The following is a 72,089-nucleotide window of genomic DNA, read 5'->3' as shown; positions in this document are numbered from 1 at the left end:
ATTTTGACTTAAAGGGGGGCTCGGGTTTCTCACGGACCCAACAGCGCCCACCGAGGTTGAGAGGATTTGGCGAGGCTTCATTGAATTGTAGCTCTCTGCGAGGTCGAGGGAGTTTCAGACCCCATGGTAGGACCTCAGGCGCCTCAACCTTGGTCGAGGGATCTTGCGTCAGGTCGGCGAGTCCGTGGATGCTTTGCTGACCTGTGGTGCCTCCCGAGGTCGAGGGAGTCTGGTTCTCTACGGTCGACCCTCGTGGCATCCCGACCTTAGTCGAGGGATCTCTCGTCGGGTCGGCGGGTCTGGGTACGCTCTACCGACCTGCGACGCTTCCCGAGGTCGAGGGAGTCTGGTTCTCTACGGTCGACCCTCGGGGCATCCCAACCTTAGTCGGGGGATCGCTCGCTTCGGGGATCGGGGATCGTCGACCGCTCCCGGGGGTCCACTTTGTGGCACCCCGGGTGGAGCCACCCTTTCCACCCCTCACGGCGCCTTCCCGAGGTCGAGGGAGTCTGGTTCTCTACGGTCGACCCTCGGGGCATCTCGACCTTAGTCGAGGGAAAGCTCGATTCGGGGATCGGGGATCGTCGACCGCTCCCGGGGGTCCACTTTGTGGCGCCCCGGGTGGAGCCACCCTTTCCACCCCTTGCGGCTTCTTTCCGAGGTCGAGGGAGTCTGGTTCTCTACGGTCGACCCTCGGGGCATCCCGACCTTAGTCGAGGGATCGTTCGTCAAGTCGGCGGGTCTGGGCACGCTCTACCGACCTGCGACGCTTCCCGAGGTCGAGGGAGTCTGGTTCTCTACGGTCGACCCTCGGGGCATCCCGACCTTAGTCGAGGGATCGCTCGCTTCGGGGATCGGGGATCGTCGACCGCTCCCGGGGGTCCACTTTGTGGCGCCCCGGGTGGAGCCACCCTTTCCACCCCTCACGGCGCCTTCCCGAGGTCGAGGGAGTCTGGTTCTCTACGGTCGACCCTCGGGGCATCCCGACCTTAGTCGAGGGATCGTTTCGTCAAGTCGGCGGGTCTGGGCACGCTCTACCGACCTGCGACGCTTTCCGAGGTCGAGGGAGTCTGGTTCTCTACGGTCGACCCTCGGGGCATCCCGACCTTAGTCGAGGGATCGCTCGCTTCGGGGATCGGGGATCGTCGACCGCTCCCGGGGGTCCACTTTGTGGCGCCCCGGGTGGAGCCACCCTTTCCACCCCTCACGGCGCCTTCCCGAGGTCGAGGGAGTCTGGTTCTCTACGGTCGACCCTCGGGGCATCCCGACCTTAGTCGAGGTAGGAGAACGAGCCGAGCTCGTCTGGTCAGAGAGGACCGTGCTCATAGGTGGAAGTTGATGGAGAACGAGCCGAGCTCGTCTGGTCAGAGAGGACCGTGCTCATAGATGGAAGTTGATGGAGAACGAGCCGAGCTCGTCTGGTTAGAGAGGACCGTACTCATATCTTGACGTCTCGAACATCCCTATAGCCGGGGCATCCCGACGTCTCGGGGCATCCCGACAAACCGGGGCATTCTGACCTTAGTCGAAGGAATTTCGCGCCAAGTCGATGTTTCGTCGTCCTGCGATTCTTCCCGAGGTCGAGGGAGTTTGGGACTCTACGGTCGAGCCTCGAGGCATCCCGATTTTGGCCGGAAAATCTGAGGATCACAGACGACCCAATATTAGAAGAGAATTACAGCCATCAAGATAAGAGGATTGTTTGCAAAAAGGAAGCTGAGTCCATTGTCCTGATTGTCTTGAACCCCTAGGGATTTTACTGGTAGTACATTCGCAGATTCTCGGAGTTCCAGCTTCGCGGGATCAGGGTCCCCTCTAGGGACTTTAATTTATACGCCCCTGGTCGTTGTACCCGGGCGATCTGATACGGTCCTTCCCAATTTGGGGCGAGCTTTCCTTGCTCAGTCGGTTGAGAAGCCTCGGCTCTCCTGAGGACGAAGTCCCCCACTTTGAAGAGCTTGGGCTTGACTCTAGAGTTGTAGTATTGGGCCGTTCGCTGTTGGTATCTCGCCATGCGGACCCGGGCAACCTCTCTTGTCTCTTCAACGAGGTCCAAGTTGCTCCTGAGCTGGAAAGAATTGGTGTCGGGGTCATAATGCTCCACCCTTGGAGAAGGCAGGCCGATCTCCAACGGGATGACGGCCTCAGTGCCGTATGCTAGGTTGAAGGGGGTCTCTCCCGTGGGCGGTCGGAACGTGGTCCGGTACGCCCAAAGGACATTGTACAAGTCCTCAATCCACTGTCCCTTGGACCGATCAAGCCTAGCCTTGAGCCCCTGCAAAATAGTGCGGTTAGTTACCTCAGTTTCCCCGTTTGTCTGGGGGTGAGCGACTGAGGTGAAACGGTGATCAATGCCGAGCTCAGAGCAAAATTCCCTGAAACGAACATTGTCAAATTGTTGACCATTGTCAGATATAAGGATACGGGGTAGTCCGAATTTGCAGATTATGGACTTCCACACGAAGTCTCGTATCTTTTGCTCGGTGATCCGGGCGACGGGTTCGGCCTCGACCCATTTGGTGAAGTAGTCGATGGAGATGACCAGGAACTTTCTCTGTCCGGTGGCCAGGGGAAAGGGCCCCAGGATGTCGATCCCCCATTGGGCAAACGGCCAGGGAGCGATGATGGAGGTCAGCAGAGCTGAAGGTCGGCGCTGGACATTGGCGTTTCGTTGGCACCGATCGCACTTCTGGACGAAATCCGTTGCATCCTTCTGGAGTGTGGGCCAATAATATCCTTGTCGCAGGACTTTATGGGCTAGTGCCCGACCCCCCAGGTGATTTCCGCAGATCCCTTCATGGACCTCTCGGAGGGCATAGTCCGCCTCGAAGGGGCGGAGGCATCTGAGAAGGGGAGAAGTAAATGATCGTCGATAGAGTTTATTCTCGTACAAGACATACCGGGGAGCCTGGCGCTTGATTCGGCGAGCCTCCATCTCGTCGTGAGGTAGGGTTCCGTCCTGAAGGTAGCAGACGAGCCCATCGATCCAGCTTGGCTCGGAGTCGATGCACATGGTGGGCTCGGGTTCCTCCGTGCTGGGGATCTGAAGATACTCGAGCGCTGTTCACTTGGGAAGCTCGCTCATGCGGGAGGTTGCCAATTTGGATAGCTGGTCTGCCCTGAGGTTTTCCGCTCTGGGGATGTATTGAATATTGAAAGAATTCAGGGCAGATATGAGTTCCCGCACCTTTTGGAGATACTTTTGCATGGATGGCTCTTTAGCTCCAAAATCTCCTTGGACCTGGTTCACCACCAGCTGGGAGTCACTGAAGGCCGTCAGGTCTTCCACTTTTAGTTCTTTCGCCAGCTTGAGCCCGGCGATGAGAGCCTCATACTCGGCCTCATTGTTCGAGGCCGGGAATTCGAGGCGCAAAGCTTGCTCGGCCACCACTCCGTCTGGACTGGTGAGGATAAGTCCGGCCCCGCTACCCTCCGAGGTCGAAGACCCGTCCGAGTGCAGGACCCATGGCTGCCTCGGGGCCTCTCCTACGGATTCGGGTGGCCTCTCGGGGTTGTCCGGAAGGGTGCACTCCACGATGAAGTCGGCGAGTATCTGAGCTTTGATAGCCGGCTTGGGCCGATATTCGAGGTCGAATTCCCCGAGCTCGACCGCCCATTTGGCGATCCTCCCCGCACGATCCGACCTCTGCAGTATTTGCTTCATAGGCTGGTCGGTCAATATGGCTATCGTGTGGGCTTGGAAGTAAGGCCTGAGTCTCCGAGCCGAGATGATGAGAGCGAAGATGGTCTTCTCAAGTTTAGAATATCGGGTCTCAGCATCCCTGAGAACCCGGCTGGTGTAATAGACCGGCTTTTGGAGCTTGTCCTCTTCCCGGACGAGAACTGAGCTCACTGCAGCTGGGGAGACGGCCAAGTATAAGTAAAGAATCTCGCCTTTCTGGGGCTTGGTGAGCAGCGGGGGAGAGGCCAGAAGGCTCCGAAGCTCCTCAAAGGCCTGCTGGCATTCTTCCGTCCACCGGAAGTCTTTCGGCCGTTTGAGGCTCTTGAAGAAGGGGAGGCATCGCTCGGCTGACCGAGAGACGAACCTTCCCAGGGCGGCAACCCGCCCCGCGAGCCGTTGCACCTCCTTGACAGTCTTTGGAGGCGACATCCCTTGCAGTGCCCGGATTTTCTCCGGGTTGGCTTCAATTCCGCGCTGGGTCACTATGAAACCCAGGAACTTGCCCGAGGTGACCCCGAACGCGCACTTCGCCGGATTGAGTTTCATTTGGTATCTTCTGAGCTTGGCGAATGTCTCGTTGAGGTCGGCTATGTGGTGCTCCGCCGCTCGGCTCTTTACCAGCATGTCGTCCACATAGACTTCCATGTTCCGGCCGATCTGGTCTTTAAAAATTTGGCTGACCAGTCTCTGATAGGTGGCCCCAGCATTTTTCAGGCCAAAGGGCATCACCTTGTAGCAGTACGTGCCCTTGTCGGTGATGAAGGCCGTCTTCTCCTCGTCTTCTGGCGCCATTCGGATTTGATTGTATCCTGAAAAGGCATCCATAAAAGTTAGCAGTTGGTGTCCTGAAGTGGAGTCGACGAGCTGGTCGATGCTCGGAAGGGGGAAGCTGTCTTTTGGGCAGGCCTTGTTCAAGTCGGTGTAGTCCACGCACATACGCCATTTTCCGTTGGCCTTCTTTACAAGGACTATGTTGGCGAGCCAGTCCGGATAGGAGACCTCCCGGATGAAACCGGCTCCGAGGAGCTTGTCCACCTCTTCAGCTGCAGCTCGTTGTCGTTCCGGAGCAGAGCCTCTTTTCTTCTGCTTCACAGGCCTGCTGGTCGGCCTTACCTGGAGTCGGTGGACCATGACTCCAGGGTCAATTCCCGGCACGTCCGCAGGCGACCAGGCGAAGACGTCAGCGTTGTCCCGCAGGAAGCTGACAAGGCAATCCCTCTCGCGGGCGCCGAGGCCGGAGCCGACCTGCACAGTTAGCTCGGGAAAATTTTCTTGTAGTGGGATTTGAATAAGGAGCTCACCGGGCTCTACTTGCTTCTTCCAGAGGGTGTCCCTCGCATCGAGGGTTTCTATGGGCAGCGAAGGGCCCATCGGGTGGTCCGGCGCCTCGGCTGGTTGCTTTACTGTGTGGGCCGCCATGTAGCATTGCTTGGCGACCAGCTAGTCTCCGCGGACCTCGCCTACTCCTTGGTCGGTGGGGAACCGCATGAGCAAATGGCGAGTTGAAACCACGGCTCGAAGGGCATTTAGCCCTGGGCGCCCAAGGATGGCGTTGTAGACCGAGGGCAGACGGACCACCAGGAGGTCCATCCTCACAGTGCTCTCTCGGGGGGCGAGGCCGACTGTGACAAGGAAGCTAGCCTCACCTTCAACCGGGACTGCATCTCCGGTAAACCCAACCAACGGGGCATTGACTCTCCGGAGATGCCCTTCTGTCAATCCCATTTTTTGGTAGGCATGATAATACAAAATGTTGGCTGAGCTTCCATTGTCAACTAGGACACGCTTTACATCAAACCTATTTACAATCATAGAGATGACCACAGCGTCATCATGGGGGGCTTCGACCCCTTCTAAGTCCTCGTCCGAGAACGAGATGACTTCACCAGTACGTGGGCGCTTCGGGGGTGCTCCCTGGGCGACCGTTCCTGCCGAGGCCCGCCCGATCATGTTGATGGTGCCGGCGATGGGCCTGTTGTCGCCCGGATTTTCGGTTGGTGCGACATTCTCCGCCGGCCTCCTTTCCTCAGGTCGGTTCCTCACGAACCGGTTAAGTACTCCCCGTCGGATGAGCGCTTCTATCTCATCCCGGAGTTGGTAGCAGTCCTCCGTGTCGTGCCCGCGATCTCGGTGGAAGCGGCAATACTTCCTGGGATTCCGGGGGAGTCCCGTGTCTCGCATAGGAGGCGGGAGTCGGAAGAAGTCCCGACCCTCGATTTCCATCAGAATTTCGGCCCGGGGAGCGTTGACGGGTGTGTAGTTCTCGTACTTTCCCGGGTACGTCCGAGGCCGTGGTGGGGACCTCGGCCGAGGGGGGGTCCTTTGCTGAGATTGCCTCTGCTGTCGGGGCGGACTTCTCAGTCTGGGGAGGTTCTTCTCTCGGCGGGGGGATTGGCTCCTTTGTCGGCCGCGCTCCTCGCGGCGTTTCTTCTGCTTCTTCGAGGCGGGCTCAATTGCCCCCCGCCTGGATGCAACTGCCTCCTCGGCCTTGGCATACTTCCGGGCTCGGGCCAACATTTCAGTGAAGTCGGCCGGGAAGCTCTTCTCGATGGAGAAGAGGAATCGGTAGGAGCGAACCCCAGTCTTCAGAGCCGACATAGCTATCGACTGGTCTAGCTCGCGAACCTCCCATGTGGCGGCGGTGAAGCGGTCCAGGTACTCCTTGAGGGACTCCCCCTCTTTCTGTTTGATGCCGAGGAGGGAGTCCGACGTCCGTCGCTGGCGCCGGCTGGCAGCGAAGTTGGTGGCGAACTGCCTACCGAGCTGCTCAAAAGAGGACACCGTATTCGGCTTCAGCCCAGAAAACCAAAGCCGAGCGGTCCCTCGGAGGGTCGCTGGAAAGGCCTTGCAGAGTATGGCCTCCGAGGACCCTTGCAGGGCCATGAGGGCCCGATAGCTCTCTAGATGGTCGAGAGGGTCAGTCATCCCGTTGTAGGGTTCCACTTGAGGCATTTTGAACCTCGCGGGAACCGGCTCATCCTCGATCTGGCGGGAGTAGGGGGACTTAGTAGTGAACTCAAAGTCTCCCTCTTCTTTTGCCTTCTTGCTGTGGAGCGCCGCAATCTGGCGCTCCAGATGCTCAACTTTCCGGTCGAGCTCCCCCACTCGTGGAATTGTCGCCGTGGTTTGCGCCGGCTCACGGTGGTCTGGGGCTGACTCCGCCTCAGAAAGCTGGGGCCTCCGGTCGAAGCCTTCTCCCGAGGGGAAACTCGTTCTTCGTTTTTGGCTCTGGAGGAGCCATGCAGGTTTTGGCTTGGGAAAGCCGGGCCGTTGGGGAGACACTCCGGCAGGGCCTGGGCCCATGGGGGAAGCGTAGGTAAGGCTTCCTCGCGCCGCAGACCCTGAACGGCGGCGGCCAGGGCCTGGACTTGCTGTACCAAGGCGTCAAACTGTTCCGGCTGGACCTGAGGAACCGGGTCCGCCGGAGTTGGAGAATTCTGGACAGAGTGTCCAGGACTTTGCGGGGGACGCCGGGAGGCGTTAGAGGCTCCCTTACTTCTCAACTTCATGGCTGCTACTCGGGCCCTCCTTCTAGCGCCAACTGTTGCTGGAAATTGGACCCGGGGGCAGTCTTCGGTCGAGGAGAGGGAGCGGCGGTGAGTTCTCACGGCGGGGCGGCGGTCCGTCGGCGAGCGGCGTCCTCCGTCTAGGGCGGTCGGAGAGAAGGGGCGGCAGGTCCTCGTGGCGAAGCGGCGATCCGTCAGTTGGCGGCGTCCTCCATCCGGGTGCCTGCACACGAACCGGTGGCCGGGTTTTCCGGCGCCGGCCCTCCGACGCTCAAGTCAGGGAGGGGGCAAATAGTGTAGAAAGGGAGATAAATAATGTCTGTAGAGTGTATCCATCCCTCTTCCACCGTGGGGCCAAGGCCCCCTTTTATAGGCGGGGGTCGGTTTACCTGCGATGTAACAGGGCGAGGCCGTAGTACGGCTCGGCGTGTTGTTCAGGTCGGCGCATGGTCAGGCGAATCATTGCTCTGATGTCGGCGGTGAGGGCGTCGTATAACCCGAACTAGCACGCTGTCAGACGAATTATTGCATTGGTGTCGGGGGTATGGCCGAGATCGGAGACTTATCATAGTTGACTAGACTCTGCTGGGCTGATTTGCCGTGGAGAGCTGAGAGTCCGTAGATGACAGGAGCCATGCGCATTTATGGTGGAGTAAGCTGGAGATCCGCATTTATTGTGGAGTAAGCCGGAGATCCGCATTTATTGTGGAGTAAGCCGGAGATCCGCATTTATTGTGGAGTAAGCCGGAGATCCGCATTTATTGTGGAGTAAGCCGGAGGGTTACAGCGACCATGCGCAATAAATGCCAGAGGGGCGTCAGGGTATGGTCCTCGGCCAGACCTCTGAGGCGCACGGCCGTAGTAGGTGGCTGACAAGAGTAGACCTCGAACATCGGGGTTTTTCTTAGGTCGGAGGTCTCGAGGTCGGGCGTTCCGAAGTCGGACGCCGACTTCGGCCGCCCGGGGTCGGAAGTTGTACGGCTTCTTAGGGGCATTTATGTCATTTGGAAAAAATCTTATTCCCCCCAACAGTCGGTGTGCCCACGTCTAAGGCACATCTTGAAGATGTCACAAGACCACCATCAAATGTTCTTAGCACGTCCAAGATTGCTTCATTGACTTCCCAAGTCATGCATGTGCTCGAGTGGGAATCTCTCATGTTACCTAATGACCAGAAGGCCCACAGCCCGTCCCATTATTACCTCAACCTGTCACATTAATTTAGCATGCAATTGTTGGTAGGAGTACAAATCGGTCGGATCGAACCGGGTCATGAGTAATCTTGACCCAATCCAGTTTCTTGTTCGGATTCTAATGTTGGACCCAGATCCAATCTAATAAAAGATCGGGTCAATTGTTAAAATTTCTAACTCAACGGATCGTTTGGATCGGGTCAGGTCCATGTATAATCCGATCCCAACCCAAAAAATTTAGGTCTGATTTGGGTCAAAACATTGGAAGCCATTGCAAAAATTACAAAGTAGAAAAATAGACTATATACAATAGAATAAACAAATCATCACAGAGAAAACTGTATTTTTTTTTTCCTTGATTTCTGGGAGGGATAGACCCTTGTTGTGTTGCCCATACTTGTGCGAGCTAGGCTAGCGGGGACAAACCCAAAGCCACTAATGTTTGGGCTTCCCAAGTGATCTGATCAATGTATTCTTAGATCACTATTTCCTCTAGATTTTGTTGCTCGAGATTGATCTCCCACTAAGATATTTCCTGCTCTCCCCCTCCTGCTCCTATGGGGAGCTTGAACCAGAGCCAGATCCCCTTCTCCACTGTCGGTGACAGGCCCCACCACAACAACCACCTCCTCCCTCTCTTCACGAGGGCCCACCAGATCAGTGCCCTTGCCCTCGTCCTTGCTACCTTCCTCCTCACTCGTGTCTTTGACCGCCTCCCTTCCCCCCGCTCCCTTCTCCACCGACCACTCCATCGCCTCCCTCTTCGACCATGTCGGCACCCTCCCCTGACCTGATCGGGGCTACAGCCCCAGCCTCGACCTCAAGATCTACATCTACAAAAAGCGCGACGAAATCTAAGGTTTCAACAAGAAGAAATCGAAATCAAAAACAAGGAAAGGCACAAGAAACCCAAGGTTCATACCAGCTTGGGTGGGAATGTGATTGACGTAGTCGTAGCCGAGGGAGTGCTCGATGGTGGAATCGCAGCAGACTTGGACGGATGTCGGCATCTCGACGGAGGAGAAGAGCTCGAGATGTGCACATTCGTCACTGTCCCGTCGAGGTCTCCGACGTAGAGCGCTGGCATCGGGGCCGTCGGAGGCATCGCCATTACTCTCCTCAATAATCCAAGAAAATAAAAATCTAGGATTATGGTTTAGCTCGGGTCATATGGTTGGAAACCCAAAATTGTCCAAAATTCAAATAGGTCAGGTCAGATTAGGTCAGATCTGAATTCAGTAAATCTAGACCTGACTTAAAAAAAAGAACGCGTCTAATTTTAGAATCTAACCCAACCTCATGGGTTCTCTAAAATAGGTCGGTTTGGATCTAAGTGGCTCGGGTTATGGGTCAACCATACTGATTTGCCTCCTTAATTGTTGCTGGCGCCAGAGTCCCACCATGTTCAAGTGCGGGAGGAAGGCCCTGTTTGGGGGAGCTGTTTGTAGTAGAGCTTTTGAAACTAGAGCTGTTGAAGTAGAGCTGTCTGAAACAGAGCGTTTATAAAAAGTTGTTTCCTGTTTGGTAAATACATTTCTAAAGTGCTGTGGCACTTTAACACGTGTTTGGTAAACAAACTGAGAAAATACTTTTGTATGACAAAATGACCATAAAGGACATTACCAGTATTATATAACAGAGTATAATAAAATATAATATGTATTAATACATAAATATATGATATAGTATAATATTAATGTAATGTAATATAATATTATTATAATATAGTACTATAACATTATGTATTATAGAATAATAATTTAATATAATATTAAATTATTTAACTTAACATATCAATATATTATGATATAATGTAATATAATATTTTTTTAGTATAATACAATAATAAATATATAAATATTATAATTATTAGTGTAAATTAATTTTTCATTCTTCTAATGACCATTTATCTCTCTAACAAATTTTCTAGCTAGGTGATAAAATTGGTTAAATAATTACTAATATTTTTATTTATTTATTTATTTATTTTATTTGGTTATTTATTTATTTATTATTTTATTTCATTTAAATATAAAGGGGTCGCCGGCCATGGGTGGTAGCCGGCATGGTGGCTGCCACCATGGGCAACCATGAGCTCCTAAAATAAAAAAAAAAAAAGAAAAAAAAAAGAAGAGGAAGAAGGAACAGAGACGGCGGCGTTGAGAGGAAGAAGAAGATAGAGAGGGAGAGGGAGGGGATGGGTGAGAGAGGAAGAGACAGGATGAGAGTTTTGGAAGAAAAAAGTGAGATTTAAATGGGGATATTTTGGTCCAAAAAACAGCTTCCCGACAAAGCTAAAAACAATGTTTTCGGAAAGCTCCAAATTGGAGCTTCTCCCCAAAAGCTGTTTTCAGCTTCCCGCCAAAGCTGAAACAGCTTTCCGAAAATTTTACCAAACACTATTGTTACGGGGGAAATAAGCCGCCATGCCCCACGTGACCGGCACGCGCGCCCAGGAAGACTACGGCTGCCCTTTGATCCAGTAATCCGACCCCGAGTCGGACATCCTCGGCCCCGCAGCCCGACCCCGAGTCGGCTGCCCTTTGATCCAGCAATCCGACCCCGAGTCGGACATCCTCGGCTCCGCAGCCCGACCCCGAGTCGGCTGCCCTTTGATCCAGCAATCCGACCCCGAGTCGGACATCCTCGGCTCCGCAGCCCGACCCCGAGTCGGCTGCCCTTTGATCCAGCAATCCGACCCCGAGTCGGATATCCTCGGCTCCGCAGCCCGACCCCGAGTCGGCTGCCCCTTGATCCAGCGCTCCGACCCCGAGTCGGAGATCTCTTGATAACGACAGGCTATTCCCCAGAGGCACGCCGCGGCCTCCTGCTCCACTACTCCCTGCAACGGCTGTATCCGATGCTGCTCCACGATCTCCTGCATCAGCCGTACAAAGCGGAGCCCCACTATGCCCTGACGTGGCCGTACCCGGTGCTGCTCCACGACGCCCTGTAACGGCCATGTCAGTGGCCACACCATCGTGCCCCACGATAACGAACCCCCCTGAGAGACCCCCCAGCCAGGTATATATGCGGCTGGGGGGAGAAAGGGGGGAGGTGAGCAATATCTCCCAGAGCACTCTCTTACTTGCGATTATCACCTCTCCTCCTCCTCCAATCTCCTCTGACTTGACCGTCGGAGGGCCATCACCACCCTGGTGGTGGTGCAAGGCTTGTTTGCAGGTTTCTTGGCGGAAGGTGGAGCGCAACCAACACCAACCAAGACAACTCAGACGGAACTCCGTTCACACCGCAGTGCCAATCGTTCTCGGTTTGGACCACCAGCAACAGTTGGCGCTAGAGGAAGGGCACCGAATCTTAGAACGATCGTAATGGCACGGCGAGGTGGTCGTGGAGCTTCCAATGCTTCCGGTCGCGGAGCCTCTCGCGCCTCCGGCCGAGAGGCTGCTGCGTCCCCAACGCACTCTCAGCAGCACTCCACCGCCCCTTCTCCCATTCAGACGGTCGAAGCTGCTCAGTTCGACCAGCTAGCCCAGCAGGTTCGCACCCTCGCGCAGGCAGTGCAGAATCTGCAGGGTGTGATCTCTCGGGTGCCGCAACGGGCTCAGGAGCCGCTGCCCCCCGAGCACTCGCCTCTTCCTCACAACCCGCGCTCCTTCCTCTCCCATGGAGAGGAGCGCCGGCGCGAGGAGGATTCTCGAGTGCGGTCCATTCTGCCAGGACCTTCTCATCGGAGCTGTGCGGGGTACGAGAGGCGGACCCGGGCGCGTTCTCAGACACCCCAGTCCTCGAGGGGCCCGCACTCCAGTCGGTCCCCCTCGCGCCGCTCCTTCTCCCCCACCCACCGATCGCGCTCCCTGGACCGGCGGGTGGACGATCTCCACAGACAACTCCAGGTCCTGAAGGGCCACTCCAAAGATCCCTTCGCTGACTTGGAGATCTCCTCTCAGCCGGCGCTTGCCTCGAGGATCCTGCGGACCCCGAACCCGCCGGGGTTCAAAATGCCGGCGATCGAACCCTACGACGGGGCGGCGGACCCGCGGGACCACGTGGAGAGTTTCAGGACTCTTATGCTCCTCCATGGAGCATCGGATCCGCTCCTCTGCAAGGCCTTCCCGGCGACCCTCCGTGGCCCGGCAAGGGCATGGTTCGCCGGCCTGGAGGCTAACTCCATCCAGTCCTTCGACCAGTTCACCCGCTTCTTCATCAGCCATTTCGCCGTCAGTAGCAGGCGGCGACTGGTCTCCGACTCCCTCTTTGATGTCCGGCAAAACGAGGGAGAAAGCCTGCGGGATTATCTCACCCGCTTCAACAAGGCTACACTGGAGGTCCGGAACCTGAGCCAGGAAGTGGCTCTCTCAGCCCTGAAGCGTGGCTTCCGGAAGGGCAGACTCACCTTCTCCCTGGACAAGCGCCTGCCGCGGAGCTTCCCGGAGCTGTTATCTCGGGCAAACCAGTATGCAGACGCCGAGGAGGCAGCCTCCCACCGGAACAAGGAGGCCGCCGAGACCCCTCTAAAGCCCGGGAAGAAAAGGCGAAAAGAGGCACCCCAGAGGAGGAGCCCGACGCCTCAACACCGGCGCAGAAGCCCGTCACCAGCAAGGAACCACGGCGCCACACGCCCTCGTTCCCCGCACCGACGCTTCAACCGGTACACCCCACTCCTGGCCCCCCGGGCCCAGATCCTCATGGAGGTCAAGGGGCGGGAGGACCTCCCGGTCCCGAGGCAGATGAAGAAGATCCCTGGGAGGAGGCCTTCTCGGGCGTACTGTGAGTACCACCGAGACCACGGCCACGATACCGAAGACTGCTTCCAGCTTCGGGACGAGATCGAGGCTCTCATTCGCCGAGGGCGTCTCGGTCGATATGTAAACGACTGACGTCCCCCGGCAGACCCGCGTCCGGCCGACCCGGCCCCTCAGGAGCCTCGGGAGCAGAATCGACCCGTTGCGGGAGTGATCCACACCATCACTGGGGGCTGCTCTCGGCCCGTGAGGAACACAGGGGGCTCGACTGAAGCGTCAGGGGCAGCCGTCGCGAAGAGGCAGAGGGTCGGTAATGTAATCACTTTTTGTGATGAAGATGTAAAGGGGGTTCAGACCCCCCACGATGACGCCATGGTGATCTCCCTCACTATGGCAAACTATGATGTAAGGCGTGTTCTTGTGGATAGTGGAAGCTCAGCTGATATTTTGTTTTACGAGGCCTTCCAAAAGATGAGCTTGTCCAGACAATTGTTGCACAAAACATCCACCCCCCTCATAGGATTCACTGGTGACGCTATCTCGGCCGAAGGTGTCGTTGAGCTGCCTGTGACTGCGGGCGTTGCACCCGCAGAAGCCACGGTGCGACTCGGGTTCTTGGTCGTCCGTGTCCCCTCGGCCTACAACGCTATCCTCGGACGACCCGGACTGAACGCCCTTCGCGCGGTGGTTTCTACCTACCATTTGCTCATGCGGTTCCCCACGGCGGCCGGGATTGGAGAGGTCCGAGGTGACCAACCAACCGCACGGCAGTGTTTCCTAGCAACTCTCAAAGGGAAGAAGCAAGGGAAATGGCGCAGGTTCGGATGGCAATGTATCAGCGGAGGGTGGCCCGATATTACAACTCCAAAGTCCGACCGAAGCTTTTCAGAATTGGAGATCTGGTGCTGAGGCGAGCTAAGGCATCTCAACCTACGGAAGGTGGGAAGCTAGCGCCGAATTGGGAAGGCCCGTATAAAGTTCGTTGGGTAAACCGACCTGGCTCCTACCAGTTGGAAGCCCTAGATGGCCGAGAAATTCCAAGGGGCTGGAATTCCGCTAACCTGCGGATGTATTACCAGTAGAACAACAAGGCCAGAAAGACAATTTGAAAAGGTGCAACACTTTTCATTTCAATAATTTCTGGTTACAATGGCGTGCTCGTGTGATTACAAGGAATTCCCAGAGGGAAATTAGGGAGTAAAGAAAGCAAAGAAGAGGTGGAGAATCCGTGGAGCTGAGGACCGAGGATCCCAAACCCTCAACCCAAAGCAGCTGCAATCCCACCGAAAGTGGGTTTTTCTAACCGGAGGCGCCATCCAGCACCTCACCAAAAAGACGAGGAGCCGCCGCAGAAGAAGCTCCCGCTGCCCCCAGGGGAACGCCGCCTCCAAAGGATATTCCCATCCTCCCCAGTGGTAGGAAAGAGAAGGAATTCGAGGGGGAAGAGCATATGGAGGCGCGGTCCCGGACTGAGCGTCTGGTGCAGAGCTCAATCGGGAGGCTGAACTTCAAGGAGGGGAGATGTGATCCCGGATGAAACGCCTAGAGCGGAGTTCCGCCGGGAAGACCCTCCTTGTTGATCCCAGATGAAACGGCTAGTTGGCTGAAGTCGCAAGGGGAGCGCCTCCCCTTTCCTTCAACAGGAGTCTCTCAGTCATATGCCAAGGAGGAGGTCCGCGATCCATGGCAACCTGAACAGCTCCGGCTTGGCAAACTCCATCGTACCTGCACCTGTATTTATAGCCAAACTGCGGCCCCCTGGTCGTTCCGATGCGGGTGGCTCCAATAAATGCAGGCGCATTGAAACCGGAGCCGTTCCGGCTCCCGACGCGTATCTCCCCGCGATTTCCTAAGCGTCATTCTCCTTAAACCGCATTCTTTGCGCAGGACAATCCGGGTGTCATGTACCCCTAGGTCCACATATCTCCGCTCGCGCCCAGGCCGTATCCTCCTCGAAGAACCCGCGTATCGCGGCCGCTCAACTAACACTCCTCGCAAGCAGCAGCTGGCGATCCGATTTCCCAGGTAACGCATTAATTAGCGTTTAATGCCCTTCTCGTGTTCCCCCAGGCAACGCTTAGAGAAAAGGAGAAACATGATCGCGGCTGGCCACGGAGAAACCCCGTCGGGCAGCGAGCGACAAGCGCACGACCAGCGAGCGGAATTTCCCGAGGCTCGGCCCTCGGATGCCTGGCTAGCCCGATGATCATCCCGGGAGCAGACTAGCCGGAAGCCCCGACCGGTCGCCTCGGCTTGCGCCAGCCTTGGCCGACCAACGAGTGGAATGTCCCGAGGCTCGGCCCTCGGATGCCTGGCTAGCCCGATGATCATCCCGGGAGCAGACTAGCCGGAAGCCCCGACCGGTCGCCTCGGCTTGCGCCAGCCTTGGCCGACCAACGAGTGGAATGTCCCGAGGCTCGGCCCTCGGATGCCTGGCTAGCCCGATGATCATCCCGGGAGCAGACTAGCCGGAAGCCCCGACCGGTCGCCTCGGCTTGCGCCAGCCTTGGCCGACCAACGAGCGGAATGTCCCGAGGCTTGACAACCCTCGGATGCCAGGCTAACCCGACGATCATCCCGGGAGCAGACTAGCCTGAAGCCCCGACCGGTCGCCTCGGCTTGCGCCAGCCTTGGCCGACCAACGAGCGGAATGTCCCGAGGCTTGACAACCCTCGGATGCCAGGCTAACCCGACGATCATCCCGGGAGCAGACTAGCCTGAAGCCCCGACCGGTCGCCTCGGCTTAGCAGACTAGCCGGAAGCCCCGACCGGTCGCCTCGGCTTGCGCCAGCCTTGGCCGACCAACGAGCGGAATGTCCCGAGGCTTGACAACCCTCGGATGCCAGGCTAACCCGACGATCATCCCGGGAGCAGACTAGCCTGAAGCCCCGACCGGTCGCCTCGGCTTGCGCCAGCCTTGGCCGACCAACGAGCGGAATGTCCCGAGGCTTGACAACCCTCGGATGCCAGGCTAACCCGACGATCATCCCGGGAGCAGACTAGCCTGAAGCCCCGACCGGTCGCCTCGGCTTGCGCCAGCCTTGGCCGACCAACGAGTGGAATGTCCCGAGGCTTGACAACCCTCGGATGCCAGGCTAACCCGACGATCATCCCGGGAGCAGACTAGCCTGAAGCCCCGACCGGTCGCCTCGACTTGCGCCAGCCTTGGCCGACCAACGAGCGGAATGTCCCGAGGCTTGACAACCCTCGGATGCCAGGCTAACTCGACGATCATCCCGGGAGCAGACTAGCCTGAAGCCCCGACCGGTCGCCTCGGCTTGCGCCAACCTTGGCCGACCAACGAGTGGAATGTCCCGAGGCTCGGCCCTCGGATGCCTGGCTAGCCCGATGATCATCCCGGGAGCAGACTAGCCGGAAGCCCCGACCGGTCGCCTCGGCTCGCGCCAGTCTTGGCCGACCAACGAGCGGAATGTCCCGAGGCTCGGCCCTCGGATGCCAGGCTAACCCGATGATCATCCCGGGAGCAGACTAGCCTGAAGCCCCGACCGGTCGCCTCGGCTTGCGCCAGCCTTGGCCGACCAACGAGCGGAATGTCCTGAGGCTCGGCCCTCGGATGCCAGGCTAACCCGATGATCATCCCGGGAGCAGACTAGCCTGAAGCCCCGACCGGTCGCCTCGGCTCGCGCCAGCCTTGGCCGACCAACGAGTGGAATTTCCTGAGGCTTGACAACCCTCGGATGCCAGGCTAACCCGACGATCATCCCGGGAGCAGACTAGCCTGAAGCCCCGACCGGTCGCCTCGGCTTGCGCCAGCCTTGGCCGACCAACGAGCGGAATTTCCTGAGGCTTGACAACCCTCGGATGCCAGGCTAACCCGACGATCATCCCGGGAGCAGACTAGCCTGAAGCCCCGACCGGTCGCCTCCGCTTGCGCCAGCCTTGGCCGACCAACGAGCGGAATTTCCTGAGGCTTGACAACCCTCGGATGCCAGGCTAACCCGACGATCATCCCGGGAGCAGACTAGCCTGAAGCCCCGACCGGTCGCCTCGGCTTGCGCCAGCCTTGGCCGACCAACGAGTGGAATTTCCTGAGGCTTGACGGCCCTCGGATGCCTGGCTAGCCCGATGATCATCCCGGGAGCAGACTAGCCGGAAGCCCCGACCGGTCGCCTCGGCTTGCGCCAGCCTTGGCCGACCAACGAGTGGAAGGTCCCGAGGCTCGGCCCTCGGATGCCAGGCTAACCCGATGACCATCCCGGGAGCAGACTAGCCTGAAGCCCCGACCAGTTGCCTCGGCATGCGCCAGCCTTGGTCGACCAACGAGTGGAATTTCCTGAGGCCTAACCCTCGGATGCCTGGCTTGGCGCCGGAAGAATTTCCTGAGGCCTAACCCTCGGATGCCTGGCTTAGCGCCGGAAGAATTTCCTGAGGCCTAACCCTCGGATGCCTGGCTTAGCGCCGGAAGAATTTCCCGAGGCCCAACCCTCGGATGCCTGGCTTAGCGCCGGAAGAGTTTCCTGAGGCCTAACCCTCGGATGCCTGGCCTAGCGCCGGAAGAATTTCGGGAGCCAGGAGTCAGCAAGACGCTACCGAGAGTTAAAAGAAAAAGAAGGACGAAGGCGAGATGAAGAAACATTCAACTTGCATTAATTTTCATTGTTTCAGGGCCGAGGCCCATACAATTTGGCAAAACCCCGGTATACAAAAAAAAAAAAAGAGAAGACAACGAAAGGTACAAGAGGTCAGCTTGGAGGAACTCCCGGGTCGGGAACGTCGGGCTCGTCCGCAGGAGGTAGGGAAGCAGCAGGAGAACCAGCAGGCAATGGCGCCGGAGAGGAGTCGAGAAGGGAAATCTCGCTCAGGTCAACTTCGGGGTACTTAGCCGACACCCTTGCCAGGCCCTCCTCGAAGCCTAAGATAAAGGCTTCGGCCCCCGCGTCCGACGCGTCACGGACAAACTCGTCGGACTGACGATAGGTCTGTACTGCCTCCGACATATCATGAGCGAACTCGGCGGACTGGCGATAAGCCTCTACCGCCTGACGCCCGATTTCCGCACTCCTCTCGGCCAGCGCCGCCTCTGCCCGCTCCATAATCTGGGCTTTCGCCTCCAAGACCTTCGCCACAATCCGGCCTTCTGCCTCGGTGGAGACCCTCAGCAGCTCAGCCCGAGCCTCCTTGTGCTTCGCTTCGGCAGCAATGCGAGCAGCCTCAGCCTCCGTCAGGCGCGAATGAAGCTCCTGATCGCTCGCACGGGACTTCTCCAAGGCCGACTCCAATTCGCCCAGCTTAGCTTCAAGAGACCGGATTCGGTTGCGGGCGTTGTCGGCTGACCGTTGGGCCTTCTCCCACCTCTCCCGGTAGTCGGCAGCCTTCCGGGACTGCTTCTCGGCCCGCTCATCCGCCTTCTTGACCTCGCCCTCGAGACCCGAGGCAACCTTGAGCTGCTCCTGAGCCTCCAACAGTTGCTTCTCGAGGGCAGCAAAGCCGAGTGCCCGCTCTTCGGCCTCCCGGAGCCTCGCCTCGAAGTCCCCGGTCGTCCTGCCTGCCACAGCCTGGCCTCCCTTTTCCACTGCTTTCAGCCGGTCCTCGGCCTTCGCCAGAAGCCCCGCCTGTTCCTTGTAGCACTCCTCCAGACGGATCATGTACTGGGCGAGCTAAGAAATAGGAAAAATAAGGGAGTCAGGCGGAGAACAACAGAGCCAATAAATGGTGAAAAGCGGCCAGAAGAACACTCACCGACATGAGACAGACACAGCTGGCAGCCCCAACGTCAGAGACCTCCAACTCCCGGACCCGCCGACGGTCCTTCTCCAGCAGCACTGTTTCGATGAGATTTCGGGCGCCATCGGTAGTGAAGGCAGACCCCGATTTCTCCCCAGAGCCGGACGGTGGTTCTGCAGCCTTACCCCTATCCATCGCCTGGGGAAGAGTCCGGCCGATCGCGCTCGGGGCGGGGGTCACCCCAGGAATTGATAGGGTCCCGCTCGGTCGGGGCCTCGGCGCGTCCCTCCTCGAGTCATCAGGAGCCGACCGAGTCGAAGGCCGGGTCGGGGACCGATCACGCCCGACCCGTCCGTCTCGGGCAGGCTCGGATGATACCTCCGGAGTAGCGGCAATCTTACCACCGGAGGGCTGATACAGCGTCAGCTGCCGGTCCGTGCCCACGACGTCTCCCTGATCGGTGGGCCCGGACTCGTCGGTCGGCGTCGGAGGCACCTCCTTACGGGACTTCTTCGCCGGTGGGGCCCCGCTCGGAAGAGCTCGTTTCCTCCTCTGGGCTGCTTCCAGCAGGGACGCCCTACCAACAGCCTTTGTCTTCACCGACCGCATGACGTCGTCGATCTCTGCAAAAAGGACGGGATAGTCGGAGACGGAGAAACCAAAGGAAAGAACGGGACGAAAGAAGGGAAAAAGTCAAGAAAGAATCGGTGGCGGACTCACGGTCGGTGGGGACCGAGCTCAGACCGACATTCACCAAAGTATCCTCGGAAATAAGGCGGGCCACCGGGGGGAGCTGGCCCTCGGCAACCAACCCCTTCAAGGCGGCCAAGCCATCGGACTCCTCCCTTGACAGTCTCGATAGGCCGATCGGAGACTTCATCGGGGTCTCCCAGGTCGCCCTGATTTCCCAAGAGGGATCTGCATCAACAAAAAAGAAGCGCTCCTTCCATTTGTGAATGGAGGTAGGAGCCTCCTTGACAAGGCCGCATCCTCGCCGCGCTGCGAAGCACCACCACCCTTTGTCCTGGGGGTGGCCGCTCAGGCTGTAGAACTCCCAAAAAATATTCAGGGTGGCGGGGATCTCGTGCATACGGCAGAGAACCTGGAAGACCGTCAGGGCCCGCCACGAGTTCGGCACCAGTTGCGTCGGTGCCACTCTTAAACCCCGTAGCACCTGCATGACCAAGTCCGAAGGGGGAAAGCGGAACCCGGCCTGGAGAATGCCCTCATTGATGGCGATCTTCCCCGGAGGAGGATGGGACATCCTCTCCTCAGGCCCCGGGAGCGTGGCGTTGCAGGCCTCGGGAAGGTGGTACCGAGCCACGAGTCTGTCTAAGTCTGTGGCGACCAGCTCCGACTTAATTTGGTCTGCTCTCACTTCGCCCATTCCTAATGGCCAATAAACCTACGGTCAGGACGGGGACAGGAAGGGGGGAAAGACCGGAGCGACTGGAGTACACTAGTATAAGAGGGGAAAGTATGGAGAGCCCTAAGTAGAAGAATGGGGAAAACTCACCGGAAAAGAGGTAAGAACGGCTCCGAGAGCGCCAAAGGAGAAACAAGTGAACAGTCCGACGGCAGCAACAGCAGCGCAAAGGGGAAACTTGAAAATATCTGTAAAGAAGAAGACGGACGGGGAAAGGCCCCCGATTAAATAGGCGGAAAGGCAAGTGACGCCTCGATGACGCCAGAGGACGCCTGGCTGCCGAAGGGTCGCTCGCGCCCCAAAGGCGAATCGACACCATTAAGGAAGGATGTCCGCCGAAATCCTCAGACTGCCAGGTCAGCAATAACCGCCATACGCCATAAAAAGGGCGGGGAGCTCGAAGCGCGCGCGCCTCTCCGAGGAACGGCGGCAATCCCGAAACATCACTCCCTTCACCTGTTCCCCTTCTGGTTCCAGGCTCGGAAGTGGGGGGCTACTGTTACGGGGGAAATAAGCCGCCATGCCCCACGTGACCGGCACGCGCGCCCAGGAAGACTACGGCTGCCCTTTGATCCAGCAATCCGACCCCGAGTCGGAGATCTCTTGATAACGACAGGCTATTCCCCAGAGGCACGCCGCGGCCTCCTGCTCCACTACTCCCTGCAACGGCTGTATCCGATGCTGCTCCACGATCTCCTGCATCAGCCGTACAAAGCGGAGCCCCACTATGCCCTGACGTGGCCGTACCCGGTGCTGCTCCACGACGCCCTGTAACGGCCATGTCAGTGGCCACACCATCGTGCCCCACGATAACGAACCCCCCTGAGAGACCCCCCAGCCAGGTATATATGCGGCTGGGGGGAGAAAGGGGGGAGGTGAGCAATATCTCCCAGAGCACTCTCTTACTTGCGATTATCACCTCTCCTCCTCCTCCAATCTCCTCTGACTTGACCGTCGGAGGGCCATCACCACCCTGGTGGTGGTGCAAGGCTTGTTTGCAGGTTTCTTGGCGGAAGGTGGAGCGCAACCAACACCAACCAAGACAACTCAGACGGAACCCCGTTCACACCGCAGTGCCAATCGTTCTCGGTTTGGACCACCAGCAACAACTATTTTTTATTTAAAAGTACTTTTGGAGGGCCAGAAAGTGCTTTTTGGCCCTCCAAAAGCTCCCCCAAACAAGGCCGAAATCAAAGATGAAGTTAAAAAAAGAATGCGGGAAATCTTCGAGGTAGCGAATCATTCCCTCTCTCGCACTTACAAGGCAAGATGGGAACCGAGAATGCGGGAAATCTCCAAGGTAGCGAATCATTCCCTTTCTCCCACTTACAAGGCAAGCAGGACGCAGGTTCCGAGAAACGAACTCCCGTTTCCCTATTCTCACCCTTTTTATCTACCTGAGGGAAGAGATATCGTACCACCAAGGTGGTAGCCCAGTTGGAACGGAGCGTTTGCTTCTAACCAAGTGGTTCCAGGTTCGAAACGCACGGGCGTCGATTAAATCTGGGGACCGGATGCCCCGCGCCTGGACACGGGGTCTGGAAGTGCTACTGGTCGGCTGGTAGCCTGGGTGGTGCCAGGTGTGACGTACTCACACGGGGTACTCGTGCCAGGGCCCAGTGGGGTAACTGAGCCGGGGCCACGGGTGGGGAGGGTATGAGTAAAAATATGGCTGGGGTCTGGTGAGCTGGGCCTATACCAAACGGTCATTCTGCCCGCATCGAACATGCTCCTGGCGGGGTGGGGGCCCAGTGTGGGGCTGCTACGCGGGGGTGGGCTTGCCTTCCCCCCCTCTTCCCCTTTTCTTTAGCAAAAAAAAAAAAAAAAAAAAAAAAAAAGAAAAAAAAGGGAAGAGATATCGTCTCTTTCTTGGAACCCCCCTCTAACGTTCCTCGAAGCTTCGCTGTCTGGAAAACGCTCCCTTTTCCTCAAGGAAGGTCCAACTACCTTGTTTTTTTAGGTGACTTTAGGTCTTCTTTTTAGATGGACCGGGTCCCGTTATATATATTTAATGTGCCGTTCCGGTTCTTCAACGAAGCTCCCCGCTCTGGGGAACGCGGAAACGGTGGTGTTTATATATTCGAGTGGGCGGATCGTTCTGCATTGGCCTTCGTTGTTTCACGTAGCTAAGCCGAAGAAGAAGATGGTTCAGAACACCGACGAGCGTCAAGCCTTCTGCGGCACCTCGATCGGCCTCGCTTTCCTCACCACCAACACCGTCCTCTCCGCCTACCGAGCCCGGCATGACCCGTGGACCGTCGCATTCGTGCTCTTCGCCTACCTCGACCTCTTGGCCCTTTTCGGCTGCCTCCGGGCCTACGAGAAGCAGCGCGCGGAGCCTCTCGGCACGGTCGAGATGAACACGAGTCTAAAGGTTGCAATTTGGGTGCTCGCCAACGCTCTTAATGTGGCATTCGCTTACCGTGTCGCTCAGATGATGCCTCTGGCTTTGTACGCCGTCGTCTGGGGTATGTCTGGATTCACCCTTCTGGTTACCTTCTATGGGCTATTCCTGTGTCCTGAACCGGAGAACCTGAAGAACAATGACACCGAGGAGGTTCTTTTCTCGGAGTTTTCCCCTGAAACGAAGGTGTAGGCTTCCTTTCATTTGAAGGATCGCAAGTTCTATGATTCAAGCTTTAGCACTGTGGTTAGTCTCCGCCGAGCATTGGCCCGATCGTGGGCCAAAATGTAGTTAGGCTATGTTTTTTCAGCTTTAAGCTAAACTTGTACATCCTTGGATGGAAGCCCAACCTAAAACTAGCCTGACAGGCGTCAGGTCATCCCAGACCCATTTCCAGCTCTCTCTCTTTCTCTCTCTCTCTCTATATATATATGAATCATTGTTATTCCAAGGCAAAGATTCAATCAGTTGGCCAGCATCAAGGAACTATTGGTAGCGGCATGTGGTTAAATCGAAATAAGGAATATCAATTTTGATAATTTTGTTATCCAATTTTTCTTGAATTGGTCCATTCAACAATTCATTCAAAATATAATAATATGATAGAAGAATCAAATCCCATAATCCAACTTAGATATTTGCTAGGAACTATTGCTAAAATAGAAAATTTTATCTTGCTATTTAATGATTTCAATATTATCTTGTTAAAGAAATATTTGCTGCTTGATAATTACAAATAATTTTTTTAAATTATAGAGAAAGATAGTGTTACACTCAGGTGCAACCAAATCTATCTCTATAAAGAAAGACTTGGCTCCTCAGCCAAATCTCTCTCTCTCTCTCTACTTATGTACGTGCTAGAAGACAAAGTTCAAGGCTCTTAGTTGTATAAGAATTTTGGATCGACTGAACTTGTGAGGAAAGTAGGAAAAAAAAAACGCAAGGATGGTCGTCCTCCACGCGGTAACCAGTAATCAATGGAGCCCTCCTCGTGCCCCAAATAAGAAAATATTAGTCCGACTCTAATTAGAGTTTGAATGGACTTTCTTGTTGTAATAAGGCTTTGTATAATTAAAAAAAGGATTTTTTGCATGGATACCCTTCTAAATATCGAATTTTGCGTGAATACTCTTTCAAAATTGATATTTATCTGTATACCCTCGTAAAACTCTGTTATTGTATAAATATTCCTAATATAACGGTTGTTCTAACGGTGTTAAAAAAACATATTTATATTAATTAAAATAAAAATAAAAATTTAAAATGATATTATTACCCTTACTCGTCCATCCCCACAGCTGGTTTGAGTTGGAAAGAAGGTGGCTTGTCTAAGGACCATAAATGATGCTAAGTAGGTGGCTTTAACAGCACTGATCGAGTTGGTGGCAATGGAAACAGAAAAAGAGAAACAAAATCAGGATAAAGGCTGCACAAAGCCACCTAAAATCCAGCAAAATCTCAGAGAAATGAGTTTGCTTTGTGATAACAAGCAAGAGAGTCGCTTCTTTTTTTTGTGCGTGGGCGGTGGTACTATTGGTCGTTTTAAAGTGAATTTATGGTGGGTTTTCAAGGCAGACAGGAAGGAGATATGGGTTTCTTAGGAGCTTGTTAGCTTGCTCCCATGGCCTTATTATTCTCTAAAGGGATGGGAAATGCCAGCCAATGAGGAAGGAGAGCAGGGAGAAAGGAGGAAGGAGATCGCGAGCGAGCTGCATCGCGTTCTCGGGCCGACCTCGCTCCCCATGGCCTGCGGGATATTGATCTCGCTCCCCATGGCTCTCGCCATCGCGATCCCAATACGCCGGGGGGGGGGGGGGGGGGGGGGGGGTGCGGGCGGAAGCTGGGCGCCGTCCGGGAGGCGGTGGGTGGGTGTGGGAAGCCGGGCGCCGCGGTAGTGCAGGGTCGGGGCGGGGGGGAAGCCAGGCGTCGGGGGGGGGGGGGGGGGGGGGGTGGGAGAAAGGTGAGGCTAATAACGCCATTTCAAATTTTAATTTTAATTAATATAAATATGATTTTTTTAACATCATTAGAACAACCGTTATATTAAGGATATTTATACAATAACAGAGTTTTACGAAGGTATACATGCAAATATCAATTTTGGAAGGGTATTCATGCAAAATTCTATATTTAGAAGGATATCCATGTAAAAAATCCTTAAAAAAATATATCTAGATTTAGAATTTCAATACAATTTATGATGCCTTTCAAGCGTTCTTTGTCTTTCTAATCACTGTCATGCTTTAGCATCCAACATCCAATTGGAACCATTTTTTCCCCGTAGTTATTCCATCGAAAATGTGCATCATTATGTCCCCTTTTATATTTGGGGCTTTGCACAAAAAGCTCATTTCACTTTTTGTTTAGGAGATACTTAGCTCTAATTTTTTTTTGAAATATTTATATGCGTGTAATATATGTGTGTGTGCATGCGCGTGTGTATATGTATATTTCTAATGAGGATGTTTAATATGGAATACATATATGTTTGTTGAACTTACAATATATAGTTACCATATAGAGTATACCGACCGGAAAAATGCATCCAAAATTTTTCCAAACTAGTTCATTATTATTGAGGGCTGATAAAATCTCAAATATGCAAAAAGATAAGCAATTTTTGCTTTTTTTCTGCAACCCCATTGTTGATGTTGGACATAGTCAAGTTTCACTCAAGATTAGGTTCATGAGCAACCAGAATAACCATTATAATCCACAACCTCCTTGTGATTAATAGCCTTCCATCCCTTCATCAAATTTATTTACTAGCACAAGACTAGTGCAATTAAATAACCAATTAGCATTATTCATTCGAATTATAGCAATATATTGTTTCCTGGATTACACATCTCATCTAATGATATGTAGCATTAAGAATTCCAAAGAGGTTCATCCACCTATGTTTCTCCTCCTATATATCCATTTTTTTCATTCTTACATGGTATTCTTCATCCCATATTCACTTGTGCTTGTTGGCTAGTTTTAATGGCTAGAGAAAGATATATCAATCTCAAACCCATGGCATAACTTTAGAAGTTGAAGTACATGGTGCTTGTGTTTAAACCAATTAGTGGTTCAACTAGAGTTTGCGGCTCTTAATCATAAAATTGAAGATTCAAATCCTTTAAATCAGAGTCCCCTTGATATTATTTTTATTCTCGAAAGAAAAGAATAAAATAGAGCGGCAACATGTATAATGAAGCCTTTTTAATTTTTTCTAATTATTTATAAAAGTTCTTAGAGCTTTCGAAATCAAGATGTAGTACTTTTGAAAAAAAAGAGTAAAATTGAATATGGAAAGTAACAAGAAATTTTTGAAAACGCTACCTTTTGGCATATCAACAACATGTAAAGAAACAAAAACACAGATAACATCAAGGCCAAACAGGATCCTAATAAGCCTTTCAGATTTTGTATGAATACGAGGGACCTTATCTGATGCAACAGGAAACTTTCCTCGGCATAAAAGGCAAGCTCTTCTCTCCATTCTATAAGATGAAATGGGATATTTTTTTTCATTTATTTTTGGAGCTAGTTATATCAGAATAATTATGATGGAGCTAAGCCATATAGCTTCTCATTTGTTATAGTTTCGACCTTTTATAGCAAACAGAGGCTGAAAAACAGGAATCACCGTCTTGACCAAAAGGCGCTCAAGCCGTTGCTATTAGCGCATCCGACAGAAGCATTGAGATTTGCTTGTTCAGAGATGCGCCAAAGTATATATATGAAAGTGGATTGCAAGGGTCAATCTGGTTCTCTCGTTCACATTTTAGAAAGATTATTTTTAATACCTGAGAAAAGAAAAGGGTTTAAGCTATATAAAAGCTTCTAACTTAGATAAAAACAATAATATCTTCTAGTTGCGTCTGCTTATAAGATAGCGCCCGGAGGGAGGGGGTAGGAGTAAAGCATCCCGAGGTTGGTGCATCTCGTTGGGTGTGGAGAAGCATTGGGAACCCCTTTTTTTTCCCAAGAAAACTTTCTAGAGCCAAGCCATTCTCCGACTCTTATTTTATTAAAAAACATCTTTTTTTCAACAAAAATGTGATTAAATTTTATAATTTTTTGATTATTTCTACTTGCAAGTTTCTCCTCTCCACGTCTACTCTTAAAAAGAGCACTATTCTAGAACAGAAGCGAGACAGACAATTTTAGGCATGTCTATCAGGTTGGGCGGGCTACAAACTCCCTACGGTGCAAATTCAGGTGCCAAGCAGAGAAGTAGGCATAGATAAGAGCTGAAATCAACATTCTTCTATACTTATCACTTAAACATAGGGTTTAGATTGTTTCTTTCATGCGATAGAATGATTCGAAGCATCAACCATTAGATCGCATATTGGCTGTTTTGAGAGCTGTGCAGGTAGGTTGTAGGAAGAACTTGGACTGCTTTGAGATTTGTGCAAAATGCAATCCAATGGTTTATGTTGCGAAAGAATGCGACATCGATTGGGCTTGATCACCAAATAGTTTATTGGAATGGGTTTGGCCTCTACATAACATGCGAGGTTTGGCCCTGGAACTCATACTGTAGAAATCACCACTTATCCTAAAAACTTAAGCTTTTAGGACAAGTGGTGATTTCAACATGGTATCAGAGCAGAGGTCCTGAGTTCGAACTCTGTCTCCGCACTCTTTAATCCCATTATAAAAAATTTCACATGTTGGGCTCGCCCATTAAAGAAAAGTCCGGCCCACATGGGAGGGGGAGTGTAAGAAAATATAAAATATATAAATAATCTACTCTCATCTAACAACTTAAGTTTCACATTAGGCGCTTAAACCAGTGGGTGACTTTCCTCTCTTTAAGACAACCTATTTTTAAATAAAAGATTTAATCTATCATCTTTGAGACAAATAAAAAGTCTAATGATTATCAAGTCATATAAAATTAGATTGATAATCTTACAGCCACTAGCCTCTCTCTCTCTCTCTCTCATCCGTCTCTTCTCTCTCTCTGATGTACACATAAAGTAAGTCGAGAACATAGATTGCTTCATGTTTTAGTGTACTTGCAGGAACTGCTTATTTAATGAATATTCTACTTGTCTGGGCTTGACACATTGGGCCCTTAGTTGAGAAAGATGCCAGTAGAAGGGACAAGGGAGAGGGACGTCAAGAAAAGATTCTCTAATCACAGAATAACGTCACATACCGCTGCATGCATTAACAGGTACCTTTGGATTGCTGATAAGATATGTATTTTTTTTTAAGCAATATGACACCAGTTGGATCCACTTAAAATAATATTTTAGTATCTTTTCCAAACCCTACTTGTCTCTCTGCATGTAATGTAGAAGTTTTTTTTTTTTTTTTTTGGTCAAATGTAATGTAGAAGTTTTGGAGTCCAGCAAGCGATACTGGGTTTTTTTTTTCACTTCAGTTCTAACATGATGAGAAGGATTTACAGGATAAACATGATGAGAAAAATGGCATTTAGAGGTGGAACCATCTGTAATATGAGAATTTCAACATCTATCTGATATATGCTATTCAAATATACGCAGTCTACTTTAGATCTTAATTTAAATAGGCCGAGAAAAGAAGTTTATGTTTCAAAACTATAAATATATGTTTTAATTGTATAAGTAATAAAAAAATATTCGGCTGAGAAATGACAAGCATTGTATAGCGCATTCAATTTTAGTATCAACAAAATGAAAGAAAACATATCGACAAAGAAATGCAAATCAACTATTTTATATTGATATATAAAAAGAAAGATGCTACGCCATATCTTCTATAAAACCTTTTATCTTAATGACGGTAAGTTCTTATTGGGACATGCCAACTTATCCAAATCTATTTGAAATAAATGGAGTTGGATGAATAATATTTTTCGTAATTAGGTCAGCTTTGAGTCAGTTGTAACCAATCCAATCATGAGTACGCCATACTTGGGTTCAATTCATAGAGTTTATATACCACAGTTGGGACAAATCTTTAAAACCTAATTCTAAACTTTTGGACATCGTGATTATAAAGCAGTAGGTCGATCTTTTGCCAAGGTTGCTTCAAGTAAATAACAAAGCCAGGCAACTAATAGTTAAAAAAGAAAACCAACTCACAATTGAGTTATTAAGAAACACGCATTTTTTTCCTCATTAATTTTATCCTCTTCTACTCTCTTATCGGCATCCAATTATAGCAGTCTATTTTTAGCCTTAGTTTTCTGTTTTCTCCATAAGATAGATGAATCTACAATTAAGTCTAGCACTCTAAAATTACGATATTTAAGTTGGTGAATTGGATATTAATCCACATTATTTTGAAAATATGATAATTGAGCACATTAATCTATATTTTTCTCAACCTGATTAATAAGTGGGATATGAATTGAAGAAAGCCATTATCTCACCTTATTGCGCAAGGTGACTTATCCGAAACCCGAAGTACAACAAGCATGCGATAAAAACGCGGCCGGCTACAGTGCTGAGGGCGAAGCGGATCCTTCTCGAGGAAGATGTGGCCATGGCGGTCGACTGGATATGCGGGGAGGGGCGGATGAGAGAAGAGTCTCCCCTTCTTTGCGACATCCATTCATTAGCGGAGGAGTGCAGCGCCTTCCAAATAAAACGAACAAGGGCTATAGACTGAGTTACTATCTATGCCGTCTAGTATTTTGGAGAGATTCTCTGAACATATTAGGGAGCGGCTATTTTTTTACTTACAATTTTGTTGGCCGCACCCCTCCTAAAGTTGGATTATCAGCCGTAAAAAAAATTGCGGCCGGCCATTGCACGTGTGCAGCATCACTAAGACACTTGTTTCCTCTTTCCCAGCAGCGCTGTCCTATCACATCCGTTTGCTCTTGTTCTTTTCTTTAAAAAAAATAAAAAAAAAAAACGACAAGCCCAATCTCGGACGTAACCAAAGAGGGCGGTGGAGCGAAATATTTTGTACCCGGAATCTTCCTGATTCAAGCCGTCCAGTTCCGTCAGACTTAATCATCACCGTTGAATTTTTGCGTCCCATATTGCGGGCCCCACGGACCGTTACTACGAGCCACGGCTCTCTCCTCTAAAACCCTCCTCGCTTCCTCGGGAGCGGACCGAAAAGCTCTTCGGGAGCGGACCGAAAAGCTCTTCAGCTGGCTTTCTTTCTTCTGCTCCACCCAAATCCAATTTAGGGTTTTGGTTCTTCCCCGATCCGCGAGAATTCGACGGGCGGCCGGCGGCGACCTATCAAGGATCTCGATCTCTCTTGCGGCAGCCACCCGTTCCTCCGACGCTGATCAGGATGCAGAGATCCGGATAGATATAAGATTCGTAGTGATTTATACCTTCCTTGAGATCGGTGCTCTTCGTCTTCTTTCTTAGGTTTTCGATTCTTTTTTGCTTTTTCCTTTCTAATTGAGTTCAAGCAATGTACCAAATCCTTGACAGGGATAAAATTCTTGTGCTTTTGTTCCCGTGGTGCTTGGATGGATGATAGGGTGGCTCCGCAGAGGCGATTGCAAGATCTTGAGGGCTTCGATGGCGTCGAAACAGGTAGGCAACAAGAACTCGTCCTCTAAGATGTTAATTTGCGCTTGGGTTTTGTTTCTGTCTTGATGATTCTGTCAAATCACTAATTTTCAGATCGTCGATTTTTCAGTATGGAGATTGTTTTGGCGTTTTCTGTTATCTATATTGATTATTGATCGCGATGTTACAAAAACTAAACAGAAAATTAAATTAAATTAAGCTATTAGATGGAAGGAACAAAGAAATGGTTTGGGATGATTTTGCATTAGGTACGTTCCCAGGCTCCTGGCAGTTGTAAATCTCACCCCCTCGAACGAGACGGTGTCCCCGTTGTCCCAAGAAACAGATTGTTGATAGGATTTAGAAAAGTAGAAAAAAGAACTTTCTGGTTGCGATTTTTTTTTTCCCCTTCTGATACTCTCCCTTTCCAACTCCCTGGCGGATCTGGAAATTATACTAGCGTTAAAAATGTCTAACGGGATATAAAAATAAAGAATAAAAATTTGATACATTTTTAAAAAAGTTAAAATTAGTTTTGAAGTAAGTGGGTTTTAACAGTATCGCAGTCCTAGGATGAAGATTCTCTTTGTGCAGTGAGTAATTCTTAGTTTTCTTGTTGGTACTGTGAGTAATTCTTAGTTTTTTGAAGAAGGTCTTCAATTTGTTCCGAGATAGATTGGACATGTTATCCATTAAAGGAGTTGATGTGTTTTTGCTTATATAATGTTATTTAGTGTCAGCTCTCACCCATAGCTATTTAGATTTTACCATGCACTGAATCCTTTTCTTTCATGGATGTGCAAAAATTGAATGACATTGTTTGGTTGTGAAACACATGATGTTTTACATGTCAGTGTTCCTGTTCCATTATCTTCACTTAGTCACAGGAAAGGCAGCAAAGAAACTGTCCCCTGCTATATCAATTAAAGCAAGATAGAGACGAGATGTTTCGTTTCATCCCTGCTCTTATTTTATCCTCTGTTACTTTTGTTTATTTGCATTAACAAGTTTTATCTACCACCTTTTTGCTTTAAAATAGAGAGCAATTTATTTATAGATTTTCTTTTATTTGTGATCAAAATGATTTTCCATTCAAAATTGTCGATCTATATTGAATGGAATGAGCAAACCATTCCATCGCTAATAAGATTGCTGCTCTTTATCATCATAATCCAGCAATACACTCAGGATGTGTAATTAGACAAAGTCTCTTGTAAACATCCTTTCAAGAGTAATTCAAGGAATTAAGCTCTGCTTCTGCATTTCCTCCTGATTAGTGGGAAGAGGATTATGCCTATGGTATTAGGCTCATTGTGCTGCATCTGCCTATGGAGAAGACTTTCTCCATGAAAACCGGTTGAATTTTTTAAGGAAACATGCCATCGAGAATGAGTGACTGAGGGCATGTTCTTAGGTATTTTGTGATAGAAGACCTACTGATGTGTGGAAAAAGGTTGTTGATGAACAAATGGTCAAGGGATTTTGCTGGCATCATTGGTCATGTACAAAGAAGTCTCCATCTGCATAAATTTTCATATGTCTACATATGCTTGTTGTGCCTCTTTGATGATGGCTTTCACCTTCGAGTATAGCAAGAAATCTTAGGAGGCTTGCTGCTTTCTATTCTTTTGGGGAATATTCTCTCGTTAAGGTAAGTTTGAGAGCCCCTATTGGATTTATTGGATTTAGTGTCTCTCTTCTTGTGAAACAACTCCCCCAAAGTACATAGCTTTCTTTCACATAGAACTATTATGAGTACTAGTGGAGAATGAACTAAAGTCCTAGCATTTAATTCGTATTTTTCCCGAAAGCAAGGTTTGTAGCTACTAAATGGGTCCATAAAAGTCCAACTGTTGATAATGTTGCAGACTTCGATATTCATAGCTGTCTGTTTAAGAGACTAATAATGTTGATAAGGTCACTGCTGTTAGCAAGTAATTTGTGTTAAAGAAGACTTATTGAAACAAGCTCATCTATTAGCCTAGTCAACAAGCATGTGAAAGGCTTGGGGATTATTGGAATGCTTAACAGTCACGTGATTTTTAGAAGTTTCGACTGCAGATGACACTGTCAATTTTGACCTGGAATTTGAGGCTAATGTATATATAAATGCACGCATGCAGTGGATTTCTGATTTTGTGTATAATTAGAGAGATAGAGAGAAGGGGGGTTGGGGAATGGAGGGAGGGAAGTTTGGATATATATATATATATATATATATATATATATATATATATATATATAGAGAGAGAGAGAGAGAGAGAGAGAGAGAGAGAGAGAGAGAGATTGTACATGATGGTACATTAATGGGTCTGCAAAGTCTGAGCTTGAGAAACGCAACTGCATTTGAAGGCCATGTAGGCATAAGTCTTATGGTTCATGTAGCTTAAGGAATGACCTTTAAATTCATTTTGAGGATGTATATGCTGAAAATATTTTCTTCTAGAACTCGTGTATGAATAATTGGTTCCTGAGTTGACCAATTAGAACTTGTATTCGAGTCCCTTTTTTTTTGTGAAGTGCTATATGAAGGTTGAGGTGGATTGGTTGCTTGATTTCATACTCTGTGGTTTATGGCTTGCTATGCAGTCTGGGTTGGCTAGTGTTGGTGTTGGTGGTCCTATTGTAGACCACTCTAGCCATGCTAGGTAGGTTTGGACGGGACTTTGGAGTAAGATCAGCTGCATCCAACACTCGGTCATAACTTTCAGAGGCCATAACTTTCTATGCCGTGTCCATTTTTAGTGTGTCAGGCGCTAAACTTAGCTGTTGACGAGTACTATGAGGGTGAGACCACCTCAAGGGGTTTGTTGCATACAATTGATGTAGGTCTATGTCTCTATAACAACGTTTGGGGCTCAAAACAGATTAGTCATAGTAAAAATTTTCTTTTCAAAGAAGAGTTTGGTCGGGCGTATCTTCAATCTAGGAGGAAGATCAAGTAGTGAAATTTTGAAGATTGAGTTGACATTTACAATGAGATAGAATTAAGTTCTGATTATTACCTATGCTAGCAGTATTTAGAGTCCCCCCTACTTTCTCTTGTTGAAGATGTTAACTTGATATGCTTTAGGTCCAAGAGGCAATAAATAATAGGTCATAATGTTGAATGATCAAATCAATATTCTTAGACAATAAATAATAGGTCTTGATAGGTGTATGCAACTCTATGCTTTTCATTAAGGTTTCACAAAATGAACATGCTCATTAAGATACATTTTGCTCTTGTTTTAATATATGGTTTTAGTAGATTAACTGATTAAATTACCCAATTCAGTTATCCATATGTAAGCAGTGCATATAATAAGGGAGTGTGTAGAGTGTCGACAATCATGGTTAATGCTACTTCATAATTCTTCAACAACCTAAATCATGGAAATGCTACTTCATAATTTCTTCAAGTATGAGGATATGGTAATGTCCAAATGGAGAGATTTATGGTCTTCATGAAGTTGGAAGAATTCATGTGGCCACTGGGCCACTATATCCATGTCTCTTTCCACAAAAGACCATTTTAAGATACATGCTTAGGCTTGGGCCTTCTTTGAAATCATGATCACTAGGTCTCTTTCTAGTAAACTTCTCTAGTGGTAGTGTTTGGGGATTTAATATGTTTTCTAGAATACACGTTATCCTCGGAATCTCAGTTCTCATGCTCTATGGCTGACATAAACTTCATAAAAATTTTATTTTATTTTTAATTAAAATAAATATAGTTTTTATTAACGGTGTTAGAAGAAAAGTAATATTAAGGGGCATTTGTGCAAAAACAGTGTTTTATGAGGATACAGAAATAAATATAAATTTAAGAGGGTATTTACGCAATTTTGAATTTTTAGAAGGGTATTCATGCAAAAAACCCTAAAAAAAACATGCAGCAAGTCATTTAAATTCATCTGAATTTGCAAATGGTTTATCAAGAATCAGAAGTTACCGGAATTACTTGATTTTGTATTGGGTGTTACACAGAATCATAAAAGGAACATGAAAACAATCATAAAAGGGACTAAGTAGGTCTTGATAGATGCATGCAACTCTATGCTTTTCATTAAGGTTTCACAAAATGAACATACTCATTAAGATACATTTTGCTCTGCTACTTGGAAATCAGAAAGAAAAAAAATACACGATATGTAATTTTCTCCAGGAACACATCACAAGTGATTTGTTTCATAGAGCTTGAGCTGATCAAATTCTGAGATGTTTTAGTGACAGTTTCATCAATTTTCATACCTCTAATAGGCTTGTTGTGTGCCATTTCAATGATGGCTGTCACCTTTGCGTATGGCAAGAGATCTGAAGATGCTTACTGCTTTCTATTCTTTTGGGGAATGTTCTTCTTTTAAGTTAAGTTTGAGATATCCTATTGGATTTGGGTTTAGGAGGAGAAAGTTATGCATCATAGTGTTTCTTTTCTTGTGAACTATTAGGAAGCTAGTTGATAAGGTTGAAACAACTCCCCCAAAGTACAAAGCTTTTTATTTTCATATAGAACTATTATGAGTAATAATGGAGAATGGACTGAAGTCCTAGCATTAAGTTCATTCTTTTCTTGAAAGCAAGGCTGGTAGCTACTAAATAGATCCATAAAAGTCCGACTGTTGATAATGTTGCAGACTTTGATAGTCATATCTGTCTGTTTAAGAAACTAATGGTGCTGAGATAAGGTCATTGCTGTTAGCAAGAAATTTGAGTTAGAAAGGAGACTTATTGAAACAAGCTCATCTATTATTCCAGTCAACAAGCATGTGAAAGTTTTAGGGATTATTGGAATGCTTAACAATTGTGTGATTTTTTAGAAGTTTTGACTGCAGATGACACCGTCAATTTTGACCTGGAATTTGAGGCTAATGCAGATATAAATGCATGCATTCAATTTCTGTTTTTGTGTATAATTAGATAGATAGAGAGAAGGGGGTTGGGGAGTGGTGGGAGGGAAGGGGGGAGAGAGATAGATAGAGAGAGATAGAGAGATCGTACATGATGGTACATTAATGGGACTACAAAGTATAAGCTCTAGAAACCAAGCCGAGTTTGAAGGCCGTGTTGGCATGTCATGTAGTTGATGTTGCCTAAGGAATTATTTTTTATTCATTCTAAGGATGTATCTGCTGAAAAGATAGTCGGCGGAACCGTCCCAAACTGCTTTATTCGGAGGGTACCGAGCCGTACCGGCAGCAGACCAAAACGATTCCGGCAACCAAAATGAGAAACCGACGATGGAGGAAGAGGAGAAGGAAAGAGAGAAAAACAAAGAGAGCAGGGAGGGAGGGAGAGAAAGAGAAAGAAAGAGGAGGAGTTTGTCGACTTCACTTAAAAATAGCGAAAATAAAAGGGGGGCCCCTCTGGGACCCCCGTTTCGAATGAAATAGGGGACCAGAGGCAGAGCCCTTCCTTCGCCCCTCCACACGGCTCGTCGACCCTCGGCCGACCTCCGCCACCCTCCTCTCTCCCTCCCTCTCTCTCCCTTCTCTCTCTTTTTCTCTCTCCCACTCTCCCTCTTCTCCGCCCCCTCAACTATGTCGGTACAGGCCTAGCACAGAACAGCACAAGGCCGTATTGACCCGTGTGGCCGGGCAACCGGTCCGGGCTCCGGTTTCGGCACAACAGTCCTTGGCTAAAAATATTTTCTTCTAGAACTCACGCATGAATAATGGATTCTTGAGTTGACTAATTAGAATTTGCAATTTTTTCTTTTTTTGTGAAGTGCTATATGAAGGTTGAGTTGGATTGGTTGCTTGATTTCATACTCATGGTTTCCGAAGGAAATCGTTCTGGTTGAATTCTCACCATGACGTAATCTTCCTACATTCAACTCTTTATAACATTTGTGCAAATCAGCAAGGAATTTATATTTTAAGTTATTAGAGTGAATACGTTTGCTGATTTTCTGATGCAATGAATGCAGGTGTGATACAAATGATTGTGCAGACTTAAAGACTCTATGTTGATGAGACATGAAAATTAGGTCTATGGGCTGCCTAGATTTATAACCATTCACCACTTTGAAGGGACTTATGCCTAAGAACCTATTGACCGAACTATTATATGCAAACTCGGCTGTCGGTAACACAAAATCCCAGGTCCTAGCACGTTTATCTTGCAGACATTTTAACAAGTTTCTAAGGCTATGGTTGACAACTTCAGTCTGGCTGTCGGTTTGAGCATGATAGGCAGAAGAAAATTTTAGTTTGGTGCCTATCATGTGCCAAAGAATTTTTCTAAAGTAGCTCACGAATGTAACATCCCTTTCAGATATAATAAATTTTGGAAGGTCAGGAGGTCTAACAACTTCATTGAAATAAAGTTTGGCAATTCTAGAAGCGTCAGAAGTCTTAGAACAGAGGAAAAAGTGAGCCATATTGGAAAAAACGGTCCACAATCACAAAAATGGAATTGTGCTTGATAGAGGTACGAGAAAGTCCTAACACGAAGTCCATACTGACATCTTGCCATGGATATTCGAGACGAATCCGAATCTGGTAATACCCGCTCTTCAGATCAATCTTGGAAAAAATCGTGGCATCAGACATAAAATCTAAGAGGTCGTCCAGCCTAGGAATGGAAAAACGATAACCGTGATTTTATTGATGGCACGGCTATCAACACACATCCTCCAAGAACCATCTTTCTTGGGGGTGAGAAGTGCGGGTACAACATAGGGGCTCAGACTCTCACGAATATACCCTCATGTAAGGAGTTCATCAACTTGACGTTTCAGTTCAAAATGCTCGTTTAGGTTGAGCCTATGATGGGGAAGATTTGGTAAGGATGCTTCAGGAACGAGATCAATTACATGTTGGATATCATGCATCGGAGGAAGTGTGTCCGAAAGATCCTTAGAGAAAAGAAAATGAAACTTCTTAGAGAAAACAGAATGAAACTCCTCCAACAAGAAAACTGCTGTCGGTGGATGCTTAGGGTTCGGCTCCATATTGATGCTCTAGCCACAAGGGCAAACATAGGTGATTGGCTTTCAATATCTTTCATTACCTCTTTCGGAGTAAAGATGTGAAGTGATTCATCTTTTCGTAGAGTGGCACTCTTCTTTTCAGGGGCGGGCTCTTTAGGAGGCAATGAATTCAGTATAATTTTTCGATCCTGGAACATAAAGCTACACGAATTCGAACATCCATGAAGTGTGACGTCCATATCGTATAGGCAAAGTCTCCCTAGAATGACTTGACCTACGTCCATCGGAATGCAGTCACACTAGATTTCGTTTTTATAAGATAGAAATTGAATCGAGACGAAGCATCTTTCCAACACCGAAATGGATGTCTTATCTACCCAAGCTACCTTATATGGGTTGGGATGAGGGATAGATTTCAGGCCGAGGCGGAAAATAACTCTGGAAGCAATGGCGTTGATGCAACTCCTGCTATCAAATAGGATTTTGCATGTTTTACCATTGATCTTAATGAGTGTGTAAAACAGGAAGGCCCTACGCCAATCTTGTTCGGTCTTAGTATGAGCTAGAGTATACCTAACCACATGAAGCCTAGGATTTTGGTTATGCGGATCAGTGAGCTCATTTTGGGGTTCAGCTTGGATAAACTCTAACCCGATTTGTTCGTCTTCAAAGTCTTCTACAAAATCCTCGATGTTTGGTTCGTAGACTTCTTCGACACATTCATTCTCTTGGGTCCCAACTTCGAGTTCAGTCATTAGATAGGTCTTGATATTACATTGGGATGCTATATGGCCAAATTTTTGGCATCTGAAACATTGGGTTTGGCTTCTAGAAGGAGGGTTGGGATCTAGTATGTCTTTTCCTTTATCATTTGAAGAGTTTTGGACAGGCATCGGGGATGTCCTAGTCGGTGCTTGGCTAGGGCCGGGCTGGTTAGAAGGATTAGAAAGCGGTCTGGGTTGCGGGAGATAATTTTAATTAGGCCGGGCTCTTGGGGCCATGGGTCGAGGGTCGGTACGCCTCACTACAGGGACCTGTAAGAAACTATCCACATCTTGAGTCAACTGGTATGCTTGGCCAAGGGTTGTAATCTTTCGGAGGATTAGTTCTTTCTAAATCTTCTCGCGGAGTCTTGTCCGAAACCTAGAGAGAGTAACAGTCTCCTCTTCGATTACACCGCACCTCATATGAAACTCCTCAAATCGTGCAATGTAATCAACAACGGTTGATGTCCCTTGAGTTAGTTTCTGCCACCTATCCATAAGGCGTTGTCGGTAAGAGAATGGCAGATACTTCTCATTCAGCTTTTTCTTCATATCCTCCCATGTGGTGATACGAGGAAGCCTTTGGGTCCTACGTATATGTTCAACATTATGCCAGTACCAGTGAGCTTGCCCAATAAGCTTCATTTTGGCAAATCGTACTTTTATATTGCCAGTCATTTCGTACCACTCAAAATAATTATCCATGGCTGCTCTCCAATCAAGATACACGCTTGGCTCTAATTGACCAGCAAAGGTGGGGGCATCTACTCTTACGGTACGCAGTAGCCGTTCGTCAAGATTGCGCTGGTAATCAGGAGGATGTTGGTTCCTAGGAAGATGGGAAAGACCTACAGGTGGTGCGGCCAAACTGAACTCAGGATAGGCTGCGATTGGGGTTGGCGGTTCAGGAGTCCTAATGTGTCGCACTAGTGCACGGACCTCTCGCTTGAATTCTTCATGGTCAGCTTGAAAGGCAGCGAACCGTTTTATGAGATCTTGTAGAGCCTCGAAATCCATGGTAGCTCAAGGGGTTTTAGGTTGAATGAAGTGGTACTCCTTACCGCTACGGGTTGGCATGCAATGACAACACTAGTTGATAATGTGAAATGCAATGTTACCATGGTCTGCCATACCGGTACGGTCCGGCCTGGGATCGGTACCGGATCAGCGTGAAATCCGATACCGGTAATTTATTGTTGAAGAACCGGTACGGGACCGATACGCCACTGGTACGGGACCGGTTCGGACCGGAACGCCACCGGTTCGGACCGGTACGGGACCGGTTTCGTACCGGTCCGGGACGCCACCGGTACCGGTACGACGGACCTTGAATGTTACTAATGAGCTCTAACTGACTAAATGTAATGCAAAACAACCTACTAATGCAACCTACTATGAATTCGGAAATCAGCAAATTTTCACAAAAGTAACTTAAAATTAAATGTTACCGATTTGTACTTCGGTTACTTCGGAATTAAAGTATAAAATTAATCACTATAAGAAGTTAGGTTGCAAGTATGTTTTACGGTAGTTCTAATCCTAAAGCAACCCGATCGACAGATGTTGAAAAATACCCTGTCGCTAGGGTATGCTAATTTAATATCTAGATTTAAATGGTGAATAGGATGGGTTTGGTAGTAGATGTTCTAGGTTTTGAAGTTTGACAGTAAAGTAAATTTTCAAAATGGGGCCATCATGTAGAGAATTAGAACACAATTAGATAAGGAAGCCCAAAAGAAGGAAGAACCTATTACCTGTTGTAGATGCAGTCAACCGGAAGCTTCCGTTGTAGAGTCTCGAGCGCAAAGAGGATGACGGGCGCAGTGCAGAGAGCTAGCTGGAGATGTGGATCTGGACTTGCAGCAAAAGGAGCTCTTGGGCTCCTGGAATGGACTGAAGAATGTGCTGGATCGGGCCTGAGACAGGGCCAACGAAGGAGGGGGCTGGTGTGGTGTGCGTTGGCGGGCCCAAAAGGCCTGATGGGCCTACAGGTTGTTTGGGTCCTCGAGGAGGGGTGGGGTGAAAACGGGCTCGAGTCTAATGACAGAGGTGGCCCGTGAAAGAAAATGGAGGTGTGAAGTGGGTGGGGTTCGGGAGAAGAGGATTTAGAGAGGCGTTGGAAGGAGATGGGGGAGAGGGGGGGTTGGTCGGCTGGGTGGCCTGGGGTTGGCCGGTGTCATAAGGTGGGGGAGGGGATGAAGGGGTGGAGCTCGGCGGCGGCGAGGAACCGAGCAGCAGTGGCTCGGTGCGGCAGCTGGGAAGCGGTGACGGTGGGGGAGGCCGAGGTGGCGGTTCTCGGTGGAGCAGGCGGAGGATGGAGGAGGCGGCGCAGCTCGGCGGTGGAGCTCGTCGGGGCTCGACGGCGGTTGGCTTCGGTCGACTGCGGGAAGGAGACGGCTGAAGGAGGTGAAGCACGGCGGCGGCGGCGGTGGCGAAGCGGAGACGGCGCGACGGGGAGGGAGCTCGGCGGCACGGCAGAGGCGGCGGAGGAGTAGGGCAGTCACGGGGAGGGAGACAAACAGGTACTTTTTTTCCTTTTTTTTCTTTTATTTTTTTTGACCCTTTATGGGTTTAGATTTTCGGACGCAACCCGCTCCGATATCTGTACAGCCCGCACGTGCAACTCACGTGCACTGCTCTTTTTTTTTGGATCCGGGTTACCGGATCGTGGGCTAACCGGTGGGGGACTCTTACCCGTTGAGCAGAACGTCTTCAACCTCTCGACGACTTGGGAGGGCGGGTCGTTCCTCGCGGCGGTGGCTGCGGGGACGGGCTACGGCGGGGCTCTGCGGCGACAGGCGGCAGCTTGTCACGGACTCTGTTCGGTGGCGGCTTCTGGTGGCGAATCACCGACAGCGATCGGTGGCAAGGGCGGCCGTGGTTGAAGGGATTGGTGATGGCAACGGCGGGGTCGGACACGAACGGGGTGGCGGTGGCGGAGGATGGCAGACAAGGAGGCGTAGGTGGCGTGCGGAGCAACTGGCGGTGAGTGGTGGAGGTGGCGACCGCGAGTCTGGAGGCTAGTGGGAAGGATCCGGCGATGGAGATTTTTTTCTCTTGTTCTGGTTGTTGATGGGAACTGAGGGAGAGAAGAGAGAAAACAACTGGATCGTGACTTTGGCAACAGGGGCAAAGCCGACATGCTCTGATACCAAGTTGATGCAGCACCAGGACGGGAAAGGCTGTTGTGGCGATAGATCAGAGATAATAGGAGAGAGGGGAAGGAAGAAAGGGGAAGAAGAAGAGAGGAAGGGGGAAAGAAGAAGGAGAAGAAGGAAAGAAGAGGGGGGGAAGAGAAGGAGGGGGAAAAGAGAGAAGAGAGGTGACGTGGGGAAAGAAATTCTTATTCACTTCATTGAAACCTAATCATGATGAGAGTCCCCTATATATAGGGCCCAAATAAGAACAATTAACATAAAACCTTGCACAAAATAATTTTCAATAAAGCCCCAAAATAACACAAATAAAGCCCTACAACAATAAAAATGTAAACAAGCCCAAAAATAAAACACAAATAAGATCCAAAATAAGAATGGTGGACTAGATGGGCGGATGATCAGCTTTGATGTCCTCATCACAATCTCTCAAAATCCAATCCCGACTCTCCCTAGTATTCAAATCTCATTCCGATTCTGATTTCGATTCCAATTCCGGACACGTACCAAAAATGTCGAAAATATGGCCATTCCGATTCTCAATCATGAACCAAATGCGCCCTTAGTTGCTAGTGTCCATTAGTCTGAACATTGTTAGATGTATAGTGTTGTGCTACATTGCATCAAGATATGCTGGTCAACACGGACCCACATGGATCTACATGGTCCTTTTCGTCTGTATGAGCCCTCATACTTAACCAGATGGCATGATATCGTACCATATTGTGCCAGCCATATCACATAAGGATGCACCATATGGTTATTGAATTCTTTTATGAATCTATGCTTTAATCTTGATGTACATAATCAACAACAATGATGTTGATGTACATCTTGAGTTCACTTATCTCAGGAGACGTAACCTTCCCTCCTTTCCCCCTTGTGCGAACAATGTTGTTATATGATTCCTATCTTTCACAAACCTTTTCTATCTTTGATGAGGTTATAGCCACCAACCCAGCTTCAGCAATCAAATCAGCATCTTTCTCTCAATAAGATTGTGACTTTCCATTCAGTGGAAATGATTTAAGAAGTTTGCTGGAAGCAACATTAATTTAATGAAAATGATGTGGTTTCGTAGATGGTTAAGGTTTCTAGATGGATCAAAATATGTGGGAAATAAGATCTTCCTCATGCAAGATGAAAAGCTTAATGCAAGAATTTTATGGGGAAGGATGAGGATGAGTGGAGGCATTCCCCCACAAAATTGGGGTGCCTCTTGCCTTGAAGATTGGAACGGGTAGAGTTGCTGTTAACAAATAAAGGAGCTCATTCATGAGACTGCTGTTACCATGACTGGACTCGAGCAGCTGGAATCCTCCTTCAAGTGATTCCATGCTCCGGTTAAGATGCTGTTGTCAAAATGCCAAACATTTGTGGGAATTCAAAAATGTTGATTGCCAAGGACTGTTCCTCCTGACCATGGTATAGAAAGGTAACCTTGTTCCACTTAAAGGAGTCTCGGTTCAAGGCTTTGGCCATTTTGGGATGGTGGAAAGGACCCCCATGGATGATACCTCTTCATTGACATATATGGAGAGAGTTGGTTCACAAGGACAAGATTTCCCAAGGACTTAGAGGACTGTATATCAGATTTTCTGGAGCTCAAATGGATGTACAGAGTCCAAGTTTTGGGGATGAGCCCGATATGAACAGACCCTTTTTATGTCAGACTGGATCTGGAACACAATTTTTAACTAGGCTGGACCTTTTATTATTCTCTATATGAATCATCAATTATAATCTGTTTGGATAGGATGGTACAGATCTAAGGCTCTCACAGGGCAGACATACAATCACCAGCAGCTTATAAACCTATCTGTTGAACTGATATACCCCAACCAATTGTACTGTATGCTGGTTTTCTAGGTCAGTTGTTCGTTGAATCAGCAGCAAGATATCATACAGTTCAGAGTTGGTTTATCAATTGGACGGATATTGGAGATACTATTTTCTTAGAGAGTAGCTTACTCATTTAGCTATCCAACAAATGTTTCTCTACATTCTATCCTAGTCATCTACCAGCAGATAGCACCTATTGGATTAGTAATAAAGAGAAATGATCTTTGAATTGAGAATTGTAAGTCTACAACGTGTCATTCAATCCTAGCACCAGTTAGTAGGAGATGCTATTAGTAATTGCTCCTGCAGCAAAACAGAGCTGAGTTGTAAACTGCGCAAATAAAGAACTTTGATGCATTCCATCAGGCAAAAGTTCAGAGAAGCTTGTAAAAGGGGCATGCCGACTTCCAGGTCCATCAAGCGACCCGTTGGCGGTCGTGTTGGAAATTAGTTGTCCACGGGTTTAGGCTGCTGCTGCTAGGTGTTCCAGTCTGGCCCTTGTGCCAGGGCTATTAAAGATTTAATGTACGAGGCCTAATCCTCACCGGCTGTTTTCAATTTTGTCTTTCAGCCTATGAGAGTTGTATTAGGTGTCTATCAAAAATATAATAGAGGCTAAATTTGTGCGAATATGTAATGTTGGCCGTCTAAGCAATAGAATAGCTAGGGCGGGTTCCAAAGTTCATAAAATAAGCATCAATTTCTGTTCACCATCTTCTGTCTTCAGTAAATGGCTGGACGGCAGATGCATTTCTGATTTCAATCATATACAAAGGGATAGCGACATTAACATGCAAAATAGTTGAGTCGAGCTCACGATCGTCATTGTGTATATCTACACCACAAGATCAAAGAAAAATCAGAGTTTGGACGCGTAATATGTGTGGATGTAATACAGCTGCAAAGTTGCAAGATTTCTAATAAAACAATTGCTGCTTCGGCAAATGTGGGACGATCTTGTAAGAAGCGTTTGAGGATCAAGATGAAACGGATGAGATCAGCTATCAGCCCAGCAGGTAATGAGCTCCAATTGGTTCTGCTTCTCTGCCTTGTCTGACCTCGTCAACGATCTTGTCATTGTGCTCTGCATCAAGCTATAGGATTCTTGGTGCTGTTGTCGACACGGGAAGGTACCTAGTGGTTGGGCGGTTGGGAATTGATAGGGCATTTATGAGGTGAAAATCATGTTTCAACTAGAAGGTATTGAACTTTCTCAGCGGATTCTTGGAAAAATTTAGATGCTTGGAGTGCCCTAAGTCAGTAGTCGCCGTCAAAACTGGGAAAGAAGAATGGGTAGGTCCAGGATTTCTTATGTACTGCATGCATGTTTTCATTATGGGAAGCTGAAGCTCCTTAGAAGAACCAGGGGATTAACTTTGATGGAACCATCTTCTTGTAAGCTGATGAATCAAGCAGCAAATGTGGTTTATAGAAAATTATTGTCATGAGGAAATGGAAATTGTTGAATCAGCTTACCGTCCCCTATACTGATGCTTTAGCAGCACGGAAATACTTAAAGCATGTCTTTATGATTTGAATTTGATTTTGAAAGGAGATTCTTGGCAACCGTCCATGGATTATTTTGAAGTGAGATGTCATCGAAGAGGATGTCAAAATTTATGACTGCTGCCTTCCCATGCCGGACTCAAATTTGCAGGAGCCACAACAAAGCCTCTTAGACCCCTAGTTGATTTACTCTATGCAAGCAATATTGCCCCTCAATTCTTGGATATTTTTTTTCCCCTGTGAGAAATACGTGAGCAAAAAAACCACAACAGCCACAACAAAGGGCTGAAATCTGAGAGCTATCTGTTTCTTTACAAAGAAACAGATGATTATTTATTTATTTATTTTAACAGTAGTTTCGAGCTGTTTTACTACAATGGATGATTTATATATTTGTAGTGTGGATACATCCAAAGAAATTAAAATACTGCAAGTCTCAGGATGCCTTCATAACACAGTGGGATCAAAAGAAAAAAAGAAAAAAAGTTGCGTGGTAGAATGGTGATCCTGAAGGCTGGCTGCACGCTCACTTTGTTCAGACCTTCGAAGGGTTTGGGACGTCGATGGGGTTCGTCTTCTCTTTGTAAATGAAGAAGGCGTAGAAGCCCGCAGCAATCGTGAGCCCAGCCATGGCCCACACGACCACTGCAACGGGCAGTGGCATCATCGCTGCCACGCGGTACGAGAACATGGCGGTGAGGAGGGTTGAAAGCGACCAAACGGCCATTTTGAGAATCCCTCTACCGGGGGAGCCCTCGTGGGTGCTCTCGAAACGGCGGAGGCACCAGAAGAGCGATAGCAGATCAACGTAGGAGGTGACTACGAAGGCCACCCCCCAGGGATCGCTCCTCGATCTGTACAAGGCCGCGCCCGAGTTGAAGGTGAGGAAGGCCAGCGCCAGCGGCTGCAGCCATGAGAACCCGTCCGACTCCGGCTTGCCATGGCTTGCCACCGGACTCGCGGTGGGTCTCTGCCTGTTGGTTTCCAGGGCCGGCTTCAAATCCATGAGCCTCCTGGTTCCATACCAGGTGTGGGGCTCATATATATAGCCAAATGATAGTCAAGGCATCATCAGCTTTACAGGATTTTCCAGCGACATAAAATCCTTCTATTGAACCAAATAAATAGAAAAGCGTCCATAGGATCCCGAGGAAAAGGGTTAAACTAACGGACGTTAGGAGCGATAGCGGGTATCAATTTCAAAAATGGCTCCGGATCGGTCGCTCATCCGGCCCACCGGGTCAATTGGCCTTGGCCAGATGGGGCTTATGTTAAAATATCTTTTAAAATTTAAAAAACAATAAAACTAAAATATGCATAGTAATTGATGAAGTTTCTATTTTCTTCAGTGTTCTGCTATCCTTCAATTGCATCATATCTAAAAAAATAATCACCGACTTGCTTAATTTTTGAAAATTACAAAATAAATTATGTATCATGTAGCAAGGTAAGTGAAAATTGATATTTATAATATTATAAATAGTAAATTTTTGAAAATATCAGAAAAAACAAAATGAGTATACATACTTACAGGCGTACTCACACACATTTATATACACAAACTTCATTTTCTACCCCAAAAGAATTAGTTATTTTCGTTAAATAATTTATTGTGGAATGCGTATTTAAAACTACTTCACCAAAAGATAGAAAAAATAAAATAAATAATTCTAATAAGAAATAGCAAAAGTTGTAGTGGTCGAGAGATTTACTTTCTTTCCTTTTTTTGTCTACCATAGCTTAGAGGACCTCAGTTCACCTGGCTTTAGCTTGCTTGAATCACTTTTTTCTAAAAAATCAGTTGGTCGGTGGTTTTTGTCCGGTTTAATTGACAGTACTATTCCATTAGAAATCAAACCAGCTAAGAATCCAGTTGGTTCGCTTCAGGCTTGATGACTATGTATTGTAATCAAAGTTTTTGGGACATTGTTATTCTATGATAAAGGAAAATTTTAAATTGTTATTAATTATTGTAATGATTATAATGACCACCAGTTGTTCAAAAGTGTCCAAATTTGATTTTTATAAATCTAAATTAATAAGTGCTATAATAGTTTATTAATAAATTAATAACCGTTAAATTTGTAATTTAAATTGATTACAAATTGTTCGAAAGTTACTATTTTTTATAATGAGGGAACAATGGAATTGGTAATTGATGAATATTACTTTTCATGTAATGACTAATATTTTAAACAATTTGTAAAAACCAATAACAACAAAAGCAATGTTTTCTTATGTTTTAAATAAGTGCTTAATACCCTTCTCACGATCACGAAGGCTGGACAAGCACATTGGAGCAATAGAGACCGAAGCACGGCGGGTTTGCATAGTGGAGTTTATGTGGAGTCACAAAAGTGAGAAGCCCCGAAAGGTGGTGCACAGAAGAAATGCTTGGAGATATTTCTCATAGTTTGTGAACTGAAGTCCAACAAATTAAGACTCGTTTAGTTCGCGGAGAAAGGAGGAGGAAAAGTATGATCAACAAAAAAGTAATGAGATGTCTCTTGTTTGGTTGGAATTTTCAAAGGAGAGAGACGAAAAAGTTGTATTCCTATGAAAATATGATTCCCACATTTCATGGAAAAGTCTTTTCTATGAGTCCGAAATCACTCCATTGTTATTTTTTTTCAAAAAGGCCCTTTAGCAATAAAGAGGCATTAAAGACCTAATTTTATTAAGGGTATAATAGGAATTACACAACTTTTTCAAAAAAGTGGATGGTTAACCAAACATAAGCACTATGAAAATCTGTCACTTTTCCATGGTCCACCAAACATGCCAAAAATACTTTTTCAGTCATCCTCTTCTTAGAAATCTGCTTTCTAGGATTCATATTCCTAGGAGGAAAAATATTTTTCGCGAACCAAACGAGCCCTTGGAGTCTTATGAGCGTAGGCTTTGCTTCTAGTGGTAGCATGAGTAAAGTTGTGGTAACCAGATTTTATATGGCAAGAATCACACATTGACATGGCATGTTTGTGGCACTCTGGATTGGAGTGATTATTGGTTGGCCAGGTCCACCACCAAGCTAGTGGACTAGTCTAATTATGAAACAGCATGCACGAAGCTAAACAAAATGGAAAAGCATGTAATGTACATATGTTTATCTATGTTGATTCACGATTAGATTGGTCCCCAGCTTAGCTGGCGGCCCAATAATTAATATCTAAATTGGCACTCTAGGTTGGCAAGGAGCTGCAATGCGACTTCTAGTAAAAAGAAACTTGGCACTCCATGCTCACCACCTCCGCATCCCAGATTCCCCTCCCCTAGTTGAGTCCCTCAAGAGATTGTTGCCTCCACCTGTCTTCCTCTCCAAGCTCCTCGACGCCTTCCTTGCATCGAAGTTTGAGTTTGAGTTGCTCCTCATCAATCGCAAGCCTATCGTCTTATTAGCTCCCTAGACAATCTTGTTATTGGCCTCCTCAATCATGCCATCAAGTCTCTCGATCCATATATCGCTATCTTTCTCATCCTCCACCCTTACCACTAGCTATAGTCATCATGCCCTCATTGCTGCCTCTTCCCTCTTTGCCCTTTGCCTTCTCTCATTGATGCCCATCTTCGTTGTGCCCGTCCTCTGCTGGGTCGAGAGGACCAAGTTCTTTGGTTGATAGCAGGGCATCTCATGGGCAAATTATACCCTATACCGCATGCACCAATATGGCCATGGACTATGCCAGTCAACTCATTTTCTTTCTGAGGGCCAATCATCGAGACGGGCATATGATGAATGAGGCCCGCCAGAAGGAGACATGATGATTAACACAATACACGGCCGCACAATACACGCAATGTAAGATATAATTTCTCCATCTCATGGTCACTTTCTTGTACCCTGTTGGGGAATTGGTTAATAGGACAACGGGTCTTGGTCATGTTGGCCCAACTCACGGCCCACACAACCATTGGCCCAACAATGGGTGTCGGCGTCACATGGTTGCTTTCTTGCAATGTCACCGAAATTTCCGCTTACCATATTGGTGAAGACAAATTCACAACTTGGCTCTTCCACATCTTGTCCACTCATTGGAGATGACTGATATTTAGAGATTTAAATGCACTGCCTGCAACATATTCTTTCTTTTTTCAAAAAAAATATAGCTACATTGAAGAGCAGTTGGTGTTGAAATAAACTTTGTGATGGTGAAACTTTTGGAAAATGTTGGATATTTTAGTTTTTCTCGACGGAAACGATGCTGCTGCAAAGTCATTATATATTTAGGTGTAATATCAACAATAGATGTCGACATGACACCATCACACTTTCTCATTGTGAAGAAATATTATGGCTCGTAATCAAAAAAAATCGTTACGTTTGTAGGTATTATCCACATTTGATGAGGACAACTTTGCAATTCAATATCGTTCATGTTGAAGTATATTAAATTTTAAATCATGACATTTGTAGATATATCCACGAGCTGATATTAGATCAATTTATTTGAAGGTAAGATTTGTATAGTTTCATCAGTTCATTGCTATAAGCTCTAAAATGCCAAATTATGATTGCCATATGGCTTGTATGGTAATGGGGTTATAAATTGAATTATAAGGCTTTTGGACTTCTTTTTGGCTCATGAATAGTTTGTTGTAGAACTGTTGTACTTTCCATTATGTTCGGAGAATATTTTCTTTTGTAGCAATCATAACCTTTCATTTCACATTCATATATGTTTCTTGGAACTCTCACTAGTATTAGGTACTGTTTTCTTTCTCATTTCTTTCAGAGTTTGCCATCTCTAATAAAAGCAAACTTGCCAAAATTTATAAAAAGAAAATAAGAAACTCGTTGATAATAAAATACTTTTTAATCAAATAGAGAATGACATTAATCATGTTTTCTCCTTCACTGCATGCTCTAAATGCTAGTTCATGGCAATCACAAGGTCCATATCAATCGTCTTGGAACAATTCATGTAAGATTTCATATGTTTGACGTGTGTTTGGCAACCGAATTGGATTGTAGATGATGAATCAGGGTGTGCCTATGAACATAGAATTATAGATTGTTTCTTGAAGCTATTAGAATCTCCAACAACGGAAAGAAATATCGCCGGCATTAATTCTTGTGGTGCTTACGTTGCAGGCTTATACAGGCGTCATGGCTGTCATATTATTGTTATACTGTAATTGCATCAAAGTTATTCAAATAATAGCTGTTATCTATATCACTTTTTAAAAAATATATCAGATAATTATGCAAGTACGAATATTGTGGCCTCCATAGATCATTATAACGCTTAACAGCGACGATGTTTTTTTTTTTTTACACGATTCCTATCCAGGTGTAAGAGATTTGCATCTGAATAAGTTATCTTGATAAGATCTTCATCACTTTTTCTCCCTTATAAATAATAATATTAATCGTTCCATTTTGGTTCAAACGCTACGACCTCTTGCCCTTTGGAGCAGGAGGGTTGGTGGTTAGGTATAGAACGGAGTTCTTTCGCGCGCGGAGTTATTTGACGGAGGCGAGAGCGCTGACGCTAAAACGGAGTGGAAACAGAAGAGCTCTGTTACGGCGGCAGGGTAGAGGAGGAGGAGGAGGAGGAGGGGGAGAGAGAGAGAGAGAGAGAGAGAGAGAGAGGAAACTAGATCGTTCGAGCACTTCCCTAGCTGTCGCTCTGGGCACTGGCCTCAGCCGGCAACGGCGGAGGATGAGGTAGCGGCGGAATAGGAGGATCTGGGGATTGCCGAGGGCCTCGCGGACGAACGACCGTCAGGCTTTGGCCAGCCATGGCGGCGAGATTGCTAGCTGCGAAGTTTTGGTCATGGCGGGGACTATCGGCGGAAGAGATGAGCAGAGGGGAGCAAGAATCGCTGTTTTCGTTTCGGTTTCGCTCGGGTTAGAAGATTTGGTTCGCGGAGTCTGTCCGAACTTGCAGAAATATTCGATTTCCACAATTCCACGCCATCCATCGTCGTATTCTCACGGCGCCTTGTGCGGATGAATATCGAATATTTTTTCGTGAAAATGACCTAAGGTAGGTGGGCCATAGGTTGGAACCCGTCCGCGGTGGGAATTCGCTTTCTTGAGTCGATGGCGCGCTCGGAAAAAGACTTCGAGAGGTTTGACTTTGTGGCTGCTGCTCCCTCGCAAAGGAAAAAAAATGGACAGACAAATATTTTAAGGGCTCGTTTGGAATGTTGGATTAAACATGAAAAAGTGACGGATTTATAGAGTACTTATGTTTGGTTGACCATCCACTTTTTTGAAAAAGTTATATGTAATTTCTATTATACCCTTAATAAAAATTAGGTTTTTAATGTCTCTTCAATGCGGAATAGTCTTTTTGAAAAAAACTAAAGATGGAGTGATTCCTGCCTCGTGGAAAAGTAACTTTTCCATGTTTCTCATGAGAAATACTTTTCCATGAAATATGGGAATCATATTTTCATAGGAATACAACTTTCTCATCTCTTTCCTTTGAAAACTCTAACCAAACAAGTGACATCTCATTACTTTCCTGTGGACCACACTTTCCCCTCTTCTTTTCCCGTGAACCAAACGAGCCCTTAGGGAAATAAGAAATGGAAAGATTACGCGTGGTATCCCTTTTAAGTTTGTGCCAGCTTTATTTGGATCTTAAAAATTTTAATTAGCTACCAAAATTTTATTTTTATTACAATATGTTCCAACCATCAATCAATCTGTGTTCACGAGACAAATAGAGTAATAAAATGACAAAACCATTCTCGAATCAGAGAGGTCGGTTTTTCTTTTTTTCACATGATCTAAAAGCACTAATTTTATTATTGATCCACATAGATAGTACTTTATCTTCCATCCTTCATCCATATGTACTGATTTCAAAATACTTCATTCTTTATCATCTTTCTGCATGTTTGAATCTCGAAGCACTCCATCTTTTGTCATTTATTTGATACACAATTGTTAAAACACTCTATCCTATATCATTCATCTATCTATACAGATCTCAAAGCGCTTCATTCTTTATCATCAAATTATCTGCACGGATCTCAAAGTGCTTCATCGTTTGTCATTTATCTAGTTGCACAGATTTCAAAGCATTCTGTCTATCTAACTTTTCTTTTTCTACAATTCATGCTAAAAAAAAGTCTTTTACCATGTTAGCGAGAAGGGCAATTTTGTAATTTTATAAATTTAGTATTAGATGACCTCCGTGCCGTAACATTTTGTATGGATATAGATGGTTGGATCGTATTGTAACAAATTAAATATGTTGATGGTTAATAAACTTTTTTTTTTCAAATTTTTGCGTTGTAAGTGCAAATATCCCGGTCTCAGAAGGGTATAATTATTTTTTAAAAAAAGAAAAATACCAACTTTTATTATTGTCGTCTTGTGAGCATCTCTGTAGAGTCTCTGGACTGGAGTGTCCGTGGAAAGCTGCCTTGGATGCAAGAAATTTTTATAATAAAAAAATAGAATAAAGCCAAAGTCTGGTATTTGACTAAAATTGGAATTGGTTGGCATAGATGCGCCGTGCGAAAAAGTGTTCCAGTTACAAACCAGTGATATATGTATGCAAGTCGAGACAAAGTTTGAATTCAGAACCTCTGCTTTGATATTATGTTGAAATCACAAATTTATCTCAAAAACTTAAGCTTATAAGATGAGATAGATTTATTTATATATTTTATATTTTTTTACGGTTATAAGTGAGAAACAGGTGAATTACTTGGCCTGATAGTGTGCCGTGACGCAATTGATCTCTGCGCTAGATCACCACTGGCAGCCGACCGGTATCTACATGTGGATCAATCAATCTCATGTTTATATGGTGAGCTAATGGCCTTGTCGGAGCGCAGGGCCGATTCATGCATTCATGCTTTGGATGAATGGAGAAGCACGCACTGTTCTATCAAAGCATTTTAAAATTAATCAATTTAAATAATTAATTAATAATTTTATATTAAAATTGATGTAAATAATTTATTGATAAACATATTTAATAATTAAATGAATACAAAAATACCATAAAACTCGTGGAAAGGATGAAAAGGACGGGCCATCGACTAATTTAAAGAGAACATCCAGCGTGATTATTAATATATTTTTAAAGAAAAAATCATTCACGGATGGTCCAAGACTTTTACTTGGTAATGTCAACTAATTCACAGGCTGGTAGAAAGAGAGAAAAAATTGAAACAGGATGGTCATCGACTATGGCAGCGAGCTTTTTAGAGTGATGCAGCTTGTAAATTCAATATCACCTCTTTAGGATCAACATCCTTCCTAGAATCAAGAATATCATGTATAATACACAAATAATAATGAATAATAAAAATTACATATTATAGACAAAATTAATAAGAAAATAATTTAAATAAATTATTATAGAATTATGGAAATATTAAAAATAACTAGAATAATATTTAAGTAGCAATTGTGTTTAAGTACACCTTTTAAGGACTAGTTCTTGATGGTGGTGTTATGGTGTAGAAGATCATGATAGAGAACCTCATAGAAATGCATCCACAGTAATATACCATCATCATTGCAAGAGGAGACCAAAGGTCACTGTCATAATATATAATATATAAGTCCAGACTGCCCAACACCTAAAGGATCATTTGGCTCAAAAAAAAAAAAAAAATAGTCGATGATAAAATGAAAAAATATCTTATATTTAATTAATTTTTTAAAAAATATATATAAAAATATAACTTTTTCATAGAAATAAGAATCCAATATTTTATTAAAAAAATATATAGAATATAGAAAAGTCCAACTTTTCTGCTAGGGGGAAATGAGAATATTTTTTAAAAAAAATACTTTTAAGCTTTTAGATAGAACGAAATAGGATATTTTTTATTAAGAATATGATAAATATTTTAAATATTTTTTTGACAAGTGTTACTTAACCAAATACAAACTATTCTAGAATGTGCTATTCTTTTTGGTCAAATAAATATGTAAAATATTTTCTCAATAAAGTATGTATTAACTTTTTATAAATAATATTTTAATAATAAAAAATTCTAACGTGAACCAAACGGATCCAAAGGCACATCCAACAAGTTTTTAATCTGACCAAGGCGGGCGATATGAATTGTAGATTTTAAAAAAAAAAAAAAAAAAAACTTTCCCAAAAGTCCAAGATCTTTGTTGAATTCTGAAATCCGTAAAATTTCCATCCTTTGAAATCCTGCGGATTGGCCTGTAGACTGCGAGTCTCTGCGAAACTTGTCCAGTTTCTCGTAGACTGCAGCTGGCTTCACTTGTCTAATCAAATATTTGGAAAAAGGACAGATTTCCATTTCCCGGGGGACAAGGCAATTTCTAGGATCCTAGGGATGCGACATTGCTTTAATTTTTTTCTCTTGACGTGTGGAATAATTTTTAATAGTGACTATTTGGAAAGGGAGATTTGCTTGAACAAGAAGAGTATAAATAATTTTTATAGAATTTTAGAAGGGTAAAATTTTCTTTTTTATCAATTAATAAATATTAGGATTACTTTTAAAAATATTAAAAGTGAAATTGAAAAAGGAGATAAAGTTGTAGAATATGTTTAAGATGAAATGGATAGATTAAATTATCTTTACCGCCAGAATGAATTATTTTAAAATGAATGGAAATATAGTTTTACTTTTTACTCCTCGAATAAATATATCATGTCGGTGGGTTAAATTGAAATAAGTGGAAATTTTTTCATTTGAACCTCCTCTAATATACAGGTAAATGCAGCATAAATTTTTATTAGAATAATTTAATTAGATAAAATTTAAAACAAAAAAGATTTTGGGTATTTTTTATTTGTTAATCGTAATATTTTTTTTAGCTTCTCAATCTCCAGTCTATTCAATGCGAATTTCCCAATGTGATATTCGCGCACTTCTTCGTTTTGATTTCATTACCTGTCGTCAACCTAATGTTTCTCGAGTTCTTTTCTTTTTCATTTTTATTTTAATTTTTTGTGATGTAGCTTTTTCACTCCCAACAAGTCTATGCACCTTCCTGGTCTGGAATCACGCGCAAAGCCCGTGTCATCGAAGCTGAAGAGTGGAGTGTATGGTATTGGACCGACAGGTCTGTGTCTTTGCTATATCATCCATGCATCTGTAAAGATCAAAAAGCATTCCATCTTCTATCATTCATTCACTTGAATAAATCTCAAAGCATTCAATCTATTATTCTCCCATCTGCATAGATCTTAAAGCAATCCGTTCGTCATCCATTCGCCTAAATAAATCTCAAAGCATTCCATTTCTATCATCCATATGTTTGCATAGATCTTAAAACACTTTCATCCGCTTGCATAAATTTTAAGGTGCTTCATCCTCTTTCGTCCATCCATTTGCAAAGATCTCAAAGCGCTCCACCTCTGTTATCTTTATACCTATTACAGATCTCAACGCACTTCATCTTCTGTCAACTATCCAATTGTACAGATTTCAAAGTGTTCCATTCTTTATCATCCATCCATCTACATAGATCTCAAAGTACGTTGTCCTCTATCAAAGATCCATATGCACAAATTTCAAATCACTCTACCAAATGGCAACCGGATAACCCGTTCTGAATTCTAATAGGATCCATTTAGCTAAACCCTATAGGGTTTTGGGACGGATTTGGATTTTAAATTAGAACCCGTTAGACTTTGGGACACCCTTAAGTACCTGCTACCAAATTATATATACTATTTTTTAATAATTTTTAACAAAAAAATATTTAATGAGAGGGGAATTGAACCTAAAACCTCATGGGCATCAACCTCTGCCTTTAGAACTAAGATCTAAAACTCAATTATATTTAGATTGTTTGCCAAATTATTTATGCTCATTTTTATATGATATCCGAATAATCCAATCCGAATAAATGTTAATTGGATGGGTTTGGATATGAAATGAATTTACCAGTTTTTGATGGGATGAGTTTGAGATTTTTTGGTAAATTTTTAATCGAATTTGGGACGGATTTCGAAAGTAGAATTTTAAACAGGTTCGAATATGAGTAATTACAAATTTTGTGGATATCCTAACCCGTTGCCATTCCTAATCTTATATCATTCATCTGCCTGCATAGATTCAAAGCACTCCATCTTTTATTATTTATTTGTTTGCAATGATCTTAAAGCAATTTGTTCTCTACCATCCATTTGTCATCTTAAAGCGCTACATCCTCCTTCATTTATCCATCCGCATATATCTCACAGCGTTGCATCCTTTATTTGTTTGCACAAATTTCAAAGCAATCTATCATCGATCATTCATTCATCTGTGCAGATCTCAATTCAATCCATTTTTGTCATCTATCTATCTACATACATTTCGAAGCGCATAGCCTTTTATAAATTTGAAATATATTCTGATAAATTTAAAATTTTTATTACGATTAATTAATAATTTTTAAATTTTTAGGATCTAAATGTTTTATTTAGTTATATATTTTTCCGGCGTCGTTTTTGTTTGGTTGCATCGACCTCGCAGCCGGTCATAGTTTGGTCCCCAAAGTGAAATTATTGGTGCGGTTCTTGTCTTTTATAAAGTAGAAACGACAGATGATGAAACTTTCCACCGGAGGAAGTTTCGCGGAAAGTTCCTAAGATGTTGCATCTTCCGTCATTTTTTGGCTTTTCGAAATCCTCTCGCCATTTGGACCCAAGACGAAACCCAGTTAAAGAAGTTCCTTTCCTTGTTGGATGAAATGGAAATCGAACGGTGGGCCCGCTGTCACCCCTGTTATAATTGGTTAGCCGTTTTTCTGGGTGCCATTTTGGTCGCTTTCAGACTTGTTTTTTATTTTTTTGGTCTCGTAGTGGTGTCGTACACGTCACGTCATCGTCACGTCATTATCACGGCAAGAATCACGGCAAGCGCGAGTCTCGACTCGAGGAAAAGTCACCACCGAGTGGCATTATTCTTCCTTTGATTTTTTTTGTTCTTTTTTAAAGTTATTCTTCCTTGCGGTGGACGTGGGATTGGCCCAGCGCACGCGGGGAGCAACTTCCCGGGGTCTCTCTTTCTTCATTTCTTTATCTATTGGGCGACCGAATGACCGTGACACCGATATATTTTCTAAAATACACGCAATGGCGACGTCTTTCGTTGGGTAAGATAAGACTAGTTGCTTGGCCAGACGTGTCACACCTTCAAGTCATGCCAGAGAAATTTCATCTACTCTTCCGATCTGAAATATTCTACTCGATGGGAGCGGATGAGAAAGCATGAAAGTTTGAGAAAGTCATGAGTAATTTATCAAAACAAGGAGTGGTTCATCGTTATTATTGTTTATCATTCCTGACTGCATCGTGCTTCTTTTATAATTAAATAAACTATCATTCCTGACGTTCGCCGGCATCCAACTAGCGTTGGTGCAAATTTCCGCCATAAAATAATTTCCACGTTAGATCTAACGGAGAGACAAGTCGGCTATCAATTCAATTCAGAGTGTGGATCCATATAAAAACGGCCACCCATCGATTCGGAAGACTTGCAGACTGATGAGGACGATGAGCTTCTTTCAGATATCACATATGCATCAGAAGACGAATAGAGCTGCAGACTGAGTTGCCTCCTATATTGTTCGGCACTTTGGATTGATTATTTGGACTAGTGTCGTTGAGATTTCATTTTTTTTGTATCATCTTATTTCTTCTGACTTGGCAGATTGTACCCACGTAAGAGCTATATGAATGCCGTTTGTATCCAAAAAAATAATTAATTATATAATATTATTATATAATCTCATTAATTATCTCAATCTCTTAATATAAATTCCGTTTGCGTAGAAATCCCACCTCCCGTCACACGCTTCAATATTCTTTTCATATCTTTTTTACCGACTTATCTAAAAATTGCTTCTAGTTCTAACGCGAAGCTGAATGAGATTGTCGTTATCCCACCCAAAGTATTTTTAGATGCACTATTAAAGATTTAAACTTTTTTTTTTAAGAGTAGGAGCTGGAACCCTCTAGCCATACAATGTCATGCCTCCAATTCAAGATCGCAAGCCGCAAGTCACGACAATAGCTGCACACTAATAAAAATTCTTTTCCATCTCATCATAATATTATAATCGGACAACAAAAATAATTTAAATAATATTATTTAAATTCTAATTAAATAATAAAATTAAAAGTCTTACAAAACTAATAATATTTCAAAATCTTGCATCAACTCTAAAACAAAAATCTAGGCTAAATAAAGATGTCAAAATATTGTCTTTAATCACTCTCCTATGATAAATCTCCGAGTCAAGCTAATTTTTTAGATCTATAAAAATAGTGAGATATTGTATAATGAGCTAAACAACCAAATTAGTAATGAACACTTTAGCTAGATAAATCACATGAGGAGCTTGAATGAGTACAAGAAGTTGGCCGATTTTTCCCTCTTCCAATTGCAGAGAAATAACATATTCTTGCACAAAGAATAAGAGGATCGATATTGCAAATTGTAAAACTAACCATATTTTCTGCAAAACCTCCTAACTGAAATAACTGTCAGTAATTGTTGAGTTCAGTTAGGATGCACTTAGGGCAAAGCTAACCCATACCCCAACCTGCAATCTAAGCATTGGGCCAATGTCTTCATGGGCTGGGCTTGGGCTTGTGGTCTATGAGCCTGACTTGGCATCCCTGTCCCTAGAGCATTTGAAGCTCCTCTAACAATTGTAACATTTGAAGAAAGTAAAAAGGTGCATACATCCCCTTCCATAGGGATCGTTATTATTTACTCTTAATCCCCCCCGAAATGCACGAAGTAGTATTAGCAATAGCGTGGCTAGTCACTGAATCCACCTTATCCATTCAGCTACCTCATATCCACTTGGAATCATATGATATCCATGCATATCCATGCACCGGACGACAAGCAAGTTGACTAATTAACATCGTTTGATGTAAACACAGCAATGTCCTAGTGGTTGCAATCCTCCAATCTTTGAGAGTGGAAACAAGTATTCAAATCTCGGATGGTGCATCTTATTTTGCTTTCTTGGTAGAAAGCATCATAGGATATCTGCGTGCACCATTCGAGCCACGGAATAGTGGATTCCACAATTCCTTGTATATGATAAGGTAATATTGATATGTTTTATATATCATAACATTGATCGAGAAATGTCAATAGTTGTTTGTTTGTTGGTCATATTTAACAAAATAAATAAATAAATAAATTCGTTGCTTCCAACGGTAACCTTATCAAGTTATTTGTAGGGCTACTGCATCTTTTTCGATACTATACAATAAACAAACATAAATACATTTGTATTCTATCAATTACCAGCAACAAAACAATTTCTTTTTTAGTTAAAAATCTAAATACAATGTTTCTACTTTTAGCTGTAAATTTATTGCAGTTCAATTAGAATCCTAGGCAACCAAACACTCTGGCATCTGTTTTTTTTCGTAAAATGAAGAAGAAAATGAGACAGAGTTAGTCCGGCCTCCCAGAAACATGGGAGATATGGAGTGCAACAGATCGTTCGAGCCTCCTGCTTGGGGTGTAGTATTAGCCCAGTCACCTTATAGCTCAATCCCAGGGAAAGAGCAAGCCCAGGGTTGTGGGGGGAGCACCTTCACCTCCTCTCCCTCACCACAGTCTTTCAGCACTAAGCTTCCCCATGCAACTATCAGTCCTGGCTTTCTTCACTTAAGATGTGTCCATGCGTTTGTCAGGACTGGGTTTGCTGTTAGCTAGGGGTAGAAAACTCGAGCTCAAGTATGATCCAACTTAAACAATGCTTGAAAGTGCGACTCTAGAACATGACCCGGATGGATTTATTTTCTTAGGCTAGCCTAGGTTATGTTCATTTTTTACCAAGTTCATGCTAGGTTCAGATTGTATCTTTTCGTGCGAAAGAATGAGTGGCCTTCTTTCACGACATCAACTGGTGGATCTATCAATGGATGTTGCAACTGAAGATCTGCAAGGCACGATCCAGCAATAGACGTTGCAAATGAAGATCAATTATTTTTTTGCGTGAAAGATACAACCCCAACCCATTCGTGCCTATCTGAATACTTTTGAGCTTTCTTTATTTGGACTGCTTGGGCTCTAGGGCTCTACTGAGCCTAGGCTTGGGCTCCAAGGCGTCAAATCTCTTGGTCCAGCTCCTCGGAGTCACTGATGCTGGACCATCTCATTGCTTGCCCCAATTTGATTAAAGGGTCCAACTTAAGATCAAAATTTTAGCGACTTACGCTACTGTAAGTAGTAGATTTAGTCTACATAGCACTCATTATTTGTTTTTGTTTCTGTATTTGTTTTTTCAAATGATACATAAACCCAACTAAGCCCTAACAAATACTGACAATTCGAGGCGTTCACCTTGGCTAGAGTATTCAAATGAGAAGGAAAACCATTCAACAATAACCAAGGAGAATCATTTGTTAGCAGCACAGGAAACTAGCTAATTGGTGACTTGATTGGCTTCGAGAAAAGTATCAGATGCCAATAAGCTTGGTAGGGAGGAGAACCAAAGCCCAAATATCAGCAATGGAGAAGGAAAATGTTCCAGGTCGCTGCTTCTATTAATCCAGTTAATTACCACATTGAGATCCCCCTCAAGCCAAACTGAACTAGCCCACAGGCCGCTCTCCTATTTTGTCCATGCTGCATCAAGCTTAATGGTCGACGCGGAGGTTAAATAGGAGGGTTTACATACAGCTGCCAGAATTCTCTCCCCTAGAAGTCTTTGATAACATGCCACTTTCCGTTTATGATTTGTCAAAATTAACCTTCACCATTCCTCTAGCGTGGGCTTGCCAGGAGAATAGAACGGACCCAGAATGTGAAGAGCTCAGAAAGCAGTGGCTTCTCCAGAGTACAGAATGATTAACTTGCTTTTAACCATCGAGGAATTCAGTAGACAGGAAGAGGGCTTGTCTAAATAAACTCATAGGACTCATCTGGTTTGTGAAATGAAATTTTCCTCGCCGAAATATTTTTTCTAGAAAGCTGATATCTGGAAAAATAGATTTTACATGTTTGGTTGACCATAAAAAAGTTACACATTGTAGAATTGCTTATGTTTGGTTGAACATCTACTTTCTTAGGATCTATTTTTCTGAAAATTTTATATAAATACCTATTATGCCCAACCTTACCCTATTCTATTTAAAAGCTTAAGGGCACTTTTGGCAAAAAAAGTTATTCCAATCTCTAGTCGGTAGGAATTAGGCTTCTTCATATCTCATATAGAATTTTCTTTTCTATGAAATATGAAAATCTTATTCCCATGAGAAAGTCATTTTTCCATATCTCCTCTAAAAACTCCAATAAAACATAGGGTATTTCTCCTTTTTTTTCATTGACCATCTTTGTCCTCCTCCTCTATCTCCGAATCAAACGAGTCTGGGGAAATGTCATAACTTGACACAGTCACATAAACCCTAAAACGATGTCTAGAGATCACTCAAGGCTTAAAAGAAACAATAACCAAATAATTTCAGAATTTAAAACAACAATTAATGGACAACTCAATCCAATAAAACAACTATAAATAAATAACCAACTTGTTAAATTATAAAATTTCAAATGTTCATCGGTATCAGAAAATAAAAATAACTAACTAACTAACTAGTATTCTGAATCTCGAACTCCATGCCTCACCCGCTGTGACAACGTACCATGTGTCTCTAAAAAAATGCAAGAGATAGATATGAGCTTTTCTATCCGAGAAAGAATTTCCACACACCTATATCTTATAATAATAAATGACTAAAATGACAAATAATTTATGCAAATTTTATGCTACAAAATACCATAATTGCAAAATGAGCATGGCATACACATCTTTAAAATGCAATAACCACACCAAATAATTTTCTCAAATTAACTTATATTGGATTCGATAACATTTAGATGCTCAGCTCTGGATTATCACAACTACATTTTCGGCCCGTGGCGGAGCATCAACAGTACCTCATTTCTGGCTCGTGGCGGGGTATCAATAGTACCATATTTCTGGCCTATGGTGGTGTTGGAAATTGTACCCTAAGAGTCAATCGTCAGCATGTTGATGATTGATTTTGTAAATTAATTGACAAATTAATAAAGTATTATTTTAGCATTATTCATCATTTTTTGTACATCTTCAAATGAACTCTTGTAGTATGATGAAGTCCTTAGGATTCTTTTATGATAAAGGAGGATTTATCTGTGAGTCCTTAAACGAGTTCACGACCAAATGATATGCTGTTAATAGGACGACAACATTATCGAGTTTAGGTTGTTGTGTGACATATACGTTGGTTGTCCTCTTAACCAAGGAGTGTAGAGACACTGATACGTCACACAAGTGAAGTGTAGGAGTACATTTCACTGAACATGACCAATTCCGGAACACTCTACTGTCAAGAGAAGTTCCGAGTGGATATGGGTATAAGTGTCCCTCAGACCTAAGATCACTATGATGATTAGCAAGCAACTCACTGTACTTTAGTATCGGATTAGCAGAATTTCTAATTCTGGGACGGAAGGTCACTGGGTGCAGTCAAGGACTTGCAAAGTCGGTGCGTGAGTCAAGATGGAATTGACCCCTCCTGAAAACAAGAGATAATGCCTGTGTTCAATTTAGCAAAACCTAGGCCTGAGTTATCCTTGTGAGGAGTCATGGGATTCCTAAAGTTGATCACATAATGGATGTACTGATTACAGCATTGACAGAACTCTAAAGTCATTCTAGCATTAGGAGTCAAAGGGATGAATTATACAGTAAAAATAGTCCAGGGTTCCAGGATATTTGCTTCGCACATATTCGATCTATCCGAACATCGAGTACCATTGGTAGATGGTCACATCGATTAGTATAAGAAGTTGTTTCTATACTATCGGCTTAGGTTGGACCTATAGGGTCACACGCATAGAGGTTTCTGAGTTGATCATTTTGGCTGATGGATGATTAAGAATCATTCAGAAGTAATTTGGTTAATTCGATTGACAAATTACCTTAAATAAATATTGCTGAAAAATAATTAATGAATTATTGGAGGATTTATTAGCAATTAGATTGCTAATGAACTCAATTTGATTGAGTTATTGGACTAAGAATGAGCCAAAATTGAATTGGATTCAATTTAGGCTTCATTGGGGTTTGACCTAATTGGATTAGGTTCGACCTAAAAGGATTGTTCTTTAATCAGAGTTTGACCTAATCGGATTAGGTTCAACCCAAGGAGATTAGGCTTCCCTAATTGATAGGACTTGATCCGATTGGATTGGGTTTGATCCGAATCATGCGGATCTTAAAGTCTACATGAACATATGATGGAGCATTGGACACTTGTCCTTCATCCAATGCTTGGCGCCATCCTAATTTGATTAGGATTATTAATACTTGATTAATGGCACCATGGGACAAGTGGCAACCATCTAAAAAGGGGAATCATCAGATTTGATCTTATGATTTGTTTTAATGGGTCAACTCATTCTTTCCCTTTATTGCATGACACTTTCCATGAAGGCGCCATGACACGTCCTTTTTTATCCCTCACGCCCACTTCTTTTTTTGTTTGAATTTTGAATTCAAATTTTTGTATTGGATCTGATGGAGAATGGGGCCTCTTATGATGCCATGACATGAAGTGATGAATGGCTTTGATGAGGTCAAGCCATCACACTTCATGGTGTCATGACATATGAAGAAAGTCCCACTTGCCCACAACATTGATGTTTGAATTCTGAATTCAAATTTTTTTGGTTATTTTTTTGAATTCAAAATTCCTAACTAAATGATCAGATCTTCTCCTTGATTGGGGCGTGAGATTTGGAGGAAAATCAGCAAGGGGCAACCATTCTAAATCTCTACTTATGGGTGTCTTCATTTTCGAAATGAAGCATGAGATAGTGCAGAATTGTTTTCATGGTTCACATGCCTTGAGTTCCTTTAGAGAAGAAGTTTTATGTGGTGTATTCTTGCTGATCCATCATGGTGAAGTCTTCTTCCTCTCCTTCAGATCCTCCCTCTTCTTCCTTTCTTGATCACCAAGTGTTGGTGACTTAAAGAACGAGGAAGAAAAATTCAGCCAACAAGTTCTGCACTTTCTAGCACTCTTGCAGGACTTCGATCCATCCGGAGCTTCGCGTGGATCACATGTAGAGACCATACACTTGTGTGGTTGCGAGGTCGAGCATCAGATCCACAAGCTTCGATCATCATAAAGGTATAATTTTTTGTCTTGAGTTAAAACATTTATACTTGTTTTACAGTCTAGGTCTAGTTCCTCGAAGTTTCATCCTCCATTGGGGCTCCTCACGGAGTTATCTCGAGAGTCCATTCGATAGATATTCGGAGATTAATTGGATTAGAGTTTTTCATTTCAGATCTGATATTAATCATGCAATAGTTTTTTTTTGCATAATTGTTTAAACGATTCTGGCATGATCCTGTGAGTTCTTACAGTGCTGATTTCTAGATTTGATCTTGTTAGCATGCATGAATTAAATTATTTAATTCAAATTTTTTGCTGCGATTTTAAAACTCTTAAAAAACTACGTTTTGGCTTGATCCCCTTTTCGAAGGGGTACGTAGGCAACCTTGTTGCCTAAGAAGACAACCCAAGAGGGGGGGGGGTGAATTGGGTTTGGATTAAATCTCGACCAATTAAAACTATGATTAGTAATTAACTAAATCTATTGCAAGCAAACTAGTTAAGTTACTAGATAAAGTGAATAAAGAGAGAGAGAGGAGAGGACAACAGCCAATACAAACACAAACCAATTTATAGTGGTTCGGAGCTAACCTTGCTCCTACGTCCACTCCCCAAGCTTCACTTGGGAGTTCACTATAATCCCTTGGATTACAGCCGGTTGTTTTACAAGTTCACAACCCAACTTGTTGTTTTCGCGAGATCACAACGAACTCGGCCGATTTTCACAGGCTCACCGACTAGAACCACCCGATTGTTTTTCCGGGATCACAATCGAACCCTTACACCGTTGGTTTTAACCTTGGCTTACCAACAAACCTTACAACCCTTGATTCAATTCCCTGATTGAATCAAGTAAGAAAATAGTTTGGAAAAAGTTACAAGAAAAGCTTCTTAATAAGCAAATATTAACCAATATGAATAGAGTAGAGTTAGAAGCCTCAAACAGATTTTGGAAGAGAAAGAAAGGGCTTCTCGAACTCTGAGTCTCCTCTTTGAGTGCACTGAAGATCTGATGTCAGAGGAAGAGCCTTGAATGCGAAGGAAAGACTTCTAGGAATGTATTGAATGCGTTTCTTCCTTCTTTTGCTTGTCTTTTCTCTCAATAGACTCTTGGTAGATGGGAAAACACTTAATGCTCAATGGAGTAACTCTCTTCTTATTTACTACTATTTCCTCAGGCTATTTAAGTAGTCACATTTGAAAACTAGCCATTAGACACTGATTTGTGGCCGTTCTGCACAGTCTGCACCTTCTGACAATGTATCCGTTGGGGTCGGAGTCGACTCGCTCGATCTGGAGTCGACTCGGCTGTTGCGGAGTCGACTCTTACTTTACTGGAGACGACTCGCCCACTGTACAGGATTTGAATTAAAGTGCTGTCCTGTTCTGGAGTCGACTCGGCCAAACCTGGAGTCGACTCTCCAATATCCGGAGATGACTCGGCATTTTTGGAGACGGCTCGTTCTCAGAATTCCAGAGATCTATATTTCTGCATTTCTTTCTCGAGTCGACTCGGATCATCTTGGAGTCGACTCGGCTCCTGGAGCCCGAAAACTGATCCTCTATCTTTGGAGTTGAACTGCCTTGGAGTCGACTCGGATTATCTTGGAGTCGACTCAGATCTCAGAGTTCGAAAACTGATCCTCTGTCTTTCGAGTTGCACTACCTCCGGAGTCGACTCATACTTTGTTGGGGGTCGACTCGGCTGACTTGGGGTCGACTCTCGTATCTCGAAGTCGACTCGTTCACAGAGTCACTTTGTTTGGTTTCTGCCTTTCAGTCTGCTTTCCTCTGAGAGTCGACTCTTGCATGTTTAGGAGTCGACTTGCCAAACTTCGGAGTCGACTCGTAACCTTCTGAAGTCGACTCGGTAACAGGGTCCAAAGCCATTTGTTCTGTCTTTCTGTCTGTTACCCTTTGGAGTCGATTTGAAACTATCGGGAGTCGACTTGGCAAGCATCGGAGTCGACTCGGTGACAGGGTCTGAATTTTCATCTTTCTGTCCTTTCTGTCTGTTCTCAGTCGGAGTCGACTCGTGTAGTGTACCGGAGTCGACTCGAGCTTGTGCCAGAACCTCTGAAACACTTGGAGTCGACTCGCAAGCCTTCCGGAGTCGACTCGAGCTTCAGACTTTGGCTAAATTTTATTCAACACTTAGCCAATAAATCTTGAACAAAAGCTCGATGCTCTTAAAGATAAATTCACATATATTTGCCTGAAAACACTAGATTGAAATTCATTAGTACAACATGAAATATACTCAAATGCTTTGAGCTCATCAAAATCAAATAGGGGTATAACCAATCACTCCACAATCTCTCCCTTTTTGATGATGACAAAATATTGAGTATTTGTAAAGTAATTGGCTCAACCAAAAAGGTGATTTATAGTAAATTTTTTGAAATGAATTCAAATGTCTAGTCATTTAAATTTATCCAAAATTGAAAGGTATGAATCAGTAAATCCTGAAATTAGAGCTCCCTTTCATTTGGAATTATATAAGCCTTCATATCATGCAATCAATTGTTTGGCTTATAGGTGTTTAATGGAATTTGCTTTCTTAAGATTTCAGATTCTTTCCTCAACATATACATTCAATTTTGTTTAGGTTCTCTGAATTTTCTTTTAATGTCATGAAGCTTTTGAGCTTAAATTTTTACTTTCAGAGGGAAAATCTGTCAATTTGTTCTTGAGTATGATTCAACTAATCTCCGAATATTTCTTGAATAGATTCTGAAGATTACTCCTTGAGGAGCCCCAACAGAGAGATAATGAGCCTCGAGAGGTATCGAATCCACTAAGAACAAATTACTCTTTTTGCTTTAAAGATTCTCTTTTTAGTGATTCTCTTTACATCATATTTTTCCTCCTTTTTGTCATCATAACAAAAAGGCACAAAACACAGAAAAAAGTATAAGAACTCAAATTGCACAGTATTGAAAGTAAATTTCTACTCATTGTATTAATGTCAAATTGGAGTACAAGTGTGAATACATTACAGAAAAGGTTCTCAAGGGACTGTACATAAAAAAAAATATACTAGGATTTCTTTGTAGTGGAGGATGTGGCTCCCGTACTCAGTCTAGTATGTTTTAGGACCAAGCTTAGCCCCTCTGAGACATTCCCTAGTTGTTCGATGATCTCCGAGGTGGCCCTAGACTGTATCGAAGTGAGCTGGGTCACACTTTTTTGGAGGGTGTCAAGTTTGGAGATCAAGGCATGTGCTAGCCTTTCTGCACCCTGACTTTGGCTACCAAGTTCATTTCTGATGCTATCTCGCATCTTCCTCGTGTCATCCTTTACGTCGCTCATATTCCAATATTGAGCTTGGACAAGACTCATGATGTTGTAGATTTCCTCCTTCAGATCTGCTACCATCTTGGACACGGCTGCTAAGGAGGGACAATATCAGTGGAGGGAGCAGTCAGGGAACCTCGGAGCTCTCTCAACAAGTTCTCTCAGCTCTCTCACAATCTCCTGTCTCATCTCCCGGAGTTGCTCAGAGCTGATCCGGACTTCCGGGGCTGCTGAGGTGGTGGTGCAGTAGAGGGTCCAGCTGAAGTGGATGGAATGATGGACCAGATGTGGAAGGAAAAGTGGGAGGAGCTATGTAGTGGTCCTGGTCATGATCAGGACTAGGTGAGTGATGAGTGGTAGGGTCGGGTGGTGTGGATGAAGAAGTTTTCCTAACCCAGATATTGTCGACTTTATGGAACCCCATTCTGTGGAGAGTCCCCTCACCCATGTGATCAGTGTTACGAAGTGAACGAGAGGGTTCCCCCTCAGGGATAGGGACCTAACTCCCTAAAGAAGAGTGTGAATAGCATGCCATAAGGAAGACTCAACCTAGGTTTATCTAGGGGTTCACAGATATATTTGTAGATGAGTTTTGGGAAGTTGATGGGAGTGTCTTGAGAATGTGAAACATCCAAGCTAGGTCTCTCTCGGAGATGAAGTCAAACCTACCTGTTTTGAAAAGAGTCCTAAAATGATACTTAGGAGGAGCCGCATTTCAGCTGATAGCTGATTTGCAAACACTCCTCTATTGGGGATTGAGGTGGGCTCCCTAAGATGGCCGTAAGGGCCTCATCCTATCATGGGGATGAGAGGGAAAGATCCCTCTCGGAAGAGATGGAGGATTCGAGCAATGAAGTCCTCCGAGATAATGATAGGAACACCCGCTACGGTTCCCTGGATACCACACTACCTCGGGCTACAGTCTCATAAAATTCCCTAACTAACTCTGGGTAAGTAGGGAGGTCTAAAGAACAAAACAACTCTAACCCTTGAGCCCTAAGATGATGCCTAGGGTGAACCCTTCCCGGGAGAGGAAGTCAAAGTTGACTTTCCTCCCGGTAGAGACTGCCCTCCCGGCGCACGGACGTGAGGGAACCGGCCTAGGCGGGGAAGGAACCGGAGGTGGTGGCCTCACGGGTTCGTTCCGTGCCTTGGACCGTCGCTCGGCGCCGCTCGCGAGAGAGGTCTCTTCCGGCTCGGAACAACGGCTTTCCTAGGCATTTTGACCTAAAAACTGAGGGATGGACAAGAGAAATGGAAGAAAACTCGAGGGAGAGGACTAGAACGGGTCGGAGACGACTCTAGGGTTTTGGAACAGTGGCGGCCGAGAATAGAAGTGAGGAATAAACATTTCGATTAGGGTTAAAAATCGATTTCCGATCGAGTCGACTCTGGTATGTCGCGAGTCGACTCGACCTCGAGTCGACTCCTAAATATGCGCGAGTCGACTCGCCCACGAGCCGACTCTAAAATCTATTCGAGTCGACTCGAACTCTGGCACATACCCCACAAACTTGTTATTACCGTGCCCAAAGGAGAGAGCTATGGACATATCTAATTTAAGAACTGATTTGATGACCATAGATAAGAAATCCTATGTCTAACATAAGCTAATCATCAAAATCAATCAATTAGATGGGAGTATCATAAGAATGGATCAATCACTTTAACCCTCTTCTAAGAAATACACAAAACTCGATCTTCCACAAAGGGTTTAGTGAAGATATCAGCAAGTTGATCATCAGTGTAAACAAATTCAAGCACTACATCACTAATTTAACCACATGATCTCTTATAAAGTGATGTCTTATCTCAATATGTTTAGTTCTTGAATGTTGAATTGAATTTTTAGTTAGATTTATGGTACTTGTATTATCACCAATTTATGGGAATCTTATCTTGTTTAATGCCATAATCTTCAGTTGTTGTTTGATCCATAAAATTTTGAGTACAACAACTTCCCCGGCAGCAACATTTTCGCTTCAGCCGTAAGATAGTGCAACCGAATTTTGTTTCTTGCTAAACCATGAAATTAGGTTTTCTCCTAAAAATTGACAAGACCCGCTGGTGCTTTTTCTATCAAGTTTACAACCAGCGAAGTCTGAATCAGTGTATCCTATTAAATTATGCTTGATTCTTTAAAGTACCATAAGACCTATGTTTTTTGTTCCTATGAGATATTTAAAAATTCTCTTAACTACAATTAGGTATGATTCCTTAGGACTAGATTGATATCTAGCACACATGCATACACTAAACATAAATATCAGGTCTACTTGCTGTAAGATATAGTAAAGATCCTATCATACCTTATACAGCTTTTGATCAACTGATTTCCTGATTCATCTTTTTCTAGTTTGCATGAATGAGCTCATGGAGGTGCCAATTGCCTTATTTCCATCCATATCAAACTTCTTTTAGCATTTTCTTGATGTATTTTAGCTTGATTGATGAAAATTCCTTCCTTGGATTGTTTGATTTGAAGTCCTGAGGAAGTAGTTCAATTCTCCCATCATGCTCATCTCAAATTCACTCTGCATTAATCAGCAAACTCTTCGCAAAGGCGATTGTTAGTAGCATCGAAAATAATATCATCTACATAAATATGCAACTACCAAATTATTTTGTTTTTCTTTTCAAAAACAGAGTTGTATCAACATTTCCTCTAGAAAATTCATGGTCTAATAGAAATTTGCTAAGTCTTTCATACCATGCTCTAGGGGCTTGTTTTAGACCATAAAGTGCTTTTTTAGTTTATAAACATGATTGGGGTATTGATGATTCTCAAAACCAGGAGGTTGTTCTACATAAACTTCCTCATTAATATACCCATTCAAGAAGCACTTTTTACATCATTTGGAATAATTTGAAATCTTTATTTGCAAATGCTAGTAACAATCTAATTGCCTCAAGTCTAGCTACAGGAGCAAAAGTCTCATCAAAATTATACCTTCTTCTTGATTATAGCCCTTTGCTACTAGTCTAGCCTTGTTTCTAATCACAATTCCATTTTCATCAAGTTTATTTTTGTATATCCATTTAGTTCTATTATTGAGTATTCAGTGGGTCTTTCAACTAAGTTCCATACTTTATTTCTTGTAAATTGGTTAAGTTCTCTTGCATAGCATTTATCCAATTTACATCACTTTCAGCTTCTTCTATGTTCTTAGGTTCAAAGTGTGAGACAAATGCAAGATGATTATTTAAGTTCCTAAGAGATGCTCTAGTTCTAACAGGTTGAGATGGATCATCTAAAATTAATTCTTTAGGTGACCATGAGCATACTCCAAGCCTTAACCCATGATCAACAATTACCTCTTGGCTTGTTGAAGTTTTCCAATTTGCTTTGGTTCATTCTCTTGTAATGTCATATCATCTTTTCTCAAGTATTCCTGCATCATCATCAAGAGCTACTCTTTGCTAGAAGAGACATCATTAGTATCATCAAAAACAACATGTATAGACTCTTCAATAACAAGGGTTCTTTTGTTGAAGACTCTATAAGCTTTACTTGATGTAGAATATCCCAAAAAGATACCTTCATCAGATTTGGAATCAAATTTGCCTAAGTTATCTTTGCCATTATTATGAATGAAACACCTACACCCAAAAACATGAAAATAGTTTACTTTGGGCTTTCTATCTCTCCAAAGTTCATAAGGTGTTTTCTTTATAATTGGTCTCAATAAAACTCTATTTAATATATGACATGATGTGTTAATGGCTTCTCCCAAAAATTTAGGGAGGTTACTTTCACACAACATGGTTCTAGCCATTTTCTCTAGGTTCTATTCTTTCTTTCTACACTCCATTTTGTTGTGGTGTCCTAGGTGCAGAAAATTATGAGTTATCCCTTTTTACTACAAATTTCAAATAGATGATTTTCAAATTCCGTTCCATGATCACTCCTAATAGCTATAACTGAAGCATTTCTTGAGTTAGTTACTTCCTTATGAAATTTCTTAAATACAGAAAATGCTTCATCTTTATGAGCTAAAAACATGACCATGTGTATCTAGAAAAATCATCTACAATACAAGACCATACTTGTTTCCACCAAGGCTTGTGGTTCTAGTTGGTCCAAAAAGATCCATGTGAGTAGTTCAAGGGGTCTAGTAGTAGTGACACAATTTATGGATTTAAAGAACTCTAGATTGTTTGCCATATTGACATGCTTCACAAATTTTATTTTTCTCAAATTTTAGCTTTGGCAAACCAATCACAGAATCTCTTTTAATTAATTTAGATTTGTATCCATACTTGCATGACCTAATTTACGGTGCCATAACCAACTTGCATCATTGACTTAGTATCACTAGCTACTAAGCAAGGTATTTTTGGCAAGATCTTCAAGATCTACTACGTAACATTGCCACGTCTTATTCCTTTGAATACTAAGCTATTGTCAATTGAGTTGGTTATGATGCATAGAGATGGCTTAAACAGAACATCAAAACTCTATCACATAATTGACTAACGCTAAGTAAGTTATGCTTAAGACCATCTACAAATCGTACATTATCAACGAAGGTTGAAGAGGTGATTTGTACTTTACCTATACCAACGATGTGACCTTGGTTATTGTCTCCAAAAGTCACAGCACCTCCCTTTTTAGGCTCTAGGGTGAAGAATTGCTCCTTGTCACCCGTCATGTGTCTTGAGCAGCCACTATCCAAGTACCAACAGTTTTTGTCGACCTTGGCTGCAAGACACTCCTACACAAGAAATCATACAATTTTAGGTACCCAAGTTTTCTTGGGTCCTTCAAGGTTAGTAATGTTGGTTTCTTTTGGAACCCAAATCTTTTTAATTTTCTTATCTTCTATCTTTTATGGTCACACACATTAGCTTTATGTCCTACTTTTCCACAACAAAAACAGGTTAATTTTTAGTTTTACTTTTCCCAGCTTTTACAAAAAAGTTTTTAAGAAACTTTTGCTTATTCTTAGGCTTATACCCTAAACCAGCTCTATTAAACACAGCTCTTTGACTATTAAGTATTATCTCTAATTTTTCAGAACTATATGTAAACTTTTACAATAGGTTTGTATTTTTCAAGTTCTTTTGTTAAGTTTAGTTTTTTGTTTTTAGTAAGCTTTAAGTCTTTTGTAAGATTATCTTTTATAGTTTGATTACTGTTTTTATTCTAAACTTTTAGTTAGTCTTTCGTCTTTAATCAAGGTACAGTTTTTGAGTTAATATTGGTTGCTTGTTTTAAGTTCTAAGTTTTCTTTATAATGAGTCCTTTCCTTAATTAGACTATCATTTTATGACTATAGATTTATTAGTCAGTCAATTCTTTGTTTTTAAGAGTTTAAGGATTTATACTCATTCATTAGTTCATTAAAGGCATCATACAATTCATCAAAGTAAAATCTAACTGAGTTTCAGATGTTACCTCATTATCATTTGCCATGAAGCAAAAATTTGCTTTTTTCCTCTTGTTCCTC

General features: G+C 44.7%; 3 protein-coding genes across 3 annotated transcripts; 2 read left to right on the top strand and 1 right to left on the bottom strand.

Moving 5' to 3' along the window:
* The first annotated feature begins 22,227 nt into the window (after window positions 1-22,227).
* Window positions 22,228-23,154, top strand: LOC103700727. The gene has a single exon (XM_008782607.2). It carries the CDS (start codon window positions 22,342-22,344, stop codon window positions 22,792-22,794), a length of 453 nt encoding a protein of 150 aa, XP_008780829.2. The 5' UTR covers window positions 22,228-22,341; the 3' UTR covers window positions 22,795-23,154.
* A 393-nt stretch (window positions 23,155-23,547) lies between these two features.
* On the top strand, window positions 23,548-49,460 carry LOC113461004. The gene is made up of 4 exons (XM_039122628.1): window positions 23,548-23,572; window positions 29,653-29,901; window positions 29,991-30,095; window positions 49,344-49,460. The coding sequence occupies exons 1-4, from the start codon at window positions 23,548-23,550 to the stop codon at window positions 49,385-49,387; spliced, it is 423 nt and encodes a 140-aa protein (XP_038978556.1). The 3' UTR covers window positions 49,388-49,460.
* Window positions 44,545-45,310, bottom strand: LOC120108917. The gene has a single exon (XM_039122629.1). The coding sequence runs from the start codon at window positions 45,255-45,257 to the stop codon at window positions 44,787-44,789; it is 471 nt and encodes a 156-aa protein (XP_038978557.1). The 5' UTR covers window positions 45,258-45,310; the 3' UTR covers window positions 44,545-44,786.
* Window positions 49,461-72,089: the final 22,629 nt, after the last annotated feature.

This window comes from Phoenix dactylifera, unplaced genomic scaffold, assembly GCF_009389715.1.
Source record: "Phoenix dactylifera cultivar Barhee BC4 unplaced genomic scaffold, palm_55x_up_171113_PBpolish2nd_filt_p 001638F, whole genome shotgun sequence".
NCBI lineage: Eukaryota > Viridiplantae > Streptophyta > Magnoliopsida > Arecales > Arecaceae > Phoenix > Phoenix dactylifera.
Note: the sequence above shows the minus strand (reverse complement) of the source record. Positions and strands in the feature narration are given on the sequence as shown.

Coding starts and splice junctions, on each gene's coding strand:
- LOC103700727 (XM_008782607.2), top strand. CDS start 22,342: ATGGTTCAGAACACCGACGAGCGTCAAGCCTTCTGCGGCACCTCGATC.
- LOC113461004 (XM_039122628.1), top strand. CDS start 23,548: ATGGTCGTCCTCCACGCGGTAACCA. Junction 29,902..29,990: donor TTATACCTTCCTTGAGATCG/GTGCTCTTCGTC, acceptor AATCCTTGACAG/GGATAAAATTCTTGTGCTTT. Junction 30,096..49,343: donor CTTCGATGGCGTCGAAACAG/GTAGGCAACAAG, acceptor CTTACGTTGCAG/GCTTATACAGGCGTCATGGC.
- LOC120108917 (XM_039122629.1), bottom strand. CDS start 45,257: ATGGATTTGAAGCCGGCCCTGGAAACCAACAGGCAGAGACCCACCGCG.